The 60,885-nt window shown below is 36.4% G+C and overlaps 8 protein-coding genes and 1 long non-coding RNA gene across 12 annotated transcripts; 6 read left to right on the forward strand and 3 right to left on the reverse strand.

The window, feature by feature from the left end:
• The first annotated feature begins 9,587 nt into the window (after nucleotides 1–9,587).
• On the forward strand, nucleotides 9,588–18,897 carry LOC119078874. The gene is made up of 3 exons (XR_005088079.1): nucleotides 9,588–10,295; nucleotides 11,059–11,063; nucleotides 18,885–18,897. It is a non-coding gene; the product is annotated as an uncharacterized LOC119078874 (long non-coding RNA).
• Nucleotides 13,315–14,518, reverse strand: LOC119078873 (protein YIPF6). The gene is made up of 5 exons (XM_037186590.1): nucleotides 14,397–14,518; nucleotides 14,201–14,326; nucleotides 13,888–14,138; nucleotides 13,664–13,821; nucleotides 13,315–13,608 (listed from the first exon to the last, which is right to left on the reverse strand). Exons 1-5 carry the CDS (start codon nucleotides 14,412–14,414, stop codon nucleotides 13,490–13,492), a joined length of 672 nt encoding a protein of 223 aa, XP_037042485.1. The 5' UTR covers nucleotides 14,415–14,518; the 3' UTR covers nucleotides 13,315–13,489.
• On the forward strand, nucleotides 16,441–18,511 carry LOC119078871 (protein adenylyltransferase Fic). The gene is made up of 3 exons (XM_037186586.1): nucleotides 16,441–17,007; nucleotides 17,070–17,263; nucleotides 17,394–18,511. Exons 1-3 carry the CDS (start codon nucleotides 16,686–16,688, stop codon nucleotides 18,327–18,329), a joined length of 1,452 nt encoding a protein of 483 aa, XP_037042481.1. The 5' UTR covers nucleotides 16,441–16,685; the 3' UTR covers nucleotides 18,330–18,511.
• A 1,085-nt stretch (nucleotides 18,898–19,982) lies between the features above and the next one.
• On the forward strand, nucleotides 19,983–22,806 carry LOC119078869 (venom serine carboxypeptidase-like). Its single transcript, XM_037186585.1, has 5 exons — nucleotides 19,983–20,326; nucleotides 20,417–20,603; nucleotides 20,658–20,804; nucleotides 21,087–21,874; nucleotides 22,684–22,806. The coding sequence occupies exons 1-5, from the start codon at nucleotides 20,039–20,041 to the stop codon at nucleotides 22,741–22,743; spliced, it is 1,470 nt and encodes a 489-aa protein (XP_037042480.1). The 5' UTR covers nucleotides 19,983–20,038; the 3' UTR covers nucleotides 22,744–22,806.
• A 2,087-nt stretch (nucleotides 22,807–24,893) lies between these two features.
• LOC119078872 (protein mono-ADP-ribosyltransferase PARP16-like) lies at nucleotides 24,894–34,249 on the forward strand. Of its 2 annotated transcripts, XM_037186587.1 has the most exons (4): nucleotides 24,960–25,286; nucleotides 33,030–33,224; nucleotides 33,292–33,505; nucleotides 33,571–34,249. In XM_037186587.1, the coding sequence occupies exons 1-4, from the start codon at nucleotides 25,224–25,226 to the stop codon at nucleotides 33,975–33,977; spliced, it is 879 nt and encodes a 292-aa protein (XP_037042482.1). In that variant the 5' UTR covers nucleotides 24,960–25,223; the 3' UTR covers nucleotides 33,978–34,249. The 2 variants fall into 2 exon arrangements, with proteins under 2 accessions (XP_037042483.1, XP_037042482.1); XM_037186588.1 differs by lacking the exons at nucleotides 33,030–33,224; nucleotides 33,292–33,505; nucleotides 33,571–34,249 and adding exons at nucleotides 25,552–25,756; nucleotides 25,818–26,262 and having other exon boundaries at nucleotides 24,894–25,478.
• An 8,145-nt stretch (nucleotides 34,250–42,394) lies between these two features.
• LOC119078875 lies at nucleotides 42,395–44,344 on the reverse strand. The gene is made up of 3 exons (XM_037186591.1): nucleotides 43,354–44,344; nucleotides 42,772–43,011; nucleotides 42,395–42,713 (listed from the first exon to the last, which is right to left on the reverse strand). The coding sequence occupies exons 1-3, from the start codon at nucleotides 44,203–44,205 to the stop codon at nucleotides 42,600–42,602; spliced, it is 1,206 nt and encodes a 401-aa protein (XP_037042486.1). The 5' UTR covers nucleotides 44,206–44,344; the 3' UTR covers nucleotides 42,395–42,599.
• Nucleotides 44,345–48,235: 3,891 nt separating this feature from the next.
• On the reverse strand, nucleotides 48,236–49,259 carry LOC119078877 (radial spoke head protein 9 homolog). The gene is made up of 2 exons (XM_037186594.1): nucleotides 48,868–49,259; nucleotides 48,236–48,811 (listed from the first exon to the last, which is right to left on the reverse strand). The coding sequence occupies exons 1-2, from the start codon at nucleotides 49,213–49,215 to the stop codon at nucleotides 48,335–48,337; spliced, it is 825 nt and encodes a 274-aa protein (XP_037042489.1). The 5' UTR covers nucleotides 49,216–49,259; the 3' UTR covers nucleotides 48,236–48,334.
• A 930-nt stretch (nucleotides 49,260–50,189) lies between these two features.
• Nucleotides 50,190–51,748, forward strand: LOC119078876 (xanthine dehydrogenase/oxidase-like). Of its 2 annotated transcripts, XM_037186593.1 has the most exons (6): nucleotides 50,190–50,328; nucleotides 50,392–50,720; nucleotides 50,785–51,069; nucleotides 51,125–51,317; nucleotides 51,378–51,491; nucleotides 51,547–51,748. In XM_037186593.1, exons 1-6 carry the CDS (start codon nucleotides 50,292–50,294, stop codon nucleotides 51,612–51,614), a joined length of 1,026 nt encoding a protein of 341 aa, XP_037042488.1. In that variant the 5' UTR covers nucleotides 50,190–50,291; the 3' UTR covers nucleotides 51,615–51,748. The 2 variants fall into 2 exon arrangements, with proteins under 2 accessions (XP_037042488.1, XP_037042487.1); XM_037186592.1 differs by having other exon boundaries at nucleotides 51,125–51,491.
• Nucleotides 51,749–58,452: 6,704 nt separating this feature from the next.
• LOC119078879 (high mobility group protein D-like) lies at nucleotides 58,453–59,382 on the forward strand. Of its 2 annotated transcripts, none has more exons than XM_037186601.1 (3): nucleotides 58,453–58,593; nucleotides 58,666–58,715; nucleotides 58,782–59,382. In XM_037186601.1, the coding sequence occupies exon 3, from the start codon at nucleotides 58,809–58,811 to the stop codon at nucleotides 59,103–59,105; it is 297 nt and encodes a 98-aa protein (XP_037042496.1). In that variant the 5' UTR covers nucleotides 58,453–58,593; nucleotides 58,666–58,715; nucleotides 58,782–58,808; the 3' UTR covers nucleotides 59,106–59,382. The 2 variants fall into 2 exon arrangements, with proteins under 2 accessions (XP_037042496.1, XP_037042495.1); XM_037186600.1 differs by having other exon boundaries at nucleotides 58,795–59,382.
• The last annotated feature ends 1,503 nt before the right edge of the window (nucleotides 59,383–60,885 follow it).

The following is a 60,885-nucleotide window of genomic DNA, read 5'->3' on the forward strand; positions in this document are numbered from 1 at the left end:
TTGCTTAGTTGGCTATTTCCTATTCTACCATTTATTTAACTGTTACATTCGATATTTAGTTAACTCTGAATGAATGAATAAATGAATTAAAACCATATTCGCTTCGAACGTTGAAATTATTTCAGATTGCCGATGTTACATGGATTCTTGTTATGAATGTTACTATCACGGATTAAGCGGAACCTGAACCTGATCTTTAACTTAACCTGAATATACGATTTCACCAAAAATGTCAGGTTAACCTGACTTGAAGTTGCCAGACCTCACAGTTTACAGTTTCATTTTCGAGTTTTTTCAGGTTCATGCTGTTTCATTTGAATCAGGTGGTCCTTTAACAGATTCAGGTCAAACCTGACCTGTTCCAAGTGCGCTCATAAGGACAAAAATTAAAAAAATAATAATTGACTAGTAGCAGACATGCCTCTTTCATCACTATGACCAATTACACTAAAGTACCACCCATGAATCTACAGCGGGACGACCTTCGGAAAATTACAACACAATAAGTTCTGAAGCACTCACTCCATCAAACAATTTGCAGTACTCCGAGCTGATCAATATATGAATATATGAAAATAGCGATTAGCGCTACATTTGGAAAAATGGAATTGTGGTCTCTTCTGCAATGTTGTGATAAATTAAATTTATCAATTAATTAATTAAAGAATTAATTAAACAGGGGATGTTAACCGCAATTTGTCATCGTTATGTTATGCAGAAGTTAAGAGTCTTGCACTAAACTTACGTACGCAGAATGCCACTGCGTCCTACTGTCCTAGCACAGGGATGTCCACCACTGTTTGAACATAGTCGACGGAGTCGAAATATCAGACCGGCAAGGCTTTCAAATTTCGTGCCTTTCGAAGACACTTCCGATTTGACATAAATACAATTAAAGATGTATTATATGATGGCTTTGAGGGGTTAACCAGTCCAAAAAAAAGTTTTATCTCAAATTTAAATTCCACCGTTCAACCACAAAAAATGTACTCAAAATTTGCAAAATTCCGTCAGACACCAATTTCTACAGTAGTTAACCCCTCCGCAAAAAACACACGAAAACATCACACATTCAAAAGTTGATTTTTCTTTTGACTCAACGCTTTTCTTTACCGGCAATTGTTTCAGTTTGTCGGTTTCTTTTACTGAGTCAACAACTGGTTTTTAAAATAGAAAAATGGTATATGCTGATAATATTGGGTGTAAGTCAGAAGGAATGGTATGTAATGAATTGAACGTGCTTCTAGAACATCAGCCCAGTCAAGAGGAATTACGTCAAACAGAACAATTCAGATTAACAAGTGAAAAGTTACAATCTGACCAGTTGTCGTCATCACTATTTGTTGTCTATTTTGCGTTGATTATGGTGTTCTTGGGAATTGTTGTAAGAATTTTATATTTCGTGTGCGTTTACATGGAGTGCCGCGAAAGGTTTCACAGTTGTGTTTTGCGAAATAGCGAACCAAACGAATTCACAGGCTGGGAATTAGTCAATGAACATCAGATTCGAACATTGAATAGAAATTCACCAACAGTCCAAACTAATCAACATCACCGTAACTCAACAACAACTGAACAAATCAATAGTCCAAGTGCACCAGTCATAAATGATAATCAAAATGATTCAATAATTTCAATAAGAAATAACGAACAAATCGCAGAAGATCTGCCGCCAAGTTATGACGATTGCATGAAGAATGTACCCTCTTTTCACTAACGAGTCATACGTTATACTTCTTTAATTGTTGCGGAGAACAAATGCTAGTCAGTTCATGGTTATATTATTTATGCTTTTCTCAATTAAAAAAAATGGTTACACCTTTATTGGATGGCACACCTAAGCAAAACGAAATTTCGACAGAAATGTATATGGACGGAATGTAAGGATTTTTTTTCCATTTTTCTTTGTATACGAATGGATTTCAATAAATCATTGCGTTGAAGGGAAAAAATTGGATTTTTTTGTGCCTTTTTCCAGTCTCTATAAGTATATTAGTATAAAATTACAAAAACAATAGAAAAATCATGGGAATTGACAATACAATTGAATTAGATGAAATAAGTTCCATATCAAGGCAAAGCACCTAGCAGGGTAATAGAAAAAAATAAAGTAGTACCTTAATCGAAGTATGCTAATATTTTTATACCTTTTTTTTCTTAATGTCATTGCAAAATTACCATTAAGGCTGCTAATGGTATTATTGGTATCAAAATACTACTCTATTTGACGTGGTAAAACCTCTATTACCCTGCTAGGTGCTTTGATCAAGGCTGTCTGTTAAGAAATGTTCTAAGCACTCCAATGTGTGATCGAGTTATCCTTTGCGAGAAAATCAAGTTGAAGATTATCAAAGCAACAGAAGAAAAAAAGGGAAAATAAAAATCAGTTTTTGAACAAGAAGTTCAGGGGACAGCATCCCCAACTAAAGTGGTTTCAATGTAGTGAGTAGAATTCTTGACAAGTGGCGCAGCAGGAAAACAACAAGAAACTAATCTTGTCAGTGAAGCTCCCAACAACTATAATTTGCGATAATTTAGTTGTGTGTCGAAGAAAAGTTACACTACAGCGTCGTGCCGATGGAAAAATTTTATCGTCATCAATCCTTGCGAATACCGAAGCAAGATGAATATTCATGTGGGCGAAGCAGCAGAATACAATTAAGATTCGATTCGTATTACATAACCGAAATATGGCGACAGAAATTTGGAACAGTGAAGAAAAATACCAGTCATTCGTTTGTTTAAGAAAAATCAGTCGTTGCTCAGCCATTGTGATTGGGGTTAGCCGTGTCATTACAGTGGAACATAGTCGAACCAGAGTGATGGAGTTCGGAGTTGACCGCATGCAATCGAAATAACATTCGCTGGCAATGCTTCTCACACCGAGACAGAGTACATATGTTGGCTTACGGGCATCTATCGTTCAATATTGGCGGACGACTGTCTTCAAAAAATCGATAGTTTGATCGAAGCCTAACTGACACCATTCGTTAGTAAAGCTACGGACACGGAGACAGTAGACCTTGGAGTAAAATGCAGACGCTCGTTCACGAACATCTATCGTTTGGCATTGGCTTTTCGGTATAATCCACTCGTTCAGATCCAGTCGTTGGAGGACAAGTGAATTACAATTCAAGTGATATGCGAAGGACCGAACATGGACCAGCCGACCAGAGTCGTAATAGTTGGTTGCATCAATAGCCCTACCTACAGTATGAACAACAGCCATGACAGCTTTGAGCAACATAGACCTATCAGCAGCCAAATAGATGGTTGTTTGAAGCCAAGACCGGAAAAAGATTCTCAAAAGTGTCTTTAGATCTACTCGTGTCGGAGGATTCCACAGAACGAAAACCGTGACAATTCACGCCGTAAGTGCGGTCGAAATTCAAAAGTGTTTCAAACGTAGCGTCATTTTCATACAAGGAAGAGTTGAAATGTATTTTTGTATAGTAAGAGGTATCATAGATGGCATTAGGTTTGCAGCACAGCTTATCACTGAGCACTGTAATCCGTTTCAAGGGAACTTAAAAATTGGGGATGTCATCGAAATACGCCTATAACCAGAACTGGTGGGACAAGGCAATAGCATTATTACATGTCTAAGAATGTATATAGAGAAAAATACCAGCCACTGGTTTCCTCAGACGCAGTAAACTTTAACATAAAAATAACCGACACCAGCTTCATTTTCTATCGTGATCAAGTCATTCTTTTCGATAAAAAGACGTCCACCGAAACAGCCCCGACGACGGCCACTCGAGATGCTTGCACTTATATTTTTACTGTGGCAACTAACAACAGCTGGTTCACTTTCACGTCAATACCAACATAATCGTAAAAATCAATTACCCGTCTTGTCCTTACCCGCTTTCGCCGTTTATACGACACAATTACCGCTACTTATTCTATCCAATCGTACTATGAATTTCATAGTAATTTCATTCAGGGTCCATCATAATATTGAAAAAGCATAGGATCCAAAGGCATTTGTCCTTTTGCTTTTGATGAAGATACACGGGATTCAGATTCGCAGAATAATTTCTAAAACAGGAGGGGCACGATTCATGCAAAGATTTTCCCTACATAAAATCAATAGAACGTAACGCATACTTTCGAGAAAAAAAACTCAAAACACTGAACAATTTATTAATTAATCAAAATATTCCGAAAATGATGAAAGTTAAGAAGGATCGAAAAACCAAGATTCTGAAAGAACAGGTAAGACAGCCACGAAGGCTGAGTGACACCGAAATATTGATAAACGCACTCAGTACAGATAGTGTGTGAAATCAACTTAAAATCAACACCGTCTTCGTGATCAACTCAGAGTTGTCTCAACTTGTTCTTTCAGAACCTTGCAAACAGCAACCATTTACGCAAGAAGTGATTATTCCCTTGACTGAAAGTCTTATGGATAATAAACACCCTAAAATGTTTGTCACACAATGATCACTACTATGATTGAAAATGCATGAATGTATGACCAAAAACCTTAAATACAGAAAATGTTTGTCACACTTTGATGATTCGTTGATAACACGATAACTCGAGCAGCTTTCAACGGATTTCCAAAAACTTTTTTTTAATCGACAGGGAATTGAATTAATGAGGTTAAGTTCGAAGATGGGCTATTACGGTCGGGTGATCTTAGAGATATTCTCAAAAGAATTTTTGTCTGGTCGCTTGATTCCACGATAACTCGAGTAGCTGTCAACGGATTTCCAAAAACTTTTTTTTAATCGACGGGGAATTGAATTAATGAGGTTAAGTTTGAACATGGGCTATTACGGTCGGGTGTTCTTAGAGATATTCTCAAAAGAATTTTTGTCTGGTCGCTTGATTCCACGATAACTCGAGTAGCTTTCAACGGATTTCCAAAAACTTTTTTTTAATCGACGGGGAATTGAATTAATGAGGTTAAGTTTGAACATGGGCTATTACGGTCGGGTGTTCTTAGAGATATTTCCCAAAGAATTTTTGTCTCGTCCTTTGATAACACGATAACTCGAGTAGTTTTCGACAGATTTCCAAAAACTTTTTTTTATTTGACAGGGAATAAAATTACGAAGGCTACGTTCGAAGATGGGTCGTAACGGGCTGGTGATCTTAGAGATATTCCCAAAACAACTTTTGTTTCGTTCCTAGATAACACAATAACTTGACGTAATCCTCAACGGATTTCAAAAACTGTTTTTATTCGACGGGGAATTCCATTCCCGAGGATAAGTTTAAAGTTGGCCTATGACAGTGGGGGATCTCAGAGATATTCCTAAAAGAATTTTTGTATCATCATATTATCGTGTTATTAGTTGAGTAATTCTTAATGGTCCACAAAAGACAATTATCCTCCTAAGAAAGATATTTTTGGGTTAAGCTCGTTAATGGAATATACTGGAGTAATATTCTAGGACTTATTCCAAAATTTTGTGTGTGTAATATCTTTATATCGATGATAAGAAAAAAATTAAAGTTTGGACGAGTGTGAACTTTGCGGCCAGAGCGAAGCGAGGGCCGTAATCACACGAGTTTAATTTTTATTCAATATATAAGCAAGAAATTCGCCTCTTTCCAGGGTCTGCTAGAAGGCAATAAAACTTAAGAGACATCGATGCTTAGCTAAAATTGTATCCTACATTTGCGTATCTCGTGCTGCCTTTTTGATGGTATCTTTTCATCAGAATCCTTTTTTCAAAACACACGACCGCAATAACGACCACGAATGTATTAGCTTTCAACAGAAAGTAGATTTGTTGGTTGTAGTCACTTGACCAGTTCTGAAAAAAGTGATCAGTGTAACGAAATTTTCATAAACTGCCCAGTTTTCTCAGGGTTGGTCAAATTGCTACAACCAAATCTATTTTATGTTGAAAGCTGACACATTCGTGGTCGTTATTGCGGTTGTACATACTTGAAAAATGAATCTGGTGGAAATAGATTACCAAGAGACGGTATTTAAAAATCACCCAAATGTATACTTTTCAGCAAATCATCGATGCCTCTTAAGTACTGAAAATACGTATGAACCAGTATATGGTCAAGTCCTGGAATTTCTCATATACGTATTTTGTATCGAAAGTAGGGTACGCATACCCTGGTATACTTTTATGTACTTAGAGTGATTTTTTTTGCTCGGATTACAAAAATCTTCTTGAGAAAAGTAGTCAATCAGTCAAGGGATCTGACCCATCCAAAAGATGGGGCCTAGTTAGGGTAATTCAAAATGTATTTTTGTAGACTTCTCTCCAATAAGTTATATGGAAGAAGCAATAAATACAAAGAAGTTGAACTTTAAAAATTTTCCTTTGTGTAAAAATCCAGCGAATTTTTTATTATTATGTTAGATTTTCATACAAACCTGTCTGTCAGAATTATTTTTATAAGACAGGAAGTGCAGGTGATTACTTTCTTCACAGTATTTCATTAAAAAAAACTCAACAGGCTAAAAAAGCTGAATTTGACATAATGAAAAATGTTAACTGTGCGGCGGTTCGTTTCTTATTCAGCACTTTTCGTTCATTCCGTTGAACAAGTTAATCCGCGTCGAAAGTCAATATCGAAAGTTTTATCGAAAGTAAAACGCGAGTGACCGGTTTGTTTCGGGGACGCATTGAGATTGCACAGCAATCGGGATTTCAATTTACGGACATTTACGCATAGTTCAAGAATACGTTTATTCACGCAAAGTGTCGCGAGTTAATTGAAAAAGGAACTTTGAATTCGAACGAATTCCGGTAAAAGAGACGATTTGCACAAAAGTGAAAGAAATTTTTCTCTATTGTGTACGAAGCCGCGTGGCACACCCATTGTCCAAGAACGTATCGACAGCTAGCGACATCTGACGGGCAGTAGCTATTCCAAATAAATTTGCAACGAAACGTACGCTCACTATAAAAACGTCAGGAGTACCAACCTTCGATTAAAACGTCAACAAGAAAAAGCGCATCGTAAATCACGCTTTTGTGTATGTTGACAAACAGTTTTTTCACGTCAACTCTCAGCTTATGAACAATTTTCAAGATCTAAGTTTCATCGATCTTACGGATTTAAACGACACGGACGACATGGCAGGCGATGAAGATCAACAAAATAATGGTCAAGGCACCCTAGTGCAACGTGTTGCAGTAAAAGTTCCAGCGTTCTGGGAAGAATCACCTGACATTTGGTTCGTTCAAGTAGAAGCCCAATTCGCAGTAGCTGGTGTTGTGACCGACGATTCTAAATTCAATACTGTGGTCGGGGCGATCGATACAAAGGTTTTGAATAAAGTCCGTGACGCAGTACTTAATCCACCAGCCGGCAGAAAGTATGAAAACCTCAAAGAACCAATGCGGAGTACGACTCCGTAAATGAAACTCACGGATCAACTTAACAATTAATTTATTTCGCTAAATTTGCTTACGCTAAACGAGTATGATACGGTTGATCGTACGCGACGGAATGAACGAATATAATGCAATTTCTGTCGAGCTGTAGAAAGTGATATGCGAGCGGTGAATATGCAAAAGTGCTGAATAAGAAACGAACCGCCGCAACTGCTTGTGTACTTATTGATAACTAGTGTAGTACCCGGTTTTGCTCAAGTTTATTTTAAAGACAAAATATTACGTTACATTTCGTAAAAGGATTAATTCCCTTGGAATGAACTAAACGATTTACGTTCCATTTCGTAGAAGGATGATAAGCCTTTACGGTCTCAATCTCAACTCAACAAAATCTCGAGTTGTGCTAAGATATTCCATATTGCGCCATAAATTTCCCCTAAAAAAGTTGTCCACGCGTTAAAAATAAATTTTCCCTAAAAAACATTTTCTCGCATCAAAATAAAAATTTGCTTTTAAATGGCTTTTACATTCGCCTTTCATCGAAAATCACGAAAAACACAAAAATTATCAATTTAATCCGAAACTAAGCGTTCGTTTTTGAAGAAAGAAAGAGAAGTCTTTCAGTTTATACACGGCGCTTTCCAGTTTGTTAACTCTAGGTGAACAATTTCCAATATTTAATCACTAGATATTATAAATTTGTCTATGTGTTAGCGGGGAACATTTTGACATTTTCTAAATATGCGAATTCGAATAAAAGTCGTGTTTTTGATGATAGGCGGTCGTTAAAATATTTTGCATGCGTCATAGGAAAAAATTTTCTTTCACGTTGAAGAAACGCATACACGACGTTAACAGTCAAAAAATAATTCGTGCATCAAATAACGCATGAAAATGAAATTTTTTCGCGCGTTTTTCCTAACTTTACCTTATAAGTTTCAAGTCTGGGCTCCTATAGAGAGACAAACAAACAAACCAACAAACAAACATTAAACTTTATATTATAGATGATTATTTCGGGCAATTGACTATCTACAAATACCTGCATACAACGTTCCGTACACCGATAAATTTACGCTTTATCCACGCTTTATCTCACTATCATTTAACACTCCTATGAATGAATCGGTGATACGAAAACGGTGTATAAAATAGATTTTTTTTGTCAAACAGCTTCTTGTGGTGAGGTTTCAATTCCCAAAAATGGCATATTTCGACTATATTGGGTGTATTAACGAGGGAAAATATACGTTTATGGAGTGTGCATTAAAACAAGCTGATGCGCTAGCAGAATATCAGCGTCGAGAAGTGGAATTAAGGGAGATAGAACGAGTGAGAGCAGAAAGTCAAAAGAAACATTCTGAACAGCTCGGAAGATATATGATCTATTTTACTGTGATTGTCGTGATAGTGGGAATTGTCTTACGAATTTTATATCGTGTGTGCGAATGTGAAAAAAAGGAAAGTACTCGTAGGATGCGCAGACGTCATTATCGAAATCGTCAACCAATTCAACCAGAATTCACAGAAGTGGAATTAATCAATGAACATCAGACACAAACATTGAATCATCATTCATCAGAAGACCAAACTCATCAAATTCGTCGTAACTCAACAACAATTGAACAAGTCAACAGTCCAACTGCACCAGCTCTGAATGATGTTCAACGTAATTCATTAATTGCAACAAAAAACGACGAACAAATACCAGACGACCTGCCGCCAACTTATGATGATTGTGTGAATAATGTACCGGCTGTGCAGCGTGCTTAGAGTATAGTATACGAGTTATCGTCTTGTTTTCTTCATTGTTTGGGGAAATAAATGCGAATCAAATTAAGTTATCGTTCTTTTCAAATAAAATCTTTTGGTTACACCTTGTTCACACACCGAAATCGAAACCTTGACCTCAATCATGTACGTTCTGAGCTGATGTCTCCGTACATTCCCGATGAAGGGAGGTATAAAATCTATGGACCATTGTGATACTTAAGATTTGGGAAAATATTTTCCCAAAAATAGTTCCTGGTTTAATCTCTGATAGTGATCTTAACATTTCGTTTTCCACTTGTTCTAGGAGTTGAAGCGGCTAGCATTGCATGGTAACCACGGAGAGCGCTGCCGTGATACTTAAGTCTAACAACAGTCCTGGACTAACAAAAAGATCGGACTAGCTGCTCATTGATTTCACATCAATATCTAACTTCAAAGTCCGGTGCTGTCCTTTCGGTGGTTCTTACTTCATTTTCATTCATACAAATACTTCCATTCAATAACTTTCATTCATCACATCAATCAATCATACAACAAGCGAAGCCTGAGCTGTTTACAAACGGTAAGCGTATCGCGATTTAACCGTCAAATCACTTCAGTTGTCAAAATAAAGGACAACGTCGGGTCGAACTATAACGTCCTCACTCGTCAAAATTAAAATTCGGAATGTACTATTACTACATATGTCCATATGTTAATGTATGAAGAGACGAAAGCAGAAAGGGAACGTCTCACCATAGCGAATTATTAGAAAAATGGGATTTCATTCATTTAGAAACGGAGAAAAATCAGTAAAATTTCATTTTTCTTATTATTCACTATGGTGACACGTTCCCTTTCTGCATTTAAATATTCCTATATATGTCAATCAATGTGGTATGACTAAAGGTCATCGCTTGTTTTTGTCGTTTCTGCCGATAAAAGAATAGTTAGCCGTTTCTGTATGTAATTGCGCTATATGCGACGTTAAAATTGAATGACTTCCGTAGTCGTTGATGTTTTTTGTACCGAACTTCGACGAGTACTCATCAGAACTAATTTCACGATTTTTATTCATCTATACCGTTCAGGTTTTGTTTCAACAGTTTTATGATTCAATTCTAAAGTTCAATAAACGTTGTCAAGGGCTTTTCAAGAGAAATCTTAAGTTTAGTGTTCATTGATGATGATGCAAAGTAAATGTTTTGTTCTGTTTGTGTTCTTGATTGTGATGGAAATTACGTACACCCAATCACAGTCAACGTATTTATCAGAGTCACAGTTAGCAGTACAGCAGCAGCAGCAGCAGCAGCAAGAACAACAAGAAGAAATGATTGAACGATCAGGAAAACCATTTTCTCCTATTGCCCGGCGGGTTATCTACGCTCCCGAATATTGTGTACCTCCGATGGCTCTCGATCGACTTGGGCGTTGCCGGATTGTGTGGTAATGTGGGGCAATGGAATTTAGATAGTTAGAGTTTAGAATTATGAGGTGCAAGGGTTGAAAACAAAAATGACGAAATGGAAATCCTAAATTGTTTTGAATATTTTTTCACTTAAAGAGGACAACACCAGCTAAGCTTTTGGTTGTGTTTTTCAACCACAGTTTTGCAAGACCTATTGTAAAGGCAGGTAAGAGGTCGTTCATAAACTTAAATATCAAGCTTGCGAGCAGTTCATACAATTTTATTTATTTGAGTGTATTTATGTCATTTAATGTGAAAGGAGGAGGGTACCTCTAAATCAGTGATTTTTACGTGACTTGATTTATAAACGGCCTATAAAAATAATTGCGAATATATCAAGAGACAAAGTGCATGTAAGTTTTAGATAAGACATACACACTACTTAAGACACAGCAGCTCCCTAGCGCCGTCTGCTTCTATAGACAATATTTTGTGCCACTCTTATCTAAGAAAGAAAAAATTCTACAAGTCTATAAGAAATAACGTCGGTGCTAGAGAGCTGCTATATCTTAGGTAATGTGATGCCGGTAAATGCAAAAGTTACAACTACATTTATTGTGTTTTGCCGGTGCTGGAGAGCTGCTATACCTGAGACGAAAATTTTTTCTTTTCACACTTTTGCCTGAGACTCGGAACAGGTCAGGTATGCCTTGATCTAAAAGTGAAACTCAAGTCAACCTGACAATATTTGAATCAGAATTATCCAAAGATCTCAGATATACCCGAAACCTGATCTGATTTACCTGAGTTTTTATTGATGTTCGAACTTTAGGTAAATTGGCTTTTGTTTGAATCCTTGATGGAAATCATTCCTATATGCAACTCATGAAATTCAGTTTATACTGGACCATTAAAAATATAAAAAACAAAACTATGCACGGATTGTTTTCGGTGCGAGAGAACTTTTCGCGAAATGATTGTTAACATCACTTTTATTGTTAACTGCACTGTATGCCAAGTATTTGATACAAAATCTTCTACTTCAATTGTTTTGACATCTATTTGCTATAATAAGCAAACATATAACCTCACTTTATCGCTATTTTTGTCGACTGAGATACACTATAGGCCTACCCAAAGTATACAACCACATCATTTTTCGTACCAAGACAGGAAATGACGGTTTTTTCTAAAAAAAAAATACATTTTCTGTCGAGGGACAAACAAGGTTTTGTGCATCGGACAACTGAAATATACAAAACACATCAATTTACTTTACATGCTTATAAATCGTAAAGAAATGAATTTTACTTTACTAGTGCGGTAAAGTGGCTATTCCCTCACTAGTGAAAACCTTTTCCCTCGCTCGTAAAGTAAAACGTTATACTTTACACGTGAAATAATTTGATATCCCGTATCACGATGAGTAAAAGTACCTCGGGCTGAAGCTCTCGGATACTTTTACTCATCTGGATACGAGATATCAAATTACTTCACTGGTATAGCAATGTACTATTTTCCCGCACGATATATCGTTCGGTAAAACCTGACATTTCAAAACAAACGAGCCGTCAGAACAGTCGGAGCGTTTGCTGCGACTGAGCCCCGTACAAACCCGTACATCTATTGCGCACGTGACCCTACTTCGTCCGTCGCCCTACTCTTACCGTAAGCCTATTGCGCCCGTAAACGTCGTAAAATTCTTATGCAATGTGTACGTCTTAAAAATTGCGCATAGCGCAATTACGAAGCCCCGTACGACGTTCCTTTCAAAAGTAACACAAACTACACTTCCCACTGATCAGTGATTTTGGAATTATCATTTTCACCTATTTATATTGATTTTACAAAAATCCAAAATGGCGGCCGACGACCATTTTGTTAGGAGGTGGAAAGTACAACGGCTGCTTTACATTCGTTAGTACCTTTCAAACAAAAAAAAATTCATGAAATTCGGTTAAATTTTACTCGAGATATTAACAAAAAACACCACCTTCACTGTACGGCCGAGTAGCCACATATAAGCTCACTCCAAGAGACCTAGCTCACGCTCCGGTAAACCGAATTTCATAAACTTTTTTTTCCCTGATTGGTACGGTCAATACCTATCTAATATATTAAAATCCATCTAAATCCGTTCAAATATGACTAACCTACAAGCAAAAACGGCTTGCCGCCCTGTACCTAGTTCACACCAAGGGGTCTAACTCACGAGTCGGTCATCCAATTTCCATAAACTTTTTTTTGTGGATAGGTATTGTAAATACCTTTCATTTGATGTATCACTTACAAGTGTAGCCTTTAAATGGCCAGAGAAATCTTTGGAAAACGTTAAAGCACTTATGGGGCCCCAGCTCTGGAGGGGTCGACCCAAAATCGCCCATCTTCGAACTTAGCCTCACTATTTCAACTACCTTTCAGGGAAAAAAAAAAAATTTTGAAATCGGATTTGATTTACTCAAGATATCGACGTGACAGACGGACAGACGGACAGACGGACAGACAAAATTTTTATTGCGAATTCGTTATATATGAACATAGGCAAACACTTTGCCCTTACCGTCTGCTTCGAATTCCATCAATTACACACGGCATCGTAATCCTATAAGCCCCTTCGTACTTCGTACGGGGCTAAAAATCATGGCAAAATATGGCGTATTTCAGTCGTGCGGTGCACAAAATATTATTTCCGTCTTAGAATTGACACAGATTTTAAACCGTGTTCTTATGAGACCAAATCTCTCTCAAACTCTCAGACCGAATTTGAACCCGTTAAAGTTTCGGTGCAGGCAAACTTCATTTATCCATATCCATTGCCATCTCAAATGGTACAGTACGTAGTCGTGTGATTTGTATATTACAAGCATCCAGTAAATTTTATTTAAATATAGTTGAATTTGTGTGTTACAGTAATTGGTTGTTGTAATTCACTTAACTTTAAAGAAAATAATTCAAAATCCTTACATGTAAACGACTTGAACGACCAAATTTTACGCATTTTTCTTTACATCGACGAATGTGAAATGACCAGCCACGATATGATGAAATAGAACAGGAATATTGGATAGACAGCTAATGGTTTCCGATTTACCGGTTGACTGTCTCCGAGAAAAATGTGTGAAGCTGAAAAGAATGCAACATTAGGTCTAGTCAAGCTGTGATCACTACAAATGTTTACCGTAAGTCGCCCAAATGAAACCCATAACTGTTGTCAGTAGCCGAACGAAAAACAGTAATTTCGTTTGTGGTGCTAGTAATATTACTCTACAGATGATCAGCGCTGCAGCAACTGGTGTCAAACAATATCCGAGAACGCATACCGATTGAAAGAACGATCTGCGTAAGAAAAGAAATTGGAAAAGTTGTAGAAAATGACCAGATCGTACATAGTTAACAACGTACATGTTTCCGCCTAATAACTTCGAATTGAGTGTGACAATCATCGCACCAATCCACACTATCACAAACACTTCCGCAAATTCCGGTCCTCCGTCGTACGATTTATCGCCTGATTCGGAACCCTGTAAAATCGTTGCCATAAATGTGCACAGAACTAACGGTCCCCACAGGTCCCATTCCTTCAGCAGACTGGACTTCTCTTTGGGATACAAAACGTGATAAAATTTACTGCCCACGGCCTTCACGTCGCGTAACTGTGTTCAACGTAAACAAATTTTGGATTTGAATGATAACTTTTAGAGGTTCAGAATCTTACGATTGTTTCTTTAATGGGTTCATCCAGTGTGTTGAAATCGGGTGCTCCAGGTTGCGATGTATTTTTCTTTGCGGCTGTGGGAATTGACATGTCACCAGCGAGACTGTCGTTGAAGTCATCATACATCTGAAGGAAACGCGAGGGAAATCTTTTATTTTTGTTACTGTCTCGCTGTAAATGCACAGCTATTACTTACATCCACTTTTGTATCCATGACTAATTCGTTACTTTATTTTCACTGATTTTAGTTCATACGTACACCATAACGTCAACAATAAAATTATCACCAATCAAGATATGGAACTGTCAAAAAGTTGTATTTCGTCTAAATGTCAAATGAAAGAAATTAAGTGGTGTACACACGCAGGGCGCCAATTCTCTTAAATTAAAGATTTCGTAACTTCACCTTGCTTAAAAAGTACGAATCGTATGGACCACTCATAGCTTTAAGTTGACAACTGTCAAGTTACGAATTCTTAAATTTAAGAGAATCGTCGCACAGAACCAATGAGAGAAGTAGGTGGCATTTTTGACGGAAACGATGAAAGAATGATATGCTGTTATTGCGATGATTGTATTTTTATCCATTACTCGATAAAAAGGTTAGAGTGTACGACGAAAGTGACTGTTTCGGAATAGCCTCTGATTTTACATCGATGTTTGAAATTTTCAAAGCCAATTTTGACCAATTTTCTGAGGGGCTGACCAGTATCCAATTAGTGTTTTTTTCACCTTATTTCATGACAACAAACGACTCATCAACACTTTGACCAAAACTTTATCGTAAAATACCAAATACCCTGTCTTTACTATAACAAGACCGCTGAAGGTAATGCAAATGCGAAGTTATGCACGTATCACTACTTTTAGGTGAATTTAGTTTCGGTATGTTGTACACATATTGAATTCGTTTGGGCCAAGTTGCAGCTTATGGTGAGGTGAATTCGATTGAATCGATTCCATGCAAACTTAGTGGGTGCAACCAAAGAGTGTTATGATGAAAGAGAAAGAAATATTTTGACAGGTATGTACCCCAAGGCAAGTTATAATTAAATAGTCTTCGGTTCTCTCGCTCTGGTCATAACACTCTATGAAAGTATAACAGTCTATAGTTAATAGTTATGATGAAATAGGATGGAAAAATTTATATGAAAATGTGCAATGACAAGTACCCCAAGGCAAGTATAAATTAACTGGTCTTCGGAACTCTCGCTCTGATCATAAGAATCGTCTATAGGTATACATGGTCTAATGTCAAAATTTGGAGAGGAGAAAATAGCGATTTCATATAAACAAACTCACCTTTCAATGAAAATCATTGAAAGGTTATTTTTAAAAAAATATGAAATCGCTATTTCCTCCGGGTTGAATGGACAGACGATACCTGGTTTGTATTTTCATTTGGTGCAACAACATCAGTCACAAGAAAATATGATGATAGCAACGTTACAAAAATGAATTCGCCTGAATGTCGAGATCCGAAATTTCTCTGAGTGTATACTTTGAATGAAACTAGAGACTAAACTAGAGATCTGCGGATTTATCGTCAACGCACTCACAATTTATGTCAAAATATTATAAAAATGAGTTCTCTGTTCGCTTACAAAATACCTAAGTTCTTCGCCCGACATTAGACCATACCTGGTTTATAGACTGTGATGATCAGAGCGAGAGTTCCGAAGGCCAGTTAATTATAACTTGCCTTGGGATACTTGTCATTGCATGTTTTCATATAAATATTTGACATATCTCCCAAGACAAGTTAAAATTGGTCTAATTTATATTTCTTTCTCCCTTATTAGAGCGAGAAAAACGAAGACCATTTAATTATAACTTGCCTTGGGGTACTTGTCAAAGTATTTGCTTCTCTTTCAACATGTTATGATGGGAGTGAGAAGACCGAAGACCAGTTTATTATAACTTGTCTTGGGGTACTTGTCAAAATATTTCTTTCTCTTTTATCATAATACTCTATACTTTCATTAGACATATGACTAGAGTATGGTTTCTGATTCGTGTAATACGCATTGCACATCAATGCCTTCGTTTTATTAACTTAGAGGTGTCTTAATCTGTTCTTTCAGAACATAGGCAATACCTCCCAATACTGATCGAAACCGTCGAAACCTCAATCTTCTTCTTTCACAGTTCACTTTCATGTCCGCAACATATGACATGACAGTATTCGCAAAAATGAACAGCCTGTCATTGATGACATTTCCATTATTTATTGAGGCGAGAAATACACATTTTTCACTTGTTATCAAACCCATACGCGACCAATACACATTTAATTTAAAGATTTGTTTTTCTTGATAGCGTCAGAGCATATGTTTTTCTGCGCTATTTGCTTGGAAGTACACGTCAGTTTATTTCCTCAAAACGGAACATTGTTTATCACACACATGCAAATTGTGTGAGTTTTTTTTTGCGTAGAAGGAAAAGTGTAATCTGAGTGTCAAATGTGTATCTAGTGGGTAGGATTATGAAATTATTTAATAAATTAATACTCTACCGTTGGTGGCATAAACATAAAGAGATGTGGAAAATCCAATGGAAACCAAGAAATTCGTTTATCTTCTACTTGATCATATTCATCAGTGGTGTAATATGTTCGTGTGTAGTGTTCAGTATTTTAAGCTATAAGGCAAACCGTGCAACTAGGCATACGATGACGTATGAAAATTACCTACAAGTTAGAGACGACTTCTCCGTTCGAGGTCCACTTTATGATGGCATGGATAGTGGTGGAGGAGTTAATCGTGTGAAAAGAAGTAAAACCTCACGTGGGAAGAGCAAACCAGAAGGTAAACTACTGAATTTCAGCATAGACGATGAAGGTGTTGTGTACATTTTGATGATTTTTTAGATCAACAAGAGGCGTTGAGCACACTTAAAGTTGCACTTGAATTCAAAACATTGGGAAAGGATGACAAAGCACTTCGACTGTTTAAACATGCCCTGGCATTGGCACCGAAAAATCCAGAAGTTTTAACCCAGTATGGTGAATATTTAGAGCACAACCGGCGGGACATTTTATCGGCGGACCTAATGTACTTTCAAGTAAGTTGAAGCGATGAAAAAGTGGAATTATGACACTCCGTACACAACCAGCTTTGACAACACACTTAACAATTGACAAACTTTATTCACCCATCTAACCTGAAGTTTTTATCAATAATCACACATTCAGGCACTATCCGTGAACCCAGAACACAGTGCGGCTCTGGCTAATCGTATGAGGACCGCTACCATTGTAGAAGAGTTGGATCAGGAGAGGTTGAATCGATTAGATGCGAAAAGAGATGCTCTGTCCGGCATACATGAATCGAATGCCGCGTTGAGACGGGCAAAGAAAGAGGCGTACTTCCAGAATATTTATCATTCGGTTGGCATTGAAGGAAATACCATGACGCTAGCCCAGACGAGATCAATTCTAGAGACACGAATGGCTATTAGCGGAAAATCGATCGACGAACATAATGAAATTTTGGGCCTTGATGCTGCCATGAAATTCATCAATGCCAGCTTAGTCAACCGGAATGATGGCATTACGATGAAGGACATCTTGGAGGTTCACAAGCGTGTGTTAGGACATGTGGATCCGGTAGAAGGAGGCGAATTTCGACGAACGCAAGTGTATGTGGGTGGGCACATACCGCCTGGACCAGGCGATTTAGCGGTTTTGATGAGCAGTTTCGAGGAATGGTTGAATTCGGATCGGGCATTGTCAATGCATCCAGTGAAATATGCAGCGCTAGCACATTACAAACTGGTGCATATTCACCCGTTTACCGATGGTAACGGACGTACGTCAAGGTTACTAATGAACACAATTCTGATGAGATACGGCTATCCACCCGTAATAATACCCAAGCAATGGCGACACAAATACTACGATTTTTTACAATTAGCCAACGAAGGTGATGTACGCCCGTTCGTACGATTTGTTGCCGATTGCACCGATAAAACGCTGGATCTATTTTTATGGGCTACGAGCGAATTGTCGCATCAAATACCTCTATTATCGCAGAATGAGTTCAGTCATTCGACGATAATTGAAGATATTGACGAAGAACCGGAAACCGGAAGTGATACAACCATGAACGATGAATACCTAAGATTTTAAGATTATTTTATGTGAAAATTGTACAGTTTTTACGCACAACCATTCGAATCTGTGATCAATTGTCTACCTGTCAATTTTTAGTGTGAACAATGTGTAAGTAGAGTCAGAAAATCTAATTTATTTATTCAATCCAATTGTAACGATTGTTTGTTAATTAAATTAATTTAGTTTTTTTGTTCAATTGTCTGGTGTGTTTTAAATTTAACGAACCCATACCGACATCTAGGCGCTATTCGAATGGAGCTTATGAAAGCTTTTACCCATAAGAGCATGCGACAAGATAGTGCATCTGACTACAAGTTGGAATGGCTCAGTGGTTACGTATTAGGGTGTAGCGGTTTTTACAAAATGTGTTAGTTCTTTTAAGGATGATCATCAGGTGATTGTCAAAGTTCCCCGATGGTGATTTTGAGACTTTAATCTCGCCACAAAATTTGATGAAAATGTGCAAAAATGTAAATTAAACTTTAAATATGCTAAATGGACCGCGGTGAGTCAAATACAACATCTGATTTGATTTTGGACACCTCAATTTGATATTTATCTGACAAAAAGTTGTGTTTTTGGTACATGGAATATTGGTGGCGAAAGTCGAATTACCTCAAATCAATAATTTTTTAGCTTATAATGTATTCTCAGGTTCTTACAATGCGAAACCTTGAATTTTAAGAGTTTTCTGAGCTAATTTACGTACTGTTGACGAGTTCTAGAGCCAGTAGCTACGTCTCGTTGCATTTTCAAATTTTAATGTATTTAATGTTGTAATGTTGAAATATACAGAAAACAAAATTATCTAATTTTCATTTTCATACGTAGAACAAAAATGTGATAATTCCTAATTTTTGATAATTGTATTAGCCTCAGGCCTAGATTTTTACCAGTTTATCGGAGAGTTAAATTTTTCAATGTCGATAAACTTTGACATCAGGAATTTATCTTTTTTCTTATGATTTTCGGAATTATTTGATTATTTGATAGACAAAACTGTGATAACAAACCTGTGAAGCGGCAACAGTATAATAATAATGTATGTATATCATTTTAACTCAATTCGTTCGGGCTACAACCCACGAAATTGCCTAAAATATACTGTCCACAACAGATACGTCACTTTCGACCCTTACGCATATATTTTTCAACATTTGTCCCCACTAGACAGCATATAATAGTTATTTACGTATCTGTCTGGACGATATATTTTGGGCAATTGCGCTGATTGTAGCCCGAACGAAGTGAAAACGAAAATGACATAAAAATGTAAGCCAGGGCGAAGGCAGAGCATATAGCATCAGCAGGAAGCATATGATAAATCAAAAACCCCTTTAGTTATCACATTCCCTTATGATTTTAGAATGAAGTGCTAGATTTGTCATTTACTCACGCGATGGAACAGCCAATGTAGTGGGTAGGGAATTTCATATAATAACCGAATCAGATTTGCAGCATTATGAAAGTTCGAGTCAAACGCAATCTATCGCTTGCATCCACACGCCCCACATTATCTACTTTCGACACAGCATTCGTGGACTAAAAAAATCGAATCGGTAAAGTGCTTCTCATTATATAGTTTCCTTCAATAAAAATTGAATTCGACACCTCTGGCAAAAATTTACTCGCACAGACTATATAGCTCGTGAAAAAAAAGTATTCATGATATTAGTATTAAGTGAATACAGGTAGAGTTAACGTGTTTCCTCAATTGCAGTGAAATGTTAAAAGATAAATTGAAAATTACTTGGAAATTTTTTATTTTTCAAACATTGTTAGTAGTACATTGTTGTTGTGATTCAAGAACAGAATCAAATACGATAAAAAATGAACCTTTGTTTTTGACACCTCTGATAAAGGCTGGGAAAATTTCTGAAGCGCAAGATGCGGCTAGAGTACAGAATTTAGTGGTTTCTGATCACAGTACAGCCATCGTTAGTTTCAGTGGATTTTTAACCGTACAACCAGAATACAACTCCAATTTATTTTTCTGGTTTGTGCCATGTCAGGTAATTCAATAAAATTTCGAACAGCTCTTTGTTCCTATATCGAAGGGATTCATGAGTGTCAATCCGTTGTTTCTGTTATTGCTTTTACAGAACAATCCACAGGATAAACCTCTGATATTATGGTTGCAAGGTGGTCCAGGTGAATCGGCTCTATATGGCCTATTCACTGAACATGGCCCATTCAAAATTGATTCGTCGTTGAAAAAGTTAAATTATAGGAACGAATCATGGACTACAACACATTCTATGCTTTACTTGGATAGTCCTGTAGGTGCTGGTAAGGATTTTTAACCAATTTTTGAGTGAATAGTATTATCAATTTCGATAATAGGATTCAGCTTTACTGAAGGTGACAATGGATATGCAAGAAATGAGAATGATGTCGCAAGAAATGTGTACGACGGTCTACTACAATTTTTCAAACTATTTCCAGAATATAGAGCAAGAGATTTCTTTGTTGCTGGGGAATCATATGGAGGTAATTAATGAAGTCAAGGGTTGACGTTCAATTTTGAAGGGCAAGAGTCTAAAAACCTGTGAAAACAGTAGATGTTGTTTATTGACGCCTATTTTACAGGGCCTATTTTTTAGAAAATATTTCTTGAAATTACCCGATTTTCTCGATTTTTCTTAAAACTAGAGAAGTTTGAGAAAGTTTTCAAGATATTTCGAGAAAATCAAGAAAATATTTTCTCAAAAATTAACTCTGCTTGCGTATCACAACTTTGAAATATATTTTTGTCTACCATACGTCATTCAGGTAAATATGTACCTGCCGTATCTCACAAGATCCATAGTGAAAATGATCAATTAGATTCGTCATCCGAAAATCGTATAAATTTGAAAGGTCTGGCAATGGGCAATGCATTTACCGATCCAGTAACAACAATAAATTACGGCACATTTTTGTATGACTTGGGTCTGATAGACTATCACCAGCTACACTATTTCAAACAAGAAGAGGAAAAGGCACGAAACTTAATTAAAGAAGCGAAATTTGTTGAAGCATTCGATACAATGGACAAATTATTCTTAGGATCGAAAAATACATCGATACCGAGTTATTTTACTCGAGCGACAGGATACAACTCAGTCTATAATATACTAAGAACGAATGATCCAGACGATATGCTCTACTTTAAAGATGTGCTACAAAATCAAGATGATGATGAAATCATTAGACCATTTATACATGTTGGTGATCGTACATTTCAGCACTTTGATTTGGGCGGACCGGTTGCACAACACTTAGAAGAAGATATTTATCAAAGTGTTAAGAATCTGGTCGAAGATTTGTTAAATGCCAAATGTCGGCATAATGTGCCAAAATATAAGATCATGTACTATACCGGTGCACTAGATGTGTGCGTTGGTGTACCGTTGATAAACAAATTGATTGAAAATTTAAATGGATGGGACAGACTGGATACATTTCAAGAGACACAAAAAGACATTTGGTATTTTGACAGAGAACAGAAAATTATTGCTGGATATTTTAAATCGTATTCTGGTTTAACACATGCTGTTGTAAGAAATGCTGGGCATCGGGTAAGTGTGTAAATAATTGGGCTGGAGGGGATACTGGAGAACATGCTTTGGATTTCTTTTCTTTCGTGCAGTGCATAATAGGGTGGTTCAAAAAACACTTTGTTAGACTTTTTGTGTAACCATAGTGTGGTGTTTTCTGAATGGTCTTGACTTTCTGAAAGGTCTTGACTTGCACACAATGAAAGTCCATTTTGATATATTGTGTGCGAAACGGACACCCAAGGCGTAGTCACCGTTCACAGATTTTTAAAGCTTATAGATTGTAGCTATGGACGTCCTCTTTCGATTCTAGTACCAACTCCTACCTTTGGACCCATAAAATTTTCGGCGGAGTCACTTTTCTTAGAATTTTTTTTTGTGGCACTATGTCACTCGAGAGTCTGATGTCGACAAGTGTGTTTTTGATTTTTATTGCATATTTTGGACTCTAGTAAAAGAAGTAAGACCATTCAAGAATTTAAAAAATTCAATAAAATGTCAATTTAACTTCGATGTTGAGAAGTCTACATTTGGCACCTTTTTCACATTTTGATTTTTTGCTAACCCAAAAATCAGTCGATTTTCGATTTTTTTTTGTCAATCTTAGTTTCTAGTCATGGCTTTTCAGAATTCCCATGGTTACCCAAAAAAAAAACTTTTCAAACAAATTTGAACCACCCTAGTGCATACATTACCAGACTCAACCCACGATTGTATAAAATGCAACAAATACGCCAGTATGCCCTCGTGACCGATCGAAATTGGAACAATAATATACTTTTGTCATCTAAATCAATATTTGTCACGTGTTGTCTTTATTGTATTATCAGGTACCTTACGATCAACCAGAATGGGCTTTGGACATGATCGGAAGATTTACCAATAAATGAACCGGATTTCGTGTACAAAATGTTATTTTAATGTGATGCCAAGTGATTGTTGAAACAATTCTTTGAAAATATATTTGTAATGATCACATCAGTCAATAAATATTCGAAAAGCAAATATTAATTAATGAATTTTTCGGTATGGATATAATTAAGTAAATTATTTCTTGTGTGTGTAAACACACTGTAAATTAACTGAACCAATATATCGCCCTCGTTAAAAAAAATAAGAATAATTTGCTTCTTATTGCAATGAACTTTACTATTAGATGGAATCAACGCACTTCAAGCATGAGTGATCATAGTGGTCAGCTGCTGTACTCTATTTTATATTAAAATATTTTTACAGTGCTTTACCGTTATATGATACACTGTCCAGTTTTAGTACTCTATTTAGAGTACCACTCATGCATGAAGTGCGTTGATGGAATTCAAAAAGTATAAAATTTTCGATTATCTTTTAAGTTAATGGATCAAACTTTTTACAGGTTGTGTCTATTATCTATGCCTTTGATTGTATTACTTTTGGGAAGAAATAAAAGCGATAAATCTAAAATAAGAATTGATCACTTGAAAATAAAAATGATTGCAGGAAAATAAGAATGTGATCACAACCAGTTTTTCAAATATAACACTACGAAATAAGATTCTATCAACCTAAAATAAGAAGTGATCACAAGTAGTACCTACCACCCGCTAAATCAAATGTGATCACTAAAAATAAAGAATTTGATCACTAAAAATAAAGAATTTGATCACTAAAAGTAAAGAATTTGATCACTAAAAGTCCGAACGAATACACATAAAAAGCGTTTTAACACGCCGAGCGATCCGGCCCATTGCCCCGTAGCGAAGCGGAGGGCCGCAATGCGAGCCGGGCGCCGGAACGGTGTTGGTAACTTAGGTGTTAATTTTTTTTTCTCTTGCATCGTCTAATAATCAAACAGAATAATAGATAGCATATCCTTATTTCTTGCAATCAAATTTTTTATTTTGCACGATCATTTCTTTATTTTTTGTAATCAAATTCGTATAATTGTAGATCATTTCTTATTTCGAGACGATCATATGTTAGTGGTAAAATTGCATATATTTAGTGATCAAATTCTTATTTTTTGGTGATCAAATTCTATTTTTATTGCTATCATAAAAAAATTGTGATCATTTCTCTTTTTCTAGTGATCATTTCCTATTTTCTTGTGATCATTTCTTATTAAATAGCTATCACTTTAATTACATGCCATTACTTTTAAAGTTGTTTTCAACACATTGCAGTGCTTTTGGGCTTAGATATTTTAAGCCAATAAAGGTCCATATCAGTAGGTACACTGTTTATAATTTTCAGTTTAAAAAAGGGATTGAAAATACTGACTATTTTTGGATGTCCTCCTCGCCTACCTACTGTGGTACTTACAAAATAACTGATGCCAGTACGCAAAAGTTTTATCAACACAAAATAAACACAAAAAATTTAGAAAGAAAATTTTACAAAAAAAAATTGCGTCATGGAGCCAAGGAGGAGACGTCAACAAGTTGCTGTATACATGCTCCACCGTCCCCAAAATTTTTTTTTAACTTTTTTTGGTAGTGGACTTGCGTCACGCCCGCTTACTAACGTGCGGTCATGACTCACAGTCGCCATTCATTGCAGCGCGTTTTTAAAATTATGTTGACAATTTTTACAACAAATGAGTATGTTCGACACAAAAACAAGTAAGTATTTTATAGACATTATATTTCATAACCAATCTCTATTTTAAACTATGCTTGAGTTATTAAAAACTAAGTGCACTGCATTCAAACACATGATATGCACGATATCCATTAAACGATTGAAGTAATAGAATCTTAGAACCAAACCACATCCAAATTTTCTGTCATGAAGTGACAGTTTTGACATTGACATTCTTGACGTTGTCTGGACATCTGAAAAATTTAGTCATATCCTGAATTAAAACTGTGAACTGTACACAAAACTTGTCTTTAAACAATTAATTTTTTATAATATCATGGCCCTACGTTAGTGAAGGGTCGTGACGCAAGTCCGTGTGCTTTGAACAAAAAGTCAAAAATTGAACACGCTCATTTTGATTTGACAGATAAAACGTCATGGTAGACAGGTGCAAATGGGCGCAAATTGTTATAACCATAACGGGAAAAATTTATTTGACAAATAAACAAGTTGACGTTTACTCATTCTTTTTACATAGGAGTCGAAAGTTTTGTGTAGGACCCAAATTTGACATTTCAATGTAAGAAAACACGTGTTGAAAATTAATTTTATTACAAATCGGCGTTCATCGGCATTATCCTCACTTCCTACTTCAATGGACTATTTAAACTCGAAAAGCATAGATAACAATCGTAAACAAAATATATTCGTGTGAAATGAAAGTGTCAACAATTCAGTTTGTATAAAGTACAGCACGAACATACATCGTATTTATTGTGAGGAATTGTGGTTCGAAATAGATAGAGTGAAGATGATGGACGATGTGATAGTCAACAGACAAACTGTCTTAGAAATCGTTTTAGACGGACTACATATACCACGCGAAGTTTATGAATTACGTTACTGTCTGTTCCTTCGAGCGGCCAATAAATATTTTTATCATGCAGGTTCTCGTGAATTACTTGAACCGTTTCCAACTTGCTTCTACGATTTCGCAACAAAAACAAGACTCTATGAAGCTCTTGAAGCGTCTGTTGCAAAGATTCCAAAGTTGAAAGATATTAATGTGAGTACAAGAAAATTTCTTTCTTTTTTTCTTTTGCGTTGATAAAACTTCTAAACAAGATTTTGTAACACAGAACAGGACATCTTTACCTGAGCCGATTTGGGCACTACTGAGTTGGATATTCACTAATCCTCTGAAAATAGAAGCGGTTAAGCAGTCAGAAATCAGCGAGTATCTAAGCGACGTATTGCGAGAAGAGACCAAATTATCGAATATTCCGAATCCGTCACACAGTTGTTACCGTTTCGACATCACTCATGAAGAGGCTGTTCAGAAGAGTAAGTTTTGATTTCTTGACTTGCAGCATGGTTGACTAAACTTTACTTTTTTTTACATCAGAGGCATTTCTTGCGCACAAAGCCGAATACGGTTCATTTTTCGCATATCACGGATCTCCAGGCCACAATTTCCATTCGATAATTCATCGTGGACTTCGCTGTTCGCTGAATGTAAGACAATTTTATGGACCGGGATCTTATCTAACGTCATATTTGGAGACTGCAACTTCTTATGCAGCCCGATATTGGGGTTACAGTGGAGACGTATCTATCAAGTACTGTGTGGCAATTGTCGAAGTAATCAAGCATCCATCCGTAAAAGTGGTGAATCATAATTCGACTGGACCTGCAGAAACGTTGGAAGTGAATAAATTTGCGGATACATCGTCCAACAACCATCGGTATTATGTGGTTAATTCGGATGAATTGATGCGATTGCGGCATTTGCTGGTTTATTATAATTAAATGGATGGACGCTAGAGATCTAACGGTGGTTTTATTCACAACGATAAACAAAATGATATATTTTTTATAAGAAAATGTCACTTTGTGACATCAGTTTATATTTTATATTATGTAAAATTATGTAAATAAATTATCGTCGTAACTGTCCATATCATGTCCGGAGCGATAGCGGAGGACTTGACGCAGTCTAACTTCCAAAAAAAGAACGAAGAAATTTTTTTGAGACGCGGCAACTATATATAGGCGAAAATTTAAGTTTCTTTCCTTCGGCCTGTATCACCACAAATCCTTATCTGTCTTATTCGCGCTTCAAATACGAGCAAAACGAGCTATCACTCGACTATGTAACTTTAAAATTGCCGGAGATACATCGTTTTGAAGTTGGTCATTTTGATAGAAAATGCACCAAATTAACGTTTTCCAAACAATCAAAATCTTTCAACTTACTCTGTATGTTTCTATCTATCTGTCTATCTATCTGTCTATCTGTCTATCTATCGACGGTCGATCTCGGAAACTAGTCAGCCAATCTCCATGAAATTTTGCAGGAACCTCAGGGTGGGCATAAAAATGAAAATGTGATACGCCATTACCCCAGGAAAAACCAGAATTTGGTTTTATTGGCCTCGAAGTGGTTTCTGAGTGTGGTTTTCGAGGGTCGGGAACGCGTTTTCGGCTGTAGCTTAGCTGTATTGAAACCTACAGAGGCGTGCGACCCATCAAATGAAAGGTATTCGTAACACGATTCGAACAAAAAAATAATTAAAAAAATCGGGGCAGATTCGTTTGAGCTAGAGTGATTAGAGTGACCAAATTTTGAGCTACTCGAGCGTAGGATGAAAGGACTAATATTTTTTGGGTTATGAGAGATAGAGAATTACTTTCTTCGGCTAAAGTCTCAGAGTTTTACGAGTAGAACAGAGGGGCATATGTGAAAAATGTCGAAAGTTGGAAATGGGTGGGTCAATTATGTTTTTAGAGGCATTTCTTGAATGGTGGCAGATAGAGTTACTTTCTTCGGCAAAGTCTCAGAGTTTTACGAGTAGAAAAGGAGGGCATTTGTGAAAAATGTCGAAAGTTGGAAATGGGTGGGTCAATTGGGGTTTTAGAGATATTTCTTGAATGGTGGCAGATAGAGAATTACTTTCTTCGTCAAATTTTCGATTTTCGTCTTTCGAATTTCGTCAAATTTTCGATTTTCGTCAGATTTTCCATTTTTGTCAAATTTTCGATTTTCGTCAAATTTTCAAATTTCGTCAAATTTTCGATTTTCGTCAAATTTTCGAATTTCGTCAAATTTTCGATTTTCGTCAAATTTTCGATTTTCGTCAAATTTTCGATTTTCGTCAAATTTTCGATTTTCGTCAAATTTTCGATTTTTGTCACATTTTCGATTTTCGTCAAATTTTCGAATTTCGTCAAATTTTCAAATTTCGCCAAATTTCCGAATTTCTGTTATAAACTGTTATAAAAAGCAATGTTCTAAAACTTCTAAAACGACTGATATCCCAACAAAAATCTCTTCGAGAAAAGTGTGACGCAGTCTTTGAAGTACAATTTCTAAAATGAATGATATCGCTAGAGTTGATGCTTTCAGCTTCGTTACGCAAAAATTAAATTTTACTCCCAATTTTAGTTCAAACAAGCTGGCTTAGCTTTTCTCATCATCTGCCAAATAATTTTTACCAAAAAAAATTTGACTGGAAACAACCAAAATTTTACCAAAAAAATCTGCGTCGCAAAGTGGCAAATGTTCAGGAACAGACCAGCAAGAAAATTTATCTGCCACATGCGACGCAGATTTTTTTGGTAAAATTTTGGTTGTTTCCAGTCAAATTTTTTTTGGTAAAAATTATTTGGCAGATGATGAGAAAAACTAAGCCAGTTTGTTTGAACTAAAATTGGGTGTAAAATTTAATTTTTGCGTAACGAAGCTGAAAGCGTCAACTCTAGCGATATCATTCATTTTAGAAATTGTACTTCAAAGACTGCGTCACACTTTTCTCGAAGAGATTTTTGTTGGGATTTTGGCTATTTGACCGAAATACGGTGCTCAATGTTTAAAAAAAATCGATGCAATCTGATTCAGCTTCGTCTAACAAAATAGATTTTGCCAATGTAGAAACCAAAATGAATACTGAGCAATATCGATAAACATTTTTATATACTGTGAATTAACATATTGGGTAAAATTGCAATATTTTTTTGACGATCTTGTACTTTGAACTCAAGATAAAGAACTGTTGTTGAATAAAGATAGTATTTTCATCCAACACAGCTCTGAAGACATTTATTATCTATTGCGACACCACATTGTGGATATTTTTGATTTTTATCTGGACATTCCTTTTTCTCACCAATCGGACCAATAAAATCAATAAGGACATCTCCATCAGCACAACTCCACGAGGACGAATAAAATTTTTTATTTTTTAACTTGCATACGCAGTTTGGCCCAATTCCAGTACTACCATTCGGACAAAATCGTCCGACATTACTTTTGCGTGTTTTTTCTTTTTCAACGTAATAGTATCCATCATCACATTGACAATCCGGTGAAATTCCGAAACTATTGTTTCGACACGCAAGATAGCATTGGTTGATGTACGCGCTGAACGTTAGATTTGCATCGACACATTTACAATCTGGATACACACCCTTCGCATCCGTTGGACATTTAATGCATGAGTTCAGCATGTCGCTGTAGTATGCCTTGTCACATTTACAATTGGGATGATCTCCAGTGCTGCCAGTTGGACAGGATCGAATTTTTGTTTGAAATGCCGAACAAGCAATGCTGAAACCAGCAATCAGTAGAAGTAAAATTCTCTTAAAATATAGAAGGGAAATTGAGGATTTTGTAAGGATTTAACGCAAAGCAAATCAAATTACCACTATGCGAATCATCTTCTTGCAACGATTTCGGAATAACTGACTCGATTAAGATCAACTCAGATCAATTATATGGATTGTTGTGTAAGAGTGTCCTAGTTTCGAATTGATGTCATACTGGCCTTCGTATAAAATTAATATCGTTAGCATAAAAATTGTGAGACAGTTTACAGAAACTGTGCTGCTCTCTTACGAATCGACATTGATCTTTAAAAAAACAATGTTCAGGCCCATCAATAAATATGTTGATGTCGTTTGACCTTGACATATATCTCATAGTGTTGGTGCCTGTGCCAGGAGAGCCTGAACGTGGAAACACTGTTAGTGAGAAAGATCGCCTTTTTTACTATATCCCACTATTTTTTTAATCGTAAAAATCGGTTACAAAAGTTTACTTATCTCGCGAAAAGCGACAGGTTTTTATAAGTCAAATAATAGGCCCCACCCTTTGGGTGGGTCGGGTTCCTTGACTGACAATTTTTTAAACATATTTTTATTCAATTTCATTTTATTTTTCATTGTTAAACTCTTTGGAACAAGCCATCCAAAGTAAGACAGAATGATTTCTGATTTTTTTTGTGCATTCTGAATTATCTTGTAAATTTGTGGAAAGATTTTCAGTCAATCATAAACCAGAGATTAAATACGACGGCTCGTGAATAGTACTGATCTTAAGAATAAACTTAGATGCAAAAAGTTATATGGATAAGTATTACCCAGGTTAATCGAACTGCTAGAAAATCTCATCTGCCCAATAGATTGTGGATTTGAGTACTATTTCACAGGACAAAGTAGCTTAACTTACTGGTGGCTCATCGTTGCATTGTCATTTATTTTTGTTTGAAACCACGGCAGAGTAAAGTAAACGAGACAGGAGCAGAGGATGCAAGTACATTCAAAGGAGAGACCTAAGTCCCGTTACAATCGTTTTTTTTTCATTTTCTTTATTATAACATAATTTGGTTACATTTGTTGCAACTTAAAAACTAGTATAAGTGGTCAGCTACTATTTAGCTTTTCATACTTTGAAAATATAATTTTTGTTTAAGTCATTTTATTTGTTAAGCGATACGGATCAGGCCGAAGAAAATTTTCAAAAAACTTCGAATAAGATTTTTAATTTTAATTTTGGTTTATCACAGTCGGAGGTTGTTCATAGATTATTTATGAGGGGATTTTCAGATCTAGCGAGCTTAGCTCTGAAATTAAGATTGATTTTAGAAATTTGTTGAGAAAGTTTGGGAATGTTTGCACGATGGTGCAAATCATATGTACTATGGTACCTGGGGAGGCTTAAAATTATTTTTAGGCATTTATTCTGGATGATTTGAAGCTTTTCTATATGGTGATGCGCACAGTTATCCCATACTGGGCATGCGTTCAGAAGTATACTTTGTATTATAGCTCTGAATATCAGCATTTTGTTGGATGAGCTTAATTTAGATTTCCTATTTATTATAGGGTACAGCATTCCAAGATACATGTGGGCTTTATCGGAAATGAGGTCAGTGTTAGTTTTGAATGTCAGTGTCTTGTCTAGGGTGGAACCCAGATACTTAATAGAGTTACTCCAAACAATCTTAGAGTCCCGTACAGTAATTCCTTCGGAGGGGAGCCACTTCTGGGCTGTTCTCCTGGTGAAAAAAGCTGAGTTCGTTTTGGATTCATTAAGATTAATCTTCCATTTCGTAGCAAAATCCGTGAGCTGTTTGCCAGCAGCATGTAGCTTTTTAACAATCTTTTTAGGCGATCTCGCCGATAGGTAGAGGCATGAGTCATCAGCAAAGAAAGCTTTTTCACTGTGGGTTATTTTAAGGTCGGATGTGAATACATTATAGAGTGTTGGACTGAGAACGCTGCCTTGCGGAACTCCGGCTAAAATGTGGAAGGTTTTTGACTTGTGACCATTGACCGAGACATAAATGCATAAAGAAGGATTGGATGAGCTTAATCAAGTACATTGGGAACGACATCAAGAACATTTTATGCAGTAAACCTTTGTGCCAAACAGAATCAAAGGCTTTCTCAATGTCAAACGTTATCATACCTGTGGAGTGTTTCTTCAACAGTGAGTCTTTGATGTACTTGCAGACTCGAAGCAATTGATGGTTGGTCGAATGATTAGCGCGGAAGCCAAACTGTTCGTTCATGAATATCTTTTTAGTTGAAATATGGACCTTCAGCCTAGACAAGAGAATCTTCTCAAGAATTTTGCTGAGGGAGTTTAGGAGGCTAATTGGCCTGTAACTGCAGGCGAGAGCGCGATCTTTTTTGGGTTTTGGGACTGGTATAACTTTGGCGCATTTCCAGATGTCAGGGAAGTAAGACAATCTGAAACATGCTCTGAATCTATGCATGGTCCAGATAATAGCTTTCTTGGGTAATTTCTTCAAGAGTACATTATTGATACCATCGTCTCCTGGACTCTTATTATTCTTCAATCCTCGTATCAAGCGAGAAATTTCGCGGGGGGTAGGCAGACATGATTCTTTGACAGTTGGCTTAAAGTAGTTTATATTGTTGTACGACACAGTTACAGCAGCTTCCGTAACGTTATCACTGGCTTCGTTGTATGTAGTGCTGTGAGCTGCACAGAAAGCGTTACCGATTTCCTCCGCTTTTTGGGAGTCAGTGAACAAAAGTGTTGTTGGGGTTTTCAATGGAGGAATCTTTTCAAACGAATTTTTCAAAGTTTTTCTGACTTTCCAGAACTGATTTGAATGGTGATTCATCCGAGACAACTTGTCATTCCAAATCTAATTATTCAGGGATTTTACCTCAGTTTTAGTCTGCCGATTAAGTGAGTTGACTTCCTCTCTCAGGATCGGATGCCTAGAACGTTGCCATTGTCTACGTTTGAAATTTCTAATCGCTATCAGCCTCAAGATTGAGGCGTCAAGAGAAGGGAAACGAAGAACCTTTTTAGTTATCGGGATCGAAGCGTTCTCTGCTTCTTTTATCAATCTCGTCAGTGCAGAAATAGACGTATCCACATCTGCTCTGGACTCGAGCTGGGTAGTAACCGCAAGAAGGTCAATATTTTCGTTTAGGTACGATTTATACTTTCCGCAATCTGCCTTGGCATAGCTTTTGCACGTGAGAGCATTCGCTCTGATGGGGTTCGACAGTTTCGCACCAAAATTAAAGGCCTACTTATGTATTTAGGTCTCTCGTCGAATCGACTTGCCTGGTTAACCGAGGGGGAAACTACGCGAGCAAATATTGCCCCATCTATTGGTGCACTATTTCCTGATATTTGTCCCCCAATATCTATATTTACCAAGGTGAATAAATGGGCGGAGGTAATGCCATTCAGGCGTGTTTTTAAAGAAGTGGAGAGATGGCAGTTATAGCAAACTTTCGTGCCACTGCACATCTGATTCGGTTATGTATGACATTACCTTCCGCCCATATATTTACCTTGATATTTACATCTGTTCTTATAACTTAAGTGTAGGAGTAGTAGTTACAGAACAGAATTCGAATTTAAATATCTGCGCGGCTGAAAAGTAAAATCTGAAGATTTTTGATTGTCATTTTGTTCACTTTTTCCAAAAAGGATATTCTTGTCAGAGAAATGATACCTAGACGGCACGCGCCACCTAGGTATCATTTTTCTGATTTTTCTAGCTCATACTCCTCATCCTCAATCAAGAACGTCAAAATGGACATTTCATTTGACAAGCGACATTTCACTTTCCTAGAAACGTAAACAAAACAAGTGGGTTATTAAGAGCGTCACCATTCATTTCAGAAGAACGTGTTAGTTTATCCAACGCAACCAACCGGAGTCCTTATCAATTTATTGTTTACCCAATTGCTAAAAATATATAAAAAGTGAAAAATGGCGGACCCGATGGGCGAAATAATAAATAGCAGAGATACAGTCTTAGAAATAGTACTGAGCAACATGCATATACCGCTCGAAGTCTATGAACTGCGTTATAGTCTCTTCCTTCGCGCCGCTAATCATCATTTTTCTAAGGGATCAGATTTTGGTCAATATATCGAACCATTTCCGCCGTGCTTTTACGATAGCCTAACGCATACAAGACTGTATGACGACCTTAATACGTGCTCTTCAACACTCCCAAGCCTAGGCTTCATTCAAGTGAGAATTTCTTTTCCGTGATTTGTGTTGATCGATAACCTAAAACAATTTCATTTTTGTGATACAGCAAATAACTGAGGAGACATCTCTTCCACCGCAGACATGGTCGCTTTTGTGTTGGATATTTACTAATCCACTCAATATACAATGTTTTAAGCAATCGGAAATCAGCGAGTACCTGACTGACGAGCTTCGAGAAGAAACGAAATTGTTTTCCATTCCACATCCGTCCGACAGGTGTCACAGATTTCAAATCATACATGAGGACCCGAATGCGACGAGTAAGTTTTGGTGTTCTGTTTTACAGCTAAAATTGTTGACAATAACACGAATTCCACTTTCACAGGGACATTTCTGACGCACAAACGCGCATTTGGTTCATTTTTCGCATATCACGGATCACCAGGCTACAATTTTCATTCGATTATTCATCGTGGACTTCGCTGTTCGCTGAATGTTCGCAGCGCCTACGGACATGGGACTTATTTAACGTCGTATTTGCAGACTGCAACCGAATATGCGCTTCAATATGGATACGGAGTAGGTGTTAGCCGCTTACATGATCGTATCAGGTACTGCGTAGCGATTGTCGAAGTCATAAAGCATCCGTCCGTAGTCGTAAAGAATTTTAGCCGACATACCATGGAAGACTTGGAAAACAAATTTGATGATACAAGTTCCAATGAACATCGATATTATGTGGTCGATTCGGATGAATTGATGCGATTGCGGCATCTTCTGGTTTTTTACTGAATTATTTTCTGTTTTTGAAATATAATTTTTCTGTTTGCTGACTATGTAATTTAATTGTAATACAGTAATAAGAGATAGCCACACTACATGAATGATACACAGTAGATGTGTCTTCGGCTGAGGCCGGGAATATAGTGATTTTATTCTCTGAACATAGACGTTTAACTTTTTCGATGTTTTTTTTCTCTGAATTTGAAGTATTTAACACCCACAATCATCCTGATGTTGAATTAAATTTTAGTATAAGACTGATTCAAAAATGTATATATTAAGTAGTGATAATAATTAAATAAAGTTTGGTTTATTTATTTATTTATTTGACATTTGACGTTTACACATATCAAAAATCCGAACAGACGAAAACTGTTTCAAATGCAAAATTACTAAAACCCCCACAAAAATACAATCGCTTCAGAATCGATTCTGAATGAATTTCAATTCAAAGAAATGAGTTTGAAACTGCGAACATTTTATACGATATTTCGGCCTGCTTTACCGAGAAGTCTATACAAATCATTGTACTGCTTTAATACTTTTTGTAGGGACTTCAAAATGTTTATATTCAGAAATGATCTATTTTATTTGTAGTTTGTTATAAAAACGCTAATTGTGCAGTTTTTGTTATAGTTTTTGATATTATTGTGATAAAAAGCGAGGGGGACCGCACTGAAAAGAGTTGCAATCTGAAAAAAAGGGTTGCACGCGGAAAAAAGAGTTGCACGCGGAAAAAAGAGTTGCACGCGGAAAAAAAGAGTTGCACGCGGAAAAAAGAGTTGCACGCCGAAAAAAAAAGTTGTAAAAGGGTTACACATTCAAAATCTGGAAATAACACAGAAGAAAGATCTTACTTCATTCTATAAATAAATTTGGACGATTCTAAACAATACAATGTGTAAGAATACAAAGATAAGAAATTCTATAAAATTATTAGAAGAATTTCGAGAACGAACGTTAGAGACACAATTTGTGTTTGTAGAGAATACCAACTGACAAGAAATTTGAAATTTTGACACTTAGATGTTCACAAATGTCCTCCATTCCATTTTTCTCAGATAACTTTGGCTTTTTATTGTAAAAATTACTAAAATTCGCCGCAAGACAACAAAGATTGATTAGAACCGTTTCATTACATTGCAATAGTAGAAATCTGAAGAGTCGCTACCATTACGTGAAGATGAAGCAAATCGATAATTAGAAACAAGCCAAACTACTGAAAATTCACCTTCTTTTACTATCTAACGAAACATCCTATTTCTCAAAAAGTACAGTGCGTTCAAACTAAATTAGAACGTCGTAAAGATTTTTTAGAGTTACTAAAGTCTTTAATGTCAAATAGAAAAAGTGCGTCCGTTTCACACTTTTTCTCAGGCGCACTTTTTATTTTGAATTTTTCGTCTTTTTCAATTTTTGTTTTTTGCTACAGAAAGTGTTCTATTTTAGGTTTTATTGTTTTATTTTATAATTTGGAAGCTCAATACTCTAATTTACGACCAGGCAAATAAAGAATAAGTAACTTATTTTGAAATGCTATCAGACTTTTGTCATTGTTCCGAATAATAACAAAACTACTGAATTTGGGACTTGTGTCCCGTTGAACGTACTTTTATTGAATGCACCGTTTTCACATACAACCTTCGTATTTAAAGCCCTTTTCCGGGTGTCTAAGATACATTTTCATTCATTTGGCCTCCTTTCTGTTCGCCCGTTCGACAGTGTTTTCTAGAATGTTTTAAGGTTCAGTGAATTTATAACAGTCATATAGTGGCCGTCTTTCAATTTTGTGGTATAGTTGCCGCTGTTTGACCAGCTGGTCCATTTAAACAAACAAAGTCAGTTAATGTTATAATCAGTAGGAAGTAAAAGTAGCAACAGTGGTTTGTTTATTTCCCAACTGAAACATGTTTCCCACTTGTAATATGTTTCCCATCTTAAGTATGTTCACCATCTGACACATTCTTCCCATCTGAAAAATGTTTTTCATCTGAAACATGTTTTCTATCTGAAATGTGTCTCCAATTTGAAATATGTTTCCAATTTGAAACACGTTTTCCATCTGAAACATGTTTTCCATCTGAAACATATTTTCTATCTGAAATATGTTTTCCATTTGAAACATGTTTCCCATTTTAAAATATGTTTCCCATCTCAAGTATGTTCACCATCTGAAACATGTTTTCCATATGAAACAAGTTTCTATTCTGAAACATGTTTTCTATCTGAAGCATGTTTTTCATCTGAGATATGTTTTCCATTTGAAATATGTTTCCCATCTCAAATATGTTTACGATCTGACAAATGTTTCCCATTTGAAACATATTTTTCACCTGAAACATGTTTTCCATCTAAAACACGTTTCTCGTTTGAAACATGTTTTCTATATGAAACATGTTCTTTATCTGAGATATGTTTACCATTTGCAATATGTTTCCCATCTCAAGTATGTTTACGATCTTAAGTATGTTCACCATCTGACACATGTTTCCCATCTGAAACATGTTTTTCATCTGAAATATGTCTCCAATTTGAAATATTTTTCCCATTTGCAACATGTTCCTCATTTGAAATATGTTTTCCATCTCAAGTATGTTCACCATCTGAAACATGTTTTCCTTCTGAAACATGCTATTCATGCGAAACAATCTCTTTTCATAGAAAATTGTTGTTTCATTTTTATTTTTATTTTCAAATTTTGCGCCATATCGACGTTACCTTCTAATGTTGTATATCCATGGCACACAATGTCAACCAACGCACATATTTGCATTATAAAGCAACTCTCTTTAGTTGTATTGTTAACGATAATAAACAAACCACTGTTGCTACTTTCACCTCCTGCTGATTATAGAATTAACTGACTTTGCTTGTTTAAATGGACCAGCTGGTCAAACAGCGGCCACTATACCACAAAATTGAAAGTCGGCCACTGTAATATGTTATGACAAAAATCTGATAGCATTTCAAAATAAGTTACTTACTTCTATTGATTCTTTTATTTGCCCGGTCGTAAATTAGAGTATTGAGCTTCCAAATTATAAAATCAAACAATAAAACCTAAAATAGAACACTTTCTGTAGCAAAAAACAAAAAATTGAAAAAGACGAAAAATTCAAATTCAAAATAAAAAGTGCGGCCTGAGAAAAAGACTGAAACGGACGCACTTTTTCTATTTGACATTAGTGACTTTAGAAACTCTAAAAAATCTTACGACGTTCTAATTTAGTTTGAACACACTGTAACTTACTAAAATACAAAATTACATTTTATATTCAATTCAGCCAACCAATCATTTCTATCTTCATTAAATTCAAGTAATTATATCTCTGATAATAACACCGATTTTCGGTCCATCGAACGCAGCGATGAAAAAGAGTTGCAGAAAAAGTTGCACGCAAAGAGAGTTGCAAAAGAGTTACATGCCGAAAAAAGAGTTGCAAAAGAGTTACATGCCGAAAAAAGAGTTGCATGAGGAAAAAGAGTTGCAAATTCAGTGCGGTCCCCCTCGATAAAAAGACAGTTCCTACTTTTTCTGAAATGTACCAGTAGGTATCGGAATCGATTGCTGAAGTTAATTGAAAATGAAACCACCAACACCACTGAAAACAATCGTAACTCAAAATACCGACTTAACTCGCACTGAACCCAAAGTCAAAAACTTGTTTCTCACATTTCGTTTCAGAAGAATTTCAATCACAAGTTTAAAGTGTGATGATCATAACGTAATGACGCGCACTTAATATTGTTTGTGCGTCAGAGTACACACCTTCTACCGGTCTTATTGTCTGTCTTGGCGATTTCTTATTGTAAAATATTGCTGGTGTGAGTCATAATACAGAATCTTTGCGTAGTGTGGTTTTAGAGATATTTTTAAACAACATTTTTCTGAAATCAGAATGGTAGATAATTCAATTAGTCTAAAAATCGGTTCTTACTTCATTTACCATTTTATCATATGAAATTAGACAACAGCGTCGATTTTTATTTGTACTAGCTCCGGACCTTGCGGCGGGCCAGGTTCCTTGATTAAATTTATGTACCGAGAGTTAAGTTACACTATCAGTCAAAAACACTCAAAAGAGTAAAAGTGACGCAAGTCCCTGTGCATACTTCCAAAACAACTGATATCGCTGGAGGTGACGCATTCTCCGCTTGTACGCAAAAACTGTAACAGCAAAAATTTGACCAAAGAAATTCTAGAAACAAAATTTTACCAAAAAAAATTTTGCGTCACAAAGTGGCTGAAGATTCGGACGTATTAGGACGTATTCTTGCCTATTTTAAAAAAATTCTTAAAAGTACTTTCCTCAACATCTGCCACTTGTGACGCAATTTTATTTTTGGTAAAATTTTGTTTCTAGAATTTCTTTGGTCAAATTTTTGCTGTTACAGTTTTTGCGTACAAGCGGAGAATGCGTCACCTCCAGCGATATCAGTTGTTTTGGAAGTATGCACAGGTACTTGCGTCACTTTTACTCTTTTGAGTGTTTTTGACTGATATCAGTTCTTTTGGAAGAATTAGTAGATTGAAAAATTTGAAAAATTTGATAAATTTAAAATTTTTGGCATTTTTTGAATAGTTTTGACAATTTTTGAAAATTTTGAAATTTTTTTAAAATTTTTAAAAATTTTTAAAATTTTGAAATTTTTTTAAAATTTTGAAAAATTTTCAAAATTTAAAAAAAAAATTAAAATTTTAGCTATATACTAACTATATAGGTCAATATAGCTATATACTAACTATATATAGGTCAATATAGCTATATATAGGTCAATATAGTCATCTACTAACTATATATAGGTCAATATAGCTATATACTAACTATATATAGGTCAATATAGTCATATACTAACCATATATAGGTCAATATTGCTATATAGTAACTATATATAGGTCAATATAGCTATATATAGGTTAATATAGGTCAATATAGCTATATATAGGTCAATATAGTCATATAATAACTATATATAGGTCAACATAGCTATATATAGGTCAATATAGCTATATATAGGTCAATATAGTTATATATAAGTCACTATAGCCATATATAGGTCAATATAGTTATATATAGATTAATATAGCTATATATATAGGTCAATATAGCTATATATAGGTCAATATAGCTATATATAGGTCAACATAGCTATATATAGGTCAACATAGCTATATATAGGTAAATATAGCTATATATAGGTAAATATAGTTATATATAGGTCAATATAGCTATATATATAGGTCAATATAGCTATATATAGGTCAATATAGCTATATATAGGTCAATATAGCTATATATAGGTCAATATAGCTATATATAGGTCAATATAGCTATATATAGGTCAATATAACTATATATAGGTCAATATAGCTATATATATGTCAATATAACTGTATATACGTCCCGTTGCCCAACATACACCAAAAGTGATCAAATTTTTCCCGCTGCCCAACATACACCAAAAGTGACCAAATTTTTCCCGCTGCCCAACATTCACCGAAAGTGACCAAATTTTTCCCGCTGCCCAACATTCACCGAAAGTGACCAAATTTTTCCCGCTGCCCAACATACACCAAAAGTGATCAAATTTTTCCCGCTGCCCAACATACACCAAAAGTGACCAAATTTTTTCCGCCGCCCAACATACACCAAAAGTGACCAAATTTTTTCCGCCGCCCAACATTCACCGAAAGTGACCAAATTTTTCCCGCTGCCCAACCATACCACACAATTTCCAACAAGAAACACATCCCAAAACAACACACATGGCCATCAATTTCATGTGCCAAAATATACAAAACACACACACACATATACAAATTGGCTTTTATATGGCATTTGTATGGAGACTTTGGGGGGCTCCAGCTCCCAAGATATGGGTTTTTTCCAACTTTTGAAAATTCCATTCTTATTTTTGGGCCATTATTAGCCTATAACCAAAATTTCAGGAAAATCTATAGAAACGTTTAGGAGTTCCTGGATCCTGGAACTAACTAACTAACTAACTAACTAACTAACGTACGCGATTTCAGTTATCTGAAAATTCGAAATTTTGCTTATTTTCATACAAACATCAATATTTCGAAGTTCAATATCTCGGCCAATTTTGAAGCTGTAGTAACGTGTGATAGCTCGTTGAACTCGTATTGATGCCCAGATTCCAAATATCTAAGTTTGGGGGTCGTTGGAGTTAAGGGGGAGAAGTAAAAAAGTTGCTGTAAATATGCTCCGCCGTCCTCAAAAAAATTTTGTTAAAACATTTTTGGTAGTGGACTTGCGTCACGCCCGCTAACTAACGTGCGGGCATGATAACACGTTCATGTAGCATCACAAATTTGGTCTACAACATTCTTTAAATCGATTTTTCACCGTGAAGGCACGATAGCACATTTTGAGGAGTGTGTTTCCCGCAGGCACGAAAGTCATGTAAAATAGTTACCGAAATAAATGCAGAAGTTCGTCGATAAAACGTTTTATCGCGTTCGGAGTGTGACACTCATCTATAATATGAAACAGAAACGCGACGCACCAAGCATCACCTCAATGCACCACGCACACCTTGGTGTATCACGCGTCACTTCGGTGCATGACGCATCACATCGGTGCATGACGCGTCACCTCGCTAGCAACTTATCTTTAACCATCATTTGACCAAACCTCCATTCCCCAAACCTATCCCCTTAGGATTAAAGACGACCGTTTCGGCCCGCTAGTCTCAATGATCATCACAGTTCTTCTCTATAATTCCAAAGCGAATTATAAAGTGAAACAAACTTTTTAGGGGTCATCGTCAAGGACGTTAAAAAGTGTAGATCGTTGAGACCGTATGCGTTCGACGGTTTTTTAGGTCGGACACTAATGACACTCCTATCACTTAAAATACAAACATTACAACAAAAAGAAAACGTACCTTACGCTCTGCAGCCATAATCAAGCAAACCATCAAAAAACTTTCCGACGACGTACGAAAATCTCTCCGGCGACTTGAGAAAATCTAAGTCCTGAAAGAACAGGTTAAGACAACCACGAAGGCGGTTCAAAAACAAATGAAAAAACGAACGAAAAAACAAAGTCAAAGGACACTGGGTCGAACACAAAAAATCTCTTAAGGGTCGTCTAAGTTCAGAAAAATCTTTTAAGGGTCCAGAACAACGAAAAAACTTAAGGGCTGTCTAATCTCAGAACAACTAAAGGGGCTGTCTAAGGTTAGAACAACTAAAGGGAAACGGTAGAACAAACTAAAGCAGTCAATCACAGAGTAACGGCATCGGCGGGTAATCAGAGAGTAACGGCATCGGCAGGTAATCAGAGAGTAACGGCATCGGCAGCAGAGTTCCCACGGCTTAGGAAGGCTCCTAAAATTAGGAATTTTACGAAATTTTAAAGGCAATTTTAGGAGTATTTTAGGAGATTTGGAAGGTAATTTTAGGAGAATTTTAGGAGGAATTTTTTAAAATGTGGGAAAGGTGTATAAGTAATTTCCGGAGGAATTTTTGCTCTGTTTCTCTGTTTCTCATACACTTCGTAAAATACTAAAAATGTTTAAGAAAATTTAAAAAGTTATTTTTTTTTGTCAAAACATATTTTTCCTTATGTAGTTTAATAATTGAAACTTTTATGATTTCCTCTTTTCTGACGCCAGTCTCGACTACTGCAGCAACTGATCCTTTATCAGGCTTTACTTGTCGACTACGCCTTTCGAATTAACAAGATTCACCATAATTTTGTTTCCATCATTTATCAGCTCTTGTGCACTAAAAAGTTTTTTTCTCGATATCGGAAAGTTTTTCTGAGCTCGATTTTTTTTTGTGAAGATGCTTTATTGAGATTATCTTCCGCCTCTTTATTCTTAAGAAGTAGTACCTTCTCGACTTTTTGTTGTTCGAGAAAAGTAAAGTACATTGGAGCACATCTGGAAAATACGTCGATTCATTAGGAAGTCAGTGACGTTTATATTATTCAATGTGTCCTTAAACGTTCGAAGTGACACGATAGTCGCATCTTCTAACAAACTGCGATCCTCGATAATGTATCTATTTTCGCCAAATCCACGTTCAGGATCGCTATTTGCATGACTCAAAGAAAGGAGTGTTTTGCAAGTTGAGTCAGGTTCATACAGAAGTTCAAATTCATTGCCGCATAATTTTGCCGTTTTTACCGTTTTTAGTTTTTCAGTATTATTTAAAAAAATTCTTCGAGAGTGTGATCTCATTTTAGGAATTTTAGGAGTTTTAGAAGATTTTAGGAGAGATTAGGAGGATTTGGTCCATTTTATGAATTTTATGAATTTTAGGAGGAGTGGGAACTCTGCGGCAGGTAATCAGAGAGTAACGGCATCGGCAGGTAATCAGAAAGACGAACGGTGAAGTTCAGGCACCCTATAGTATGCAATATTAACGTAAGTCATGGTAAAACCATATAACAATTTCTGAAATAGATATATTCATACGAAAATGAGGTGCACATTGAAGCAGCAAATTTCGAAGACTCTTCTCGTACTAGACTCTTAAGTATCCGCAGAGCGTTTCTTGCGATCCATTTGAAATTGGACGAGTAAAACTAGATACGTTACTATTGTGTCCCCAATCTAAAAATTAAACATTTTTTATGGATGAGGTGTATTCGTTACTTACCAATGTTTTTCAAGGCATACTCCTATAACTAACGATCTATCGATTAAAAACAAGCCCATCGGTGAAATTTCAGGTTTCTCTAAAATGGTTTTCAACGACAGTTGCTGAAGCTGTTTGAAGGAAATTCTGTAAATTTTCGAACTAAAAATCGATACACTTTCAAGTTACACTTCGAATGAATCGTGGGTCTGCATTGCTGAAAACACTCTTATGTATAGAAGTCGATAGATTTTCCGCTTCGCCAATCACTGTATTTGATATACAGGTGATGGTGTAGATTTCGATAAAGTATACTGTAAAATTGATTGTACTGTACATGATACTGTTGAAAGTCCCATATAATCGCTCGAAATCATTGTCCGTAGCGAGTGATTCTCGTGAAAGTAGAGCATAAAATGTGTAGAACAGCTGCAATAGAATAAGGTGAAAGTTTTCATCGCAAAATTCGGTGTAACAACGTAGCATAAACCACAATTACATTACATTTGCTTAGGTTGTACCACCCCCTTCTATAAGTTCCTATTCTTTATAAATAACAATTCAATGACCTGCACTTGAAACTTGTCATGCCCACATGTCATGCTACTCTGCTACCACAAACTCTCTTGTTCTAAAATAAGTCATTTTCACCTCAATGAGGCGCTCAGCCGTTTTACTTTAATATTAGGATAGGATAGGAAAATCGTATAACCAGCACCAAGAAGGAAGACCCAACTATCATACTCTGCAATTTTGAAATTATTCACTTACGGCACATGTTATCAACAGGAACGATATGAGCAATTCGAACGTAATTTGGACAGCAAATAATCGCTTAATACGTCCAACGTACGCGCTAATACGAGTGTATGTAAGTGATATTTCGTCCAGTTCATCACATGCTTGGCAATAGCTTGCCATTTGTGTTCTGCTTATCTGGTTTACTTCAACTTTCTTTAAAACTTGAGTTAAGTTTCGATTCAGTGAATGGTAGAATTCGTATGCCAATAGTAAACTTCCATAAATGTACAGTCCACTCACAACGACGGTCAAAAAGTGTGTGTAAACTATGAGGAATCCAAAGACTTTTTTTATGGCGTCGTGACCGCTTTGTTTAAGGTAAATGTAGTAGCACATGAACAATAGTACAAATTGCAACAGAACACAACACTTTTTATTGTTGTACAAACGAACGAAGCGATGGCCATATGTATAAGTTATTTCCCGATGCATATGATCAACCGATTGATTTATAGCGATTGCCTCATTGATCAGAAGTACTAGATCCGTTGATTGAATAACTTGTAGTAAGTAAATGGAAAAGCCTTTAAAGAAAATTGTGACGATTTCCAATGTATTTACAAAAAGGAAAATATCGCTCTCGTTACGACTATCTTCCGTGAATACGCTGAGTGAGAATAGAGCAATTAACAGTAACAGAAAATAGCCAACAACCCAAACCAAACCGTAAATAATTGATACGAAAGAGAAGGAGACTTTATTCCGATTTTCTATATATTTGAAATGAGCCAATGCATGGAATTTTGCAAAGTAATAGAACAATTTCAAACGCATTTTCCATGCTATTTCAAAATGGAAAATATTTCTAACAAATTCTAACATTTTGTAATTTGTAATTATTCGAAGGTGTGTAATGGTCTGACGCCATCACAGTACTACACACCATTTCCAAGATATCGATTTAATTCGAAGGGTTTTTGTCTAGTCATTCCTTATTACAATTAATTGAAGGCCACGATAAAAATCAGTAATTAGTGGTTGATAAGCTACAATAGCACCGAGAAAATCTTAGTATTCACAACAGACATAAAAAATTAAAATTGTAATGTGTTCTGACACGACAGAGTAAAGTAAACCACGCAGGAGCAGAGGACGCACATACATTCAAAGAAGGGACCAAAATCCCGTTCAAGAGTGATGGGATCGTAATTATTTGTTGGTACTGGGGTTAGTTTAAAACGTAATTTTACACTCAACAGTTTTTGTCTAGTGCTTCTGTTGAAACCCGGGCTGGTTGCGACCAACGGAGATGTGTTTCATTCTCAGAATGAAGACGATACCCTAGACGTATATAACAATATAACCCATTATGCCAAATATTAGGAAGCAGTGTAAGTTGCATGTTTTTTGAGTGTTTGCTGCGCGTTCAATACATGAGGATAAGTATATATATCTTAAGGAACGAAACATATATTTGTTTAAAAGGTTGTATGGCAGATTTTATTGAAACTGATTCTTGAAAATACTCGAAATTCTTGAAAATTTTCAACATTCATGAAAATTCTAGAATCAGGAATTTCGAAAATTTTCAAAAATTTAAATTCCTCAAATTTTACAAATTCTTGATAATCTTGATAATCCTTGAAATTCTTTAAAATGTTCAAAATTCTAAAACTCAAGAATCTTTGAGAAATTGCATGAAAAATGGTACTTCTTTTGTGACACACAAGAAGTACATACAATTTGAAATGGAAATGATTTTCATCATTCGCCCCATTGCCAAGTAAAGTATTTTGTTGAAAAACTTGAGGTAAACTTTTGGCTCCGTGAAATAAAGTTAACTTTACCTCACGTTTTTGAATAAATATAATTAACAAACCGAAAAACTTTAACACTCGAAATGTCGACATCTGTGTTTCATTTTTCGATCACACAATGAAGTGTATTTTATTTCATAACGTAAACCGGTCCTATTTGACTTTTCAAATATGAACCGTTCCTGCCTGGTTTATTTTACGCTGCCGTGTTACATACATATGCACGAACTGGCCGACGAGCTTGCAAGAGCAGGCGCAGAAAAACTCCCTCTAGGGCCAGAGCCTCGACTTAAAGCTCCATCTTATTTCAAAAAAGTAAACCTAGAATGAAAAAAAAAAGCTTTCACGAAACATTGGAAGTCTATCACCCACGCCCGCCAATCTAAAAACAACATCTCAATTAGCCAAAAGAAGTCAAGATACTTCCTATCGCTTAGCAAGAAAAACATCAAAAGAATCACCGACGTCCTCACAGGTCACTGTTTCCTAAACAAACACGCCCATACAATCGGCGTACACAACGACCCCCACTGCAACAAATGTGGAGAAATAGAATCATCCGAACACTTCCTATGTAAATGCCCAGCGTACATAACTGAAAGAGCCAAATGCCTAGGAGCCTACATCCTCCCACATAACATAATTTGGAGCATTTCACCTAACCATATACTCGATTACCTCAACATAACAAACAGGTTGTAGGTAATTATAAATGGGTAAGCACAACAGGCCCACTGGAGGCTTAGGTGCAGGGGTTCGCCCCACCCACTCATACTAAACTAAACTAAACTACATACATATGCCGCAGTGGATTTTGTGGGTTGACAATATGCGGTATCTAAATAAAGGGAGGCAGAGTTTCTGAGCCAATTTCGGTTATTATAAAGTATGAAATAGTCACACGCTGTAAGACCATATACATTAATGGCCCATTGTTATAATGGCTTTTGTCTATAACAAATAATCACATTCTGCATCGAAAAATCAACACCGTCGGAGTCTGTTGTTCAATAATGTGTATCACTTGTTCAATGTTCATTCACCGTTGGTTGACATTGATCATCTTGTGCGAAAAAAAGTGGGATGAAGACTTGTCCCGGGCTAGTAGCCCGATATGCTTGCCGCTTCAAAAAAAAAGTAAAAGAAAAAAATATATTTTCTTGGGAAAGTAGAGGTTGTTGACTCACCAAGGCCGTGACAATTAAATGATTGTTTAGAAGAATGCCATTCAAGCGTTTAATTGTCTTTTCTTATTACGGCGAATGAAAAAAGTGAATTATTGTAATAGATATGGGTCAGCGAACAGGTAAAAGAGTTAAAATCATTATTCCATTTTAAAAACAGATCCCAGCTCGCGTCGGCTCTGTTTTAACTATTAACTATTAACTATTAAACTAGCTATTAAACAAGTTTGCTTACAGTATCAATACGATTGTACTGCAGCGTACATATCGAAAAACAAACTGTCTGTTACGGGTATGAGCGGATATGTTAACTGAATAAAAGCAGCTGAGACCAGTTGAAACATTACCTTGAACCAAGCATTAGACAAGATTTTTTAACGGAAAATCTGCCCCTCTTCTCATAATACCATTGCGACGCAATAGAGTAGCATCATACCAATCCTACCAATCTTATAAACTTAATTTATATGAGACATTTTGACTACTGCATTAATGAGTCCTCTGATGAAAATTCTGTCCTTGTGCATGGTTCAAAAAATTTAAAATTGTCATTGTCTATTCATTCAAAGCATCTACAACACCTACAAGCTTTAATCAAACCCAAATCAACCAACAAAAAATTTATGGGAGGCACTTGGTTAACCCTAGTTGGGTTATCAAGGTGCATTTGAATGGAATTTAATTGAAATTTGATTTTTTTTATATTACAACGCACTTCAAGCATGAGTGGTACTCTAAATAGGGTACTGAAACTTGACATCGTGTCTTACATCTGTAAAAACATTTTCTTGTAAAATAAAGTACTTTCTGCAGTAGGGTGTTTTGGCGGTTTTGACAAAATGTCTTAGTTCTTCTAAGGCTCAGCCGTAAATCCACTCAGCTGGTCCATCTGATCATTTTATGAAAGAAAAAAAAAATTCAAACTTTAATTTTGTGCTGCCGCCAGATCGATTTTTGAAAATTTCGTCGTTTTCGGTCCACGTCACATAAATAGATTTTTTACGGTGGGCTCAGTGTACATAAAAAGTTGGGTCCACATGGTAATCTAATCTCCAGACTTCACAGATTATTTCACAAAAAAGATCAAGTCTAAAAAATATTTTTTGAGTTCATGACTGATTGTCAAAGTTCCCCGATGGTGATTTTGAGACTTTAATCTCGCCACAAAATTTGATGAAAATGTGCAAAAATGTAAATTAAACTTTAAATATGCTAAATGGACCGCGGTGAGTCAAATACAACATCTGATTTGATTTGGGACACCTAAATTTATTATTTATCTGACAAAAAGTTGTGATTTTGGTACATTTTGGTACATGGAATATTGGCGACGAAAGTCGGATTACATCAAATCAATAATTTTTTAGCTTAGAATGTATTCCCAGGTTCTGACAATACGAAACCTTTAATTTTAAACGTTTTCTAAGCGTTAAATAATTTTAAATTTGAAAATGTAACGAGATGTACTCACTGGCAATAGAACCTGTCAACAGTACGTAAATGAGCTTAGATACGTGGGAACATACAATGTCCGACTTCAGCCTTCATCTTCTATCTGTTGTGTAACTGTGACGAAACGGTAGTCATCATTTTGGAGTGGCTGGAGAAAGTGATAGAATTACATCTGCCGGCAACAACAACAAAAAAGCGACTAGTTCAGCCTAAAGTCAAAATAGTTTCATCAAATGAATTAACTGATTTGACGTTGGAGACATGTTCCGTCTGTGAAAGGTTCACTAAATAAGACCCATGCACTTCGTACCAAATATCACAACAGAGAACAGAGTTAGTCTACAGTCTACGCACTCCAAGAACAGGCAAAATAAGAGGCCAAATAACCATTAAAAAATCTGTCCTTATGCCTGTTATTGGATTGCGTTATTTAGTTCAGCCCACTATACGTAGTCGACATCCTTGAAGGTGACAGGAATGATTTCTTGACATTTTTCACAACAACTGGCCTTTTGTCGTTTATTTGTCGCAACATGGTAGAGAATGCATACATGGAAGTCACAACATGAATAACAAATCATGGTTTCGTAGACCATTTCCAACATAACAGAACCCATGAGCATTCGTCATCGGCTTGTGGAAGAACACCATTCCCGGCCAATACAGCGATTTCACCACACACAAACCACTGTCACCATCAATATTAACAGTAAAACTTTTACCTTCCGGCAGAATCGAATCGATCGTATCGAATGTATCGGTTGAGTAATTGTAATCTGGTCGTTTGATTAAATTTTCGGCACATGTTGCCTTCGGCTGTCGTAATAGCTGATAATTACCCATATCATTCGCCTCCATGTGATCCAAACCTTGAAAGAATGAACTGAATGTGATGACACCGTCTGGACGAAGAGTTAGTGCTCCTCGTGGTACTACGCCACATTCCGACGTTATCATGCGGACTGTAGAAGCCAATCGGTCTTCTTCTTTCAATTTGAATGTCTCTTTGGGAATGTCATCGGAGCAATTTCGAATCTGAGTGGCAAATGGGGGAATTGATTGTGTGCGTGTGCGTATAAAGGAAATATTACCATCACAACGTCATCAACAGCAGTAACATCTCCTTGAAATAAATTCTGATTGAGCAAGCACAACCGATTGTTGTCCGGAACCGGTTCTGGCATCAGTATCCATTCACCAGGACAATTGATGCTATAGAAGTATTTACATCCCCTGAAACAATTCTTGTGGTATCCGAACGCAATGTAGTAATCATTTTTCACTCCGTTTATCCGTCCCCACAAATGCGTTTCGGTGAATTTGTTGTTGCTCTTCAAAATGACCAGAGAATTTTCGATCATAGACGCTTCTTGTGGACTTAGAGTGATCCCACAGTAGGAAATATAACTCAAATTTTCCTTAATATTTGAAATGTTCATCTTTAGATGAGATCCTTAAATTTTTCTTTTATTTACTAAGCAGTGCCTGCTATGACTAGCATTTTACGGATGTCATCTGTTATCCACAGGAACGCTGCTTAACTAATTAATCATCAATCTGTAGGTCAACGAAAGCACCTAACTTGCTAATTGCCTGATATGCTTGCCTAGCCATTTACCTAAGGCTCGTCAGCACACTAAAGTGTTGAGTATTGCCAACACTAATAAAACATTTTATTCGCTCATCCAGAGAAAATGACTTTACCAACCATTCGGGATGTGTTCAACTCTAAGGGAAAATATAAAAAAATCGCCGAAACGACAGAGTCACAAGTGCTAGGTGCTACAAAAACAATATACGGAACAATTGAATTGGCTGGCCAATATCACATGCATATGGAGCCACAGACTACGATTTGTATACCAACTGAAACCGGAATGCAGGTACACTCACCAAACTAATGGACCGACTTTACTCAGACCGCCATTGCACAATGTCTGAATGTACAAGAAAATTCGATTCACATCGAAGTAAAGCGTGTTGGTGGTGGATTCGGCGGAAAAATTACACGCGCAGCCCAAATCGCTTGCGCTTGTGCCTTGGCCTGTCATCTCACCGATGTGCCCGTACGATTTGCCATGACTCTCGAATCCAACATGAATGTAGTTGGAAAGCGGAACGGAATGATCGGTGAATATAAGATCGACGTAGATGACAATGGTAAAATTCTGAAAGTTACTGGTAATACAGCTCACGACATGGGATGTTCGTTAAATGAATCGCCGAGAATTTTGGCTGACGTTGCTTATTCCAACTGTTATGATGCGAGTTCGTGGAAGCTTACAAATCAACTTGTTACAACTGACGCACCCAGTCACACATGGTACGTATACTACTAACGAACTTCCACAACAACAAAAATTCTAATTCCTGTTGTGACAAACCTAAAGGTGCCGTGCCCCAGGTTCAATGGAAGCTATAGCAATGGCCGAAACTATGATGGAACACATTGCAAGGATCACATTGCAAGGATCCGCTAGCCGTTAGGGTTGCAAACTTGACCTCTAACAGTAAGATGAAAGATTTAATTCCGAAATTCGTGAAAGACATCGGTAAGTACGCATTGAACGCGACCTCCCTTCTTATTCGATCGCACTCTATTAACTCTCTGATAGAATACAACGATCGCAAAGACAAGATCTGCGAGTTCAACAAAAAGAATCGCTGGAATAAAAGAGGCATAGCCATCTCAATCATGAAATATCCACTTTTATACTTCGATACGACCACCGCATACGTTTTCGTTTACCACGATGATGGTACGGTTGGGGTTATACATAGTGGAGTAGAAATCGGGCAAGGACTTAACACCAAAGTAACCCAAGTTGCTGCACACACGCTGGGCATACCACATACATTTGTCAAAGTTGGGTCAACCGACACTATTATTGGCGCTAATTGCGCTGTAACTGGGGGGAGCGTAGCCAGTGAAATTATTTGCTTTGTACGTACACTTTTCTGACCGTCTAATCGTTGTGCCTGTACCTATTTGACTGATTAATTTCCAGACGGTGATGAAAGCCTGCGAAGAAATAATGCGCAGACTTCAGCCGCTTCGTGACGCGAATAAGGACGCTCAATGGACTGATTTAACCAAAGAGGCATACAAAAATCAAATTGGTCTGAGCGTTGCTCACACAGCTAAAGCAACAGATCTGAAACCATATGACGTTTTGGGTTTATCCTGTGCTGAAATCGAGGTGGACCTTTTGACGGGGAACCTTTTAGTGCACCGAGTTGATATTTTGGAAGATGCGGGACTCAGCTTGAATCCGTTGATCGATGTTGGCCAGGTAAAAGGTTTCTTTCCTGCGAAGTATTTTCCAATGAAATGTCTATCGGTGGTAGGTGGAAGGTGCTTTCGTTATGGGCATGAGTTATTGGCTGACTGAAGCTCTCATATATGATCGCATGAATGGTGAATTGATGACAAATCGAACGTGGACGAATAAACCTCTTGGTGCAAAAGATATTCCAATAGATTTTCGCGTGACTCTGTTGCAGAATAGCATTAATTCTGTTTTTGTTCTCGGGTCGAAGGGTTCGTCTGTCTCATACACTAATCAAATGAAATCTTATACAAACAAATTTAAAACTTTAGCTGTTGGTGAACCAGCGTTGACAATGTCAGTTGTTGTAAATTTCGCTCTTCGAAATGCCTTGGAATCGGCTAGACGCGATGCTGGAATTACCAATGATCCGTGGTTCAGGATGCGTAAGTAAATTTAAAAGTGCAATGGTGTTTGACAACTTAGATATTTTATATTTAGCTTCGCCGTCAACACCGGAAGTGATTGCTTTGTGTGCTGGCCATTCAACCGATGCTTTTACTCTTTAGTCGAGATTATTATGAATTAAAGTTCAACGGCCGGATCGATTATACGTTTGTAAGTTCACGAGAAGCTTGCAAGTGAAATTATTTATTTTTAGAAAGGTTGCTGCTTCCGTTGAGCTTTTTCATCTGATCTACTTTTGGTTTGGTTTTTAAGGCTTATATGATATCATATCAATTAGTATAATATCTCAGGAAGGAAAATATTTCAGTTTTAAATGCTTATGTCCCAATAAATGGATTAGTTCATCTAAGTAAAACTTTTCTAATAACTAGTTTTTCAAGCTTATCTCTGAATTCTTTCGTTCAAAAATGGTGTTCGATCTATCAAATGGAAGGTATTGACGAGACGAAATAACATATTCAAATTTTAAGAAAATCAGGTTTGTACATACAACGGTAGCTATTCGTGAGGAAGCGAGCAAAACTGCATACTTTCCTACTTTTCCTGTTTTCTCGCCATTTCTTTTGAAGCACGTCTCATGTTTTTACGTGGCATCAATGCACTTCAAGCATGACTGGATACTGTATCGAATCACTTTTAACACTGCATAAAGAATGTAAAACTTTTTCATCCAAAATAGTACTTTCGCATGAAGTGTGTTGGTGCACGACAGAGTAAAGTTAACCGGTTTATTTTACTCTGCCGTGGTTGGTGACATCTTTTACTATTGCAGTGAACCATTGAGGTAAAATACTGACTTTCCACATAGGAACATAAAAAAAATTAACCAAAAATAGTCCACGTAATGGATCATTTTCAGAGAGGTCAAATTGCTATGTGATGGTAAACTTTCGAGGTTAATGGTATCAGAATAGGCTTTTTCATCGTTAAACAGAGAAGGTGTGAGTTAAAACACACAACCATAGCATACACATACGGGTATGAAAATTTGGAGGCGTTTTGATGCCTGACATACGAATGGTAATGCTAGAAGCGGTGCCACTGCATGGGTCCGAAATCTTACAAGTGTTCCCCTAGCAATTTCCTAGTGTTCTCCCATACAAAATTAGAATTAAACAAAACTTTCTTGAAAGAAATTTTGATATGCTTTTATTTGTTCCCCTCATTCAAATTTGTAACAGCTACATCTGGCGTCACAAGCAACAATTCTGTGATAGTGACAAAAATAACTGATTCAATCCCGTCAGTTGATTTAATATTCTCATTTTCAATGGTAACTCATACACTCATATGAAATATAGAAATGAATGTGGTAGAAAGCGAGCGAAGCGAGCGAGAATTTTTTTTAACGATTCAGCTTTACTAATAATAGTTGGAAAACTTTTCGTCAATCCAAGTTAATTATGTCAAAACGCAGGCGGAGCGAGCGAAGAAAAAATTAAATAACTAAAGACTCTTGTTGAGGCGCTACAATGAATTTCTTCGTTATTTTCTCTAAACTCAGTAAAATAAGTAACATTAGTGATCTCACTAAAACTCGTAGGGAGATTTTGATGAATGAGTTATCTTTTGCATTTTAAGAGAACACAAAGTCTGATATAAAACTGGAAGTGATGAAAATGGAAATCAATTACATTTTATCTTGATATAAGTGTTCTCTGCGAAATTCAAAATCTGCAGAAATCTGATGCAAAACAAACACAATTTTTTCCAAAATGACTGTGTCTGAAATAGTCTCTTCTTAAAGTGTTCTCCCAAATTCTAAAGTGTTCTCATAGCATTGGTAGGATGCTACATCAACATATGCTTTTGTTTCCTATTGAATGTTCCTCTTGATCTTGAGCTAGTATGAATAGATAGTTGAAGGAATTTAATTTATTTCTCAATGTTACCGCGGGTAAGCGAGTTCCTCTGTTCTGTTTGCAGTAGCGCTTGACAATCTATTGCAGAATTTAAATGGAACCTCCGCACCAATAAACCATTTGTTCCCAAAAACTTCACCGATCGATACGAAAGAGTCTGATTTCACGCACTCCACACGAAAAGTCAATGACATGTCTCTCATATCACACTTCGAAAGAATTTATGAATCAATCTATATTCTAAAGTGTGATGATCATAACGTGATGACGCGCACTTACATTCTTTGTACGTCAGAGCACACACCTTCCACTTGAATTATTGGTAATCTTTGCGATTTTTCATTGTAAATTATTGCTAGTAGGGGTCAAGTATTATATATATGTAGAATCGTCACGTGTTGTTTTGTACGATATTATGCCGATAAAGGTATAGTCTGAGCAGTCTGAGGTTTGTCATTTTTAAAAAAAAATAAAGTTCTATAACATCGGTTCTTACATGATTTACCATTTTTGTTCGATTGAATATTTGAGAGCAACTTGGTATGTATAACAGAATAACATACTGCATATTGGGTGAAAGATCTAAATTCGAGCCACCCAACGAAAGCGAAACTATTATAAAAGGATGAGGGCATCGGTAACATTAGAGACAGAGTTCCGTTCGATTTACAAGCCTTCTGAAAAAAAGAATTCAGCGGGTCGTACAAAAATCCGGGCTCGTATTTAGAGTTTTTACCCTATACCTATACCCTGACCTTCGTTGATAAAAATGTTGAAAAAATGTGTCCACCTTTCATGACCTTTCGAGAGCGATACCAAAATTGGTTGTACCAAAATCACATGTTTCACAGAAATGCAGTTCTTTTGTTAGCGCTTCAGGAAAAATCGTAGAGGTAACGTTAAAATTACTCTCTGGTGATCAAAATTAGTATGTCTCGTCAAAGTTTTCATTTTCTGTGTCATTGATAGGAGATTCTTCTTCATGATTAAGCAACGTTAATGCATATTTTGCAATATTAGATTAAGAGTCATTTCGCCAATTCGTCAGCCAAATTTTCAATTTTTGAAACAAGCTATCCCCGATATTATTGACTTATAGCTCATTCGATTCGTCGTTCAATTCTAGCGAAGGGGTGTCTGCCATTTTTTTTTCTTCAAAAAAATCCATTTTGAGTGTAATGTGTCTAAATGTCATATGATGTCAGAGGGTGGTCAAAACATTTTTTTAGCATTTACTTGAGGAAGGAGCAACACAAAAAGTTGAAACTTTGTGGGATTGTTGGCCTATCCACTCAATAATATCGAGGATAGCTTGTTTTCCAAGTGGTCGAAAAATTGGCGAATTGACTCTTAAGTGCAGAAATGCAGATGCATTGCTGTAACAATAAAAGCACATCGACCTTCACCGAAATGAAATTTGACATTTTATTACCTCCATCCGTTATAATCAGATATTTATCAAAAGTGACGCAAAAATATGCTAAATCTTTTGGTTATTTGTTCCGAACACATGTTAAATTCAATGAAGTAACAGATTACTACATTGTTTGGAACCTTCTAGTTTGCCAAGTGTGTAAGACAAAATACAACGTTCCAAAAAATAACCTGAGTTATTTTAATTACTAAGGTCCCAGAGGTGCAGCGAGGAATATATATTGTGCACTGCTGTCCAAATGTTCATTTTGAACATTCGGACAGAGGTGAACTTATATTATTCACCAACGCAAGAAACAACAATTCCAAATTTGGCGGAACGAAGTGACTTATTGCTTAAATCGCTAAACGCATTTGATGCTGCGAAAATAACTCATTACATTTTAGGTAACAATTTTGTGTTAAAAGCAAACTCACAAGTGTGTTTCTGAACAACAGGCTGGCTTTTCGGCAAATGTCGATTTTGTATAAATGCCGAAACTACACATGTGGAAAAGCAGTTGCAGAGGCAAGTTTATCAAAAACACACGAGTGAGCTTGCGAGTATCACAATTCGGAACAGCTCGAGCTGCAAGCGCCACATTTGTTCATTTCAGTTTTATTTTTAGGGAGCCTGTTTAGTCGTCTAAAAGAAATCACAAGCAATCGCTGCTCTCTCTGGCACCAAATCTGACAGACTCACAGCTTTGGTGCTAGAGATAAGTTATCACCTTCAATTTTGAACGTTTTTCATTTTTTTTACTACTGCCTGAAGACTTAAACTATAAATTAGGAAAAACTGTCAGACGTCAAAAACATTTTGCAACGAGCGTTCGCACAACTTTCCGTGTTGGTGTGGTGTAGAAATAAATATGTAAATTTCGCCGAGATCATAAAATTCAGAAATGATAAAATTTCAAAGCGACGACAATTCAATTTACGTCTTCTTTTCAAAAATATGTGTTAGAATTCAAATGCGTAAGCAATCGACAAAAAAAAGCATTCGAATTAATTCGTCGTGCAACAAAGACGAAAATGTATATAAAAGGAAGGATGATTCTTCTCTGGATTCATTAGCTTCGAAGAGTTCTTTTAATACGGTCAATTCGATCTTAAATCTGTGGTAATCATACTTTTCATTCTAACGTTGAGAAAATGTTTGCTTTTAAGTTGCTGTTCATATTTGGTGCAATGATAAGTTTCACATTGGCACGACCCGAGACAGAGCCTAATGACGAAACGGCCAGCATTCCATCCATTCAAATGCCAAGTGATACTAATATAGAAATCATTCCCATTCCCACCCATGGTGTAGTTTATGGCATAGTTTTGAATTTCACATCGCCAGACGATATGAAACCCATCGAATCTATAATGCCAGTCGCAACGGAAGAAACATCAAGCCCAAGCGGTGAAAAGTTGGTGCGTAAGAAACGGTTTTTGTTCGGTTTGGTTGGATCTGCCCTTCAATCTTTACGGAATGATAACTGGCGCGAGTGTGGACGGACTCCATGGGGAACGACAATTTATACGAATGGATTTGCTACTGCCTGTTTTGGAGCATGTCCCGAACAAACGTATTGTGGATATGGCTACGGATACAATGGATATAACGGATATGATGGATATTCTTATGGTAGATATTCATACGGTTCGCAAATAAATACTGTTTACTTGGGTTAGTTTAAGTTCCTGATTTTGTAAAACTAAAAAAATTGTGAGATTTTTAAGTTTTATTCAATAAATGTATTAGAGCTTGATCTAAGTGACTGCTTTTCTCGACAACCGATCCCGATCAGGTTCCCAAAATCCTAACTTTTCGAAACTTTAAATATATGAAGTGTAGAGTTGAGTACATCAAGATTGTCTCTCTGAGAATCGAATCAGCACTTTTGTGTTGCAAGTTGCAATGCAGTAGATGAGTTTGTTAATTTCTATATGATTAGGTGCAATCTGCAGTATTTCAGTGTTCTTCCCTTAACTGAAACTCATTGGTCTTACGGATGATAAACACTCTAAAATGTCTGTCAGAAAATGTTCATTATGATCGAAAATGTATCAAGGTTCTGAAAGAAGAGGTTAAGACAGCCACGAAGGCGGGTGACACCGAAATTGTTAAACGCCCTCAGTACAGATTGTGTGTGAAGTTGATTTTTAGGAAAATTCTGAATTTTGTTTTTGTTGATTTGCTATTTTCATATAAACGTCATAGCCGTTGACGCAATTTGTGTGTCACCTTCGTGATCAACCTAGAGTTGTCTTTACCTGTTCTTTCAGAACCTTGGAATGTATGACCAAAAACCATAAATCGTAAAACTGCTTCTAGCACGAACACTAATTTTTAGAACGTTAAAAAGCCTCTAAATTTTCAAACATGGATACGATTGTGTTTTTATTCAAACCTTATTAGAGTAATTATAATTACTCTACGATTCAAACCAAGAAATCATGACTCATATCTTTACGAGAAAATGCAAGTCCTATTTTCATTGCATAAGCCTCCAAATATTTCTTATGTTCATGCTAGAAGCTGAGATGTATTTAAATACATAACAAGGTTTGTCACGCTTTGTTCATTACTTGATAACACGGAAACGTGAGTAATTCGACGCCGTCGAAAAAAAAAACAGTTTCTGGAGATCCGTTAAGAATTACTCAAGTTATCGTGTTACGAGGAGGAAACCACAACGGAAAATCCTGTCCCACCATTCGCATGAGATTACATTTTGGTTTTCTAGCGACCAGATTAAGCAATTTTGGTAATCGAATTATTTTTTAGCGATCACTTTTTGTTCACTTTTTGCTACCGCTAGTTTCTTCCTGTTTTCTTGTGATCATTTAATCGCCCAAAACCACTTACAGTGTAAGTGTGACGCCTTTATTCAAGTACAAACGAACTGATAGTATCAATGCGGGGGTGACACTGACAGCTCGAGCTGGAAAAACAAATGTCAGATGATGAGGATAGTGTAAACAACTGTTTCAGAAAATTGTATTTAAAAAATAATTTACTCTTTCATAACCAGGAGGGTGTGTCAGTGACACACTGTGTCACAGATAGCAGATAATTCGGTTTTATTAATACATTTCTTCCACTATAAGTGAATTTTGGGCTAGATCATTTCCGTTGTAAGTGTTCCGTCAGCTTTTCGGTCGAATCTCCATTAAAACATAGAGCTTTGCAGACCCGTACGATTAAACTCAGAGTGTCAGAAAGACACTTGAAACGCGTGTAGCTCCCAAATAAGCGACTTTTTGGAAATACCCTAAAACACGTGTCGACTAGAGTCTAAAACTCTATACATTTGTCTTTTTAACGAACTTTCCATATGCCATATCTTCTGAGTTATGGCTCACATAGCTCACACTTAAAACGCTCATAGCTCCCAAAGAAGAGACTTTTGGAAAAACCCTGAAACATGTGTCGACTAAAATATAAAACTCTATCAATTTTTTGTAAACTCAATAGTTCTTTATGTTCTCAAGCGAAACAGCCTTAAATCAAACCATAATGTACTATTTCATGCAAAGGACCGAAACTCCGAAAAAAAATTCAAAATTGCCCCGAAGCATGAAAAAAACTATTTCTAAATTAAAATCGAAAAAATCGATTTTGGAACGAATGTTTTCTGACATATGGTTTTATTTTGGTGTTACCGCAGTTAAATCTGATACACTGGAATTTTCGAAGTCGATGTCAGCCATTGATATTTCTGTGAATAAAGGAATTGTTTGTTCTTCGACATTACAATTTTTCGTGCACGATAAACGGGTCATTTGAATTTAAAAAAACTTGTAAATTTGGGTAGGAAATTCAGCTACAAGTACTTGTGTTCTGCATGATATTAATTTTTCTTTCCCGATATAAAAATTGTAGATTTACCAAGCAGCTTCAGTATCGTCAATTTCTTGTTTGCATTTTGAAAGGTGCGTTGTTGTGAAAAGAAGAATTTTTTTGTGGCAAAAGCATTTTTTTGTGCATCATTTTAATTCAAAATTCTTTTAGAAAATCGAAAAAAAATGGGTGACAGACCAAAACGACCACTTTCTTCGTATATGATTTTCTTGAACGGTCAACGTGAGCAAATCAAAAGAGAAAATCCTGGCATCAAAATTACGGAAATCGCTAAACGCGGCGGTGAATTATGGCGTGCATTGGAGGACAAAAGTCAATGGCATGAGCAAGCTGCTGAGGCCAAGGAAAGGTATACAAAGCTCATGATGGAGTTTGAAGTGAATGGCGGATCGAAAGATGCTCCAGTCAGTCGTAAGCGGAAGATGGGGAGTAAGAGTTCAGTTGTCGCACTTACTACGTAATTTGAGTAGTATGACCATATGTATGACCAGTTGCGTAGTACATCAATTTCATTTTCATTAAAAGTTCGAATTTTACAAACTCATTTTTACAATTTGAAATAAAACGCAACAGCTTAAGAATACGTTTTTAGTTCAAGTTCAATCAAATATATTCCGTAATGTAACTTTAAGCCCATCAATGAATTAACAGACACATAAAAATGAGATTCAATTGTTTAACACAAAAAATTTAATGAATAAATGGCCGTTACACCGTAATAAAATCGCACTGTCACTATTATCTGCCTTTTCTTTAAATTTTGCATTCATTTTCCATCATAATCGATGCGATGATATGGAATCCATTAAAATGCTACGAGGGACTCTTTTCTAAAACCGCCGACCGAAATCGGACGCATTGGACTTTTTATGTGTGCATAGATAGGTATTCGACCCTTTTTTAGCCAAAACCACTTTAAAAAAATTCTTCGATGCTTCTGTGGCTAATGGGAGGTGATCAAAAACCAAAACATGAATTTTTTGACTGAAATTTCTCCAGGTGCACGAAACGTACAAGGTCGTGTGGGATATTCGATAGCTAAATGCATGTACTTTCAGGGCAAAGAAGGTCTTATGGGTCTTGGAAGCATCTAAGATGAACTATGAACACCTTAACACTTCAATTTATCCTAGCTCATCTTAAATGCTTCCAAGCCCCACAAGACCCTATTTTCCCTGAAAGTACATGTAATTACCTATCTAGTGACACCACACACGACCTTATACGTTTCTTGTACCTGGAGAATTCAGTTATTGGTAACCTTCCATTAGCCACAGATACCATAGAAGCGTCAAAGAATTTTTAGCCCCGTACGAAGTACTGGGGGCTTATAAGATTAATATGCCGTTTGTAACACGTCGAATTGGAAGCAAAGCATTTGGTTATGTTCATAGATGACGAATCCGCAATAATCCGAATCCGATTGGTAACAAAAGTAAGGTCAAGTTCGAAAATGGGCATGGTAGGGTCGGCCCTTCCAGAGCTAGGGCCCTATAAGTGTTTTTCAGTCTTTCGACGATATCTACCGAAATACGCACGCAATAGCAGCTTGTGATATATCAAATGAAAGGTATTGACGAGTAGAACAAAGTTGCTGAACATTGTTTTTGGGTAAGATGCAACGCGAGCTTGTTAGGAGGGCTTAAAGGTCGTTACTCGGCCCTAAGTGTTTTTTGCACATAAATCGAGTAAATTTCATCCGATTTTGCTAGATTTTGTTTCGTTTGAGAGATAATTGAATGCCGAATAGAATGATGGCAAAAAAAGTTTCAAATTTGGGCCCTTGGACTAAGGCCGCTACTCGGCCCTAAGTGTTTTTTGCACATAGATCGAGTAAATCTCATCCGATTTTGCTAGATTTAGTTTTTTATGGAAGGGAATTGAATACCGAAAATAACGTGGCGAAAAAAGTTTCAAATTTGGGCCCTTGGACTAAGGCCGCTACTCGGCCCTAAGTATTTTTTGCACATAAATCGAGTAAATATCATCCGATTTTGCTAATTTTTGTTTTATTTGAGAGGTAATTGAATACCCAATAGAAAGTTGGCAAAAAATTTAGGGTTTCTAAAATAATATCGTAAATTGTTGGTTTTATTTGAGAGGTACTTCGTACGGGCTTTCGTAATTGCGCTATGCGCAATTTTAAAAATGAACATTTTCAGTATATTTGACCATGCCCAACTTGACTTGCATTTTGGTAACAGACGCATTAGAGGCTTTTAGACGTATTAGGGTTCCGGG

Source organism: Bradysia coprophila, unplaced genomic scaffold, assembly GCF_014529535.1.
Source record: "Bradysia coprophila strain Holo2 unplaced genomic scaffold, BU_Bcop_v1 contig_297, whole genome shotgun sequence".
Taxonomy (NCBI): Eukaryota; Metazoa; Arthropoda; class Insecta; order Diptera; family Sciaridae; genus Bradysia; species Bradysia coprophila.

Coding starts and splice junctions, on each gene's coding strand:
- LOC119078871 (XM_037186586.1), top strand. CDS start 16,686: ATGAAATTATTTAATAAATTAATACTCTACCGTTGGTGGCATAAACAT. Junction 17,008..17,069: donor TGGGAAGAGCAAACCAGAAG/GTAAACTACTGA, acceptor ATGATTTTTTAG/ATCAACAAGAGGCGTTGAGC. Junction 17,264..17,393: donor CGGACCTAATGTACTTTCAA/GTAAGTTGAAGC, acceptor TCACACATTCAG/GCACTATCCGTGAACCCAGA.
- LOC119078877 (XM_037186594.1), bottom strand. CDS start 49,215: ATGAACATTTCAAATATTAAGGAAAATTTGAGTTATATTTCCTACTGT. Junction 48,812..48,867: donor CTGTTGATGACGTTGTGATG/GTAATATTTCCT, acceptor TTTGCCACTCAG/ATTCGAAATTGCTCCGATGA.
- LOC119078876 (XM_037186592.1), top strand. CDS start 50,292: ATGAAAGATTTAATTCCGAAATTCGTGAAAGACATCG. Junction 50,721..50,784: donor CCAGTGAAATTATTTGCTTT/GTACGTACACTT, acceptor ATTAATTTCCAG/ACGGTGATGAAAGCCTGCGA. Junction 51,070..51,124: donor CGTTGATCGATGTTGGCCAG/GTAAAAGGTTTC, acceptor TATCGGTGGTAG/GTGGAAGGTGCTTTCGTTAT.
- LOC119078879 (XM_037186601.1), top strand. CDS start 58,809: ATGGGTGACAGACCAAAACGACCACTTTCTTCGTATATGATTTTCTTG.
- LOC119078873 (XM_037186590.1), bottom strand. Junction 14,139..14,200: donor AACCCATTAAAGAAACAATC/GTAAGATTCTGA, acceptor CGTTGAACACAG/TTACGCGACGTGAAGGCCGT. Junction 13,609..13,663: donor TTTCATTTGGGCGACTTACG/GTAAACATTTGT, acceptor CATTCTTTTCAG/CTTCACACATTTTTCTCGGA.
- LOC119078869 (XM_037186585.1), top strand. CDS start 20,039: ATGTTAAAAGATAAATTGAAAATTACTTGGAAATTTTTTATTTTTCAA. Junction 20,327..20,416: donor TCTGGTTTGTGCCATGTCAG/GTAATTCAATAA, acceptor TTGCTTTTACAG/AACAATCCACAGGATAAACC. Junction 21,875..22,683: donor TAAGAAATGCTGGGCATCGG/GTAAGTGTGTAA, acceptor TTGTATTATCAG/GTACCTTACGATCAACCAGA.
- LOC119078872 (XM_037186587.1), top strand. CDS start 25,224: ATGATGGACGATGTGATAGTCAACAGACAAACTGTCTTAGAAATCGTT. Junction 25,287..33,029: donor TCGTTTTAGACGGACTACAT/ATACCACGCGAA, acceptor AGCAACATGCAT/ATACCGCTCGAAGTCTATGA. Junction 33,225..33,291: donor CAAGCCTAGGCTTCATTCAA/GTGAGAATTTCT, acceptor TTTGTGATACAG/CAAATAACTGAGGAGACATC.
- LOC119078875 (XM_037186591.1), bottom strand. CDS start 44,205: ATGTTAGAATTTGTTAGAAATATTTTCCATTTTGAAATAGCATGGAAA. Junction 43,012..43,353: donor TCCTGTTGATAACATGTGCC/GTAAGTGAATAA, acceptor ATTCTATTGCAG/CTGTTCTACACATTTTATGC. Junction 42,714..42,771: donor ACCCACGATTCATTCGAAGT/GTAACTTGAAAG, acceptor TCCTTCAAACAG/CTTCAGCAACTGTCGTTGAA.